The sequence below is a fragment of the Stegodyphus dumicola genome, chromosome 3, assembly GCF_044657685.1.
Source record: "Stegodyphus dumicola isolate Sdum_Otavi_A_Nest chromosome 3, ASM4465768v1".
Classification (NCBI taxonomy): Eukaryota; Metazoa; Arthropoda; class Arachnida; order Araneae; family Eresidae; genus Stegodyphus; species Stegodyphus dumicola.
The window spans coordinates 75,667,973-75,735,842 of NC_140770.1; the positions used below are offsets into that span (position 1 = coordinate 75,667,973).

Sequence of the window (67,870 nt, forward strand, 5' to 3'; positions counted from 1 at the left end):
CACAGTGTTCATTTGTCATTTGGTTATTTGGGCACAAATTTGCATAAGAGGTTGACCTTTTTTTTTTTTTTTTTTTTTTTTTTTGGTTGGTGGATCTAACATATATACAATAATTACATATATCACGTAAGATAGAAAAATTACAATGAGCTGAAAATCACGTCGTTCGAAATAGGCTGCTAGTGTGACAAACGCAAAATTTTCTGGATTTATGTTATATCAAGAAAACACCTCTACAGTTTCATTGTATTCCCATTTTTCTTTAGCCCACCAGTGGTCGAGAGGTAAAGTCTCCGCCTGAACACTGGTAGTTCGGTCCGGAGTTCAAATCTTGGAGAAGGGGCTGGCTGCATGTGCATTTTCATGGTTTTTTCCATGTGTAACGCATATACGAGCCAGTCCCTTAGAAAGTCTTCCCTCCCCTTAGACAGATAGCCGAGTGCTGTCCCATAATCAATTAAACCAAACTAACCTATCATTCCTTTTTTTCAGTTTCTCAACTATTTTTGGACCTGGAAAATTTTATGGTCCAGTAAGTTTTGTTTAAGATAACGTTGTGAACCAAAAATAGTTTTCGCTCATTGCTTAAGCTTTTTTCAGTCGCGACCCCTTTTTATTACTGAGATTTTTTCGCAACCCCAGGATCCCATAAGTATTGCCCAACTCCAACACACGCGTGAGTGAAACTCTCAGTTTTTTCATTTGTACTGTAATATATTATTCCAGTTTTAGGTCATTAATTTCTAATTTTAAGACATATAACAATGTAAAAATTTTAAATAAGTAACAGACGAAATAACAGCGTAACATGCAAAGCAAGGAAAATGAACGTTTATATTATAAAAAGAATGCGTCGAAACGTTTTCGTTTTTTTTCTTTGTCTGTATTATCTTATCTTTGTCTATTTTCAGATACACTGCGTAAAAATATTTGGTAATTGTAAAATTATTATACGCTAAAGAAATATGAAAACTGCTAAAATTTTTGGCGACCCCCTGCTGCAGGTCCCGCGACCCACAATTTAAGAAACCCATATTTTTTACATGTTATTATCCTTTACAATGTATGAAATAATGAGCTATTATCAGTATCCACTTTAAGCAATAATTCGACATCATTATAGTTTTGATCAAAGTACTTTGACTAAAAAACTATAAAGTTTAATCTCTATATGCGCCCAAATATTGGGGAGGGAGGAGGGAAAACAGTTAAAAGTACAAGAAATAAGAGATGAATCCAAGTTATCGAATCTTAAAGTGATTTCAGTTTCATTTTTGTATATAGAGTTCGCAAATAATCGGAATGTCAGAAGGATTTTTCGACATTATCACCGAAGAAAATTTTTAAAAGAATTCATATCATAGTTGTAATTACTAACATTTTCTGCATATAGGTTATTCGGACTGTATAATACTAAACGCATAAATACATATACATAACTGCGTCTATTATATCAAAGGAAAGTAAAACACAGATGATCACAGACTGAATAAGATATGAGATAAAACTTTCCATTAGTTGAATGATGTTTCGCAGAACAAAAGGAATTATAGATAACAAATGAATTATTGATAGATATTGGCTGATATGCCTAAACATAATACTAATTTCTAGTTTTATCCATATGATGTACGTTTGCTGCTTAGGTAATAGCTTAGCACGTTTGCTGTTTCGGTAAATACCAATCTAAATATTTTTATTATGGAAAATAATGATAGGTTAATTAATGATTCAGATGAGGTAAAAATTTATACAAAATTAAAAATAACATTAGATATTTCTTTATTTGCGTTTGCTTTATGGGCCAAAATCGGATATTCCATATTTACCGGAACTTCTGCTTTGGAATCCATTTTAGATCCTTTAAAAAAGTATCTCTACCCCTCTGTATCTTCTGATACTAAACAAACAATAAATCAATCTTTAAACATAGCAACCCATGTACTAAGTTATTCCGATGCTACGCTAACTATTGTGACAATAATGGATATGAGGAAAAAGAGAGAATTATTCACCAAGGAAGTAAAAACCGGACTGAAACAGCTTAAAAGTGGACAGATTAAAATTATCGCCTTTTTACTAAATTTAACAATATTTACATTTTATTTTATAGTTATTTCTCTAATGCCATGGATTGGCATTAAAACGAGGAACTTCAGTTTCGAATTTACATTACTTTCTGGCTTTACTATGTTTTTAGGAGAAATGGTTATAATGGTACTACAACACGGTAATTACATTTTTGCTACACCTAAAAGAATAATTGATTTTATTGAGTTACCAGGAAGTGAAAAGAAAACTATTATCAAAAATATTTTTTGTACTAAGAAAGGGATATGTTTTGCTTTACGAACTTTGGCTCATACATCAGTGATGGGATTGAGTTGTCATGGAATTGGTTTGTTTTCCAACAAAATTTTATTTGGAAATAATTCAACATTTGGAAATGTTTATTCATCTATGGCATGTATTACTGCAATTTATACAGTGCTACTGTCACAATCCCTAAATGATTACAAAAGCACATTTTCTGAAGATACCACATCCCTAGGAATAGGTACTGAAATTATTCAAGCCGAAGTAACGGTGCATCAGAATCAAAGAAGAATTGGAAATATTCTTAGAAAATGTTTAATAGTGTTATTAAGTACTTTAGTTACAATGACATTTTTACTAAAGACTTTCTCAACACCAGTTTTATGCACTGGACCAATTGATAACCCTGAGGAAAACTACGACATTCAAACTGCTGTGCTGGCAGGTCTTGGCTTATTATTGGGTGCTTTTTCTGCTTATCAATATTGCAAGTTCATGTGGAGCTTGGGAAAAATGGCTTCAGAAAATATATCAAACTCTGTCTGTTTAAGATCAGCTGATTTGGCAAATACTGATGAAATAAGCATAAATAATCAAAATCTCAAGGACACTACACCAGAGAAGCCAAAAATATTGTCTGAAAGAAAACTTTAGCATTCTACATAGCAATCAGCTCTCTGAATTTCTTTTAATTCTCTAAACTGTTGTTGTTTGTAAACATGAACTTCCATACAAGAGGCGGGGTAAAAGATCTCTGCAATAAGCACCTAGTTTGAAAAAGTAAAGTCCAGCCCTTAGTTGAATGTGTAACAAGTATGTATATTACATACAAAACAAAGGCATGACATTATGTAAATAACATAGCTAATAAAAGTAAGTGATGTTCCATTCTCCCTCCTTTAAACAATTAATTGCCTTAACACATTACATTCTAGGCCATTTTTTAAGATTTGCTGTTTGTGATTGAATATAGAAATCAATGATTTCATAATTTTTATATACACTTTGTGTATTTATAATTTATTCATGTTTCTCTGTATTACATTTTTATCTGAGTTTATCAATTTAAATTTTGAACATATTTGATTAAATTCCTTTTATAATTTATTAGTCACCTTAATAAACAGACATGTTTACATTGTGCAAGCTCAATACTACACTTTTTTTCCCATGGCATAATGATATATAAAATAAGGTAAATTATTTCACTGTTTTGTAATTATCACATTCAATCAGTTTATTTGGTTACTCATTTTATTTTATCTCAGTTCTTATTATAATATTTAATCCGAAATAATTGTTGAAATTTTTTTAAGGAGTTTTCTGATGCCTCTCACACATCTAAGATTTTTCAGCATACTCAATATTACCTTTCTAATTACTTTTTAGGAGCACTGTATAACTTTACATAATGCAAAAGAAAAGTTTAGATCTTTAAACAAGAATTTTATGTTCAGAATGTTTATTTTAAGATTAACAATCATGAATATTTTATGATTAACAAGGCTTAATTAACAATCTTATTTTTCTTTAAACTTGTGTTTTTCCTGCTTAAAAAATGTTAGATTTCTTAAGGTAAGCAAGTCTGAAATAATTTTGGTACAAATATTATATATTTAATATAAGATAATTTTCAAATAGTAATTAAATTATTTTTGAAATAAATAATAATAATATAAATAAAATATTAGAATATATAATAGAACATTAATTATCAAATCACTTGGTCTTTTTGAGGCTATTAAAATTAAGCTTGCTATTAATTTGTTTATATATTTTCAATTTTTCAATTTACTTACATAATTTGCAAATAAAATTGTTGAGAGCATGTATGCATCTGTTTAAGAAGATATTGCATTATTTTCATGAATATGTATGACATGCGCACAATAAAAAATAGTTTATTGTTAGACAATGTACATGTTATTTTATTGAATTCAATAATATGTCTATATTAATATTACTAGGCAAACACAGCAATAACAGAAAACTAAATGTAGCAAGAAAAAATTCAAGTAATTGAAAATTTGACACATTCTGAAAAGGTAATGAATTTTGTGAAGTATGAAATCTTGAATGCTTTACAAAAAGAGTAAAAATCTGCTACTGTGCTTAAGGTTTCAATAACATGCTGTACATTATTTAGGAAACAGGTAACTTTTTCCATTTGCATTGCAGTAAACGTATATTTAGTTGACAAAAAGGAAGACAAACATTCACACAGATTTTTCCGGAGGAGCAACAGGCCAGATGACTGGTGGTGGATTTCCTGGCACATAACCTGAAAAGTTATATGCACCACACATGTGCTAGATACGTCTAAGCAACTTAGCCAGATAACTGGAGTTCTACCAGATAATTGATGAAATTGTGAATCACAGCGAATTATTTTAGAATCAAGTTTAATTTTCATTGCAATTATTAAGCAGAAACTGTAATAAATGCCAGTAATGACACTGTTAATCAATCAACAATGCATAATATCCTCTCATGAATTAAATTACAATCAAACTTAAATACAAAAACTGCAGTCATCATTTTATTTAATTTCACAAATTATATTATAATAAATATGCTATATGAATACTACAAGGCTGAGGCAAAAGAAAAAAAAGTCAAGTTTAAACGCTTATGAATTATACAAATTTAAAAAATAATTTCATTCCAGAATAGTCAAAAGATGGATTTTTCTCAGTTAATACAAATTAACATGGCAATACCTATGAAACTTTTTCTAGATTCTGAAAGTTTAGTGAATATTGTGAATAAAAATATTCCAACTAAAAGTGTGCAAATTATACCTCTTTTATTTGTAATAATCATGCAAAACCTAACTTTTTTTAATATTAAATGTACATAACTGTTTTATTTCCTGTTATTGTATATTGTGCTTTAAAATGTAAAATCAAGATTTTTAAATTACTTTTCCATATTTATAGTTTAATCTCATTCTAAAATAAAAAGTAAACTTTTTAGGTATTTTTAACTTATTAGTTTAAGAAAAATGAAAAACTTAATCTTTCTTTTTAAATGCCAAGAAAAACATAATAATGATCCACATTTATTAAGGCATTAAATTTTGATTAATAAAGAAAAGAATTAATACACAAAAAATATATTGAAAATAACAGTATTGAAAATAACAGTTCAACTAATATTACCAGCAGAATGCATACTACAGTAAATATCAAATTTGCCATAGTTATGAATTTAAGAAATGCTTTCTATATTAAAAAAATCAAAGCATTTTTCTCATGTAAAATGATATGATTTTAAATTCTAGAAACAACATTATGACAGACAAAATATAGGCAGTAAACTTGTAACTAAATTCTAAATGTTTGAAAAAGGTGGCTACGAGATTTACTGAGAACAATAATGTTAAGAATTTGTTTTTTATGGAATCTTTCAAAAAAAATTCTGATTAGCAAAATATTCATTGTACCTTTAAAACAAAAAATTCCTATATTTTCATGTTTCAATGAGCTGTTTTCACATTTCAATGTCACTGAATGTTGTTTTAATGAGCATTAAAACAACATTCAGTGACATGTATTTCAATGACCAAAACTCACTGAAATATGCTTAATAAGCATTTTCCCTAAACAAAAAAAGGTAGCTGCAAATTTAATGATGAATGCTTTCCGAAAAGACAAAAAATCATAAATCAACAAAATGAGCAATTTTTTTAATGCAAACTACTTCCTAAATTTAATCTTAAAGTTACACATCAAAGTAAATAAATTTGATCTTGAATATCTTAGCAGATTTTGCATATATGGATACAGAACATTTTCATAATGAATATTCTATTGACTAGAATTTTTATTTTACAAGGACCAAATAAAATTCTATTTTGCTATATTTTTATTTGAAATATAACAGAAACTTCATCATTCCCAATTCTGAGACTACACTCTTTTGCAAAAATTTGAAGCACCATGAAGGAAGTGGTTGTTTTTGATGAAATTGAATATGTGTATAGCTCATGCACAGATAATAAAATGATTAAAAAATCAAGGTCATAGTACCTGTTCATGGTTCACAATCACCCATTGAGTGTTCAAATTAGTAGTTGGTTGAACCGCCCCTGGCGGCAATGCAATGTCATCCTGCGACACATTCTGCCAGGCATTCATCAGTTGTCGCTCCAGATCTGTGATATTTTGTGGTGCTTGAATCTGGTGGCCTACCATGTCCCAGACATGTTCGATTGGTGAAAGGTGTGGTGACCTTGCTGGCCAAGGAAGAGTATCAATCGCATAGAGACATGCGAGCGGTATGTGGCCTGGCATTATCTTGTTGGAAAATGTCCCCAGGATGACGTGCCATGAAGAGTAATGCAACCAGCCACAGGATGGTATCAACATATTGTTGAGCTGTTAAAGATGTACAAAGGATGACTAAAGATGACCTGTTGTCATCAGAGATAATGCCCTACACCATCACACCAGGGGTTATGGCTGTATGTCTTTGTAAATCAAAGGCTGATTGGGAAGGTTGGCATCGTCCCCTCCAGACATGAATACGTCATCTACTTCAAGAGTAAATAAATCTGGTGGTCATCTGTTTCAAGAGTGAAGCGGGATTCATCGCTGAAACACTATACGATGCCACTTTGATGGCAGCCATGATGATCGGCTGTGACACCACTCTAGACGACACGGCCAATGTTGTGGGTTCAAAGTCAAAGGTCTTAAAGGATTCTGTGAGCGTAACTCCGCCTCAGACAAGTGTCATGAGATGGTGGATGGTACCACAGGAGGTACAGACATGGCTGTAGTGTGTTGAATAGTCGACAATGATACTGTTGGGGTGGTTCTGGCCTGGCGAACAATCATCCTATCTTGCCTTGCATTTGTGCTCCTTGGCTTTCCAGAGCCTCCATTGCGTCGATAATTTCCTTGTTGCAACCATTGCTGCCAACATCTTTGCAGAACAGAGTGTCTGTACGCTGCATATAGTAGCCTATTGCTCGGTATGACCACCCAGCTTCATGCAATCCTACAATGCGACCACATTCAAAGTCGTTTAGTTGTATGTAAGGTCTTCAATATCATTGTAATGGCATCTTTAGTTGCTTCTTTATGGAATTGCATCTTTAGTTGCTTCTTTATGGAATTGCAAGAGCAGCAGCAAAAAAGGATAAATTTTCCACTTCTGTTACTGGTTTTACACTTTGCGAATTGTGCGTTGTGATCACAATTCCTGTTCATTTGCATGCTCGATTAAGATGTTAATTACCAAATTTTGCCACGATTGCAAAAGTCCTTGCTACTTTGATTTTTTTTGCAAAGAGTGTATTTTATAATTCTAAGTATCTTTCAGGATCGATATTTAAAGGAAATTAATTTATAGTCACGTTTATATATAAGTTATAAACATATGAAGGAAAATTATTACTAAAATTACTAACTTAATTCAAAATAGCCTTTTTAATTTAAATACAACCCCCTTCAAATACGCCACTGACTCTCTGCACTGATTTGCACTGCTGAAACTCTTTTTCAATTGTTGTTCAGGATTCAAACAAAAAATTTCAGGCTTATTTATAGGTTCTGCTGCTTGACACACATCACTTTTTTCCCTGCTGTCATTTAACACTAATAAACTACTAGGCATTTTCGCATAGGGTAACGATGTAATTGGCATATATAAAATTGCACAGTACAGATTTCACAAATTATGCTGCACCAATCAAGAAGCTATGTCTTAAATGAACTTTAATGTAGATCAAAATGATGCAAATGAATATAAATCAATTCAAATTACAACGAGTTTCTGCACTGCCGAAAACATACATATATTTATATAGTAAATTATATGCCGGTTATATAGTAAATAACCGGCAGAATATGAAGCAAATGAAGAAATCTGGTAATTGAAACATGCAAAAGTGAAAAATAGAGGGAGAAAGTACAAATAAATTGATTGATAATACTTTCACTATGAGAGGGGGAGGGATGCATGATGTAAAATCAATCATTACCAAACACATTTCTTTATTCAACTGCCAGTTGCATATATATAGAAAATATATGTATTTATGTACCTGTTATATAAATTCTAAGCAAACAGCTGCATAGATATATAAGATGATATAACAGAGAAGTAAAACTTTAGCAGAGGTGGTATTGATTCAGCACAGTTTTATTTTAATAAAGCAAGCCTTGATATAATTATTTTAAAAGTCAAACAACATAAATTAGTGTTATATTTGCAAATTGCCCATAAAAAATCCATCTGAATATTAATCTGCAAATATAACACTGATTTCCGTTGTTTGACTTCTAAAATGATCGTTATTCGGCATGTTATTATAACCTAAAGCCTTGATACATTTAAAATCAGTTCAGGTCATCATTAAGAGTACACTATGCACCCTAAAATTTTATACACTTCACCAGGGCTTAATTTTTTAAATTAAAAGCACCGTAGCCCTATGGAAGACTGTGAGGAACAAAAGAGAAAATAAATAAATAAAATAGCTAAAAATTAAAATAATTAAATTAATTTTAATTAGTTAAATAGAAAAAATATCGGACCTTGTCTTATTTGAGGCATCGACTGCAACTGCAATTCCACTTAGAAGCTAATAAGCAGCTCAGCCGATTTCCATCTGAATTAAAGCCCTGATTATACGTATAATATACTAATTCTAGGGATGACAGGTACCACTCTTTTTTTGGAGCACACCAAGAAAAAAATTAAAACGATTAAAGCTCCACTAAGAAGAATCGTAAGAATTCTTGAAACAGTATGAAGATATGGAAGAAAATTTTAATGGAAATGTGCAGCTTTGAAAATAAAGAGGGAAGAGTTCAAGACTTTCTGATCGCGATGCCCTGTCGATATAATTCTAGCCATCAAGGAGAAATTTTCTCTGAATACGATTCAGTAACAACATGAGAATAAACATAAGACATCTCTGTACAAGTGACAATAGTGGTCCCTACCATTTGGTTACATCATTCTATGGGAGTTCTGCTATAGGAATTCGCTAGCGTGGAATGTTCACGACCAGGGTATCACTTTTATTACTTTAAGGAAAACAAAATTCGCCCATTGTCATAAATTCATTGCGCATCCTGGAGAATAAGCCTCTGACATGTGATTAGGGGCTTTCCTTTCCTTAAAAGTCTCAACCTCAAGGTTTGCGTGCGAAGGAAAGACGGGCCTGCATTCAGAAGTCAGAATTGATTTTTAAGGCATGTTTACTATTAAAACAAAATTCATCTGCTAAAATTGTGGTTCACTTACATAAAAGAAGTGCCGGAGCCCTTCTATTTAGGGCTCTGGTGCACTCCGATTGAAATTATAATTTATCTCGAAAACTGAGAAGTACCGGAGCCAGGCTCCGCTGCAATTTAAGCTCTGCACCTTACATCTCTTTAGACAGCGGTAACAAAACAGCAAAGGTATGTTGGCAAACAGGAAGCAAAGTAGGAAAAAAAGGCTACACAATAGTAGCAGTGATATTTACAGACTTTGTTTCAATTTTGAGCTGTGGTTGGATAAAAAGTATCTGCAGTGCTACTCTTATGTAATGGTGCAATGCAAGTTAATTTACAGATGACTTCAAATGATGCACTTTAGATTCTAAGAAGGGAGTATGGTCAAATTAAAAGAAGGAATCAAAAAGGCTATCGCTAAATTAAAGTTAATACAGTACAAAGTCCATAATCCGGACTCGTTGGGACTTTGACGATTCTGGATTAAGGGCTTATCTGGATTATAGATCATCAATTTAAATCTGGTAAGATGGCATGCAGAAATTATATAATTAAAATATGAAACTGTAATTTATGGAATAAAGAGCAATTATGATCTAAAGAGTATCAAAATTTACACAAAAAAGCTTAATATTTATTTTTTTACTTTATTAAACATTTCTTTCAATGTAAGTTGTTTCGCTTTTTGGTGCTAAACGTGCATGCATAAACATTAAACGTGCATGCATAAACGCATTACGCACATGCATAAAGCATGCAAAAATAAAAGTTTGTAGCTTTGAGGTCCGGATTATAGATCATTCTGGATAATGGACATCCGGATTACAGACTTTGTACTGTAGTTTTCTTTCATACTTTACATCTCACATATCTTCCCTCTTCAAAGAGAAAAAGGCTTGGTGATAGAAAAGCCTTTTTAGAAAGAAGTATTACAACATTAGCAAAATTAGGGAAATATAATTTTTGGGAAAAGAAAAATCAAGATTTTAATCTAAATTTTGAATATAACATTTTTGACCAATGTATGCAAATTTTAGAGTTCTACTGAACTTTTCAGTCCAATTTTAAAAGTTTGCAAGTTCATTTTTCTCTGAAAATATTATAAAGACTGTCCTAATTCTTTCAAGAAATAGTTGTAAAAGTTCACAGTTCTTGAAAATTATTGCTTGACTATCATAACTTAAATTTAATCATTCTTGTCTCAAAAGTCTTTTTGTAAAAACTGTTGTAGTCAATATAATAACAAAATTTTTTTCTTTTACATATACATGAGAGTCTATTAAAATTAACTATTTACTCATTATATAAAGCCATCCACATTTAATGCATGCAATGTAAAATGGACTTTAATAATCAGAAAACTAACAAAATAAACTTTGATAAAAAATGGGTAGGTCCTCACAAGTGAATCAGTGTAACTACTTGTGGATGGCTGTGGGATGCTTATACAACTGCAAATAAAAACTTCCATTTCTTATATAAGGTAAATAGCTTTTAGCATTATATGAATAAAGTATGATTTATGGAAATAAAATTTTTCAATATCACATAACTGAAATAAAAACATAAATATATAAAAATTCAAATTAAGATTAATAACTTTTATATTCAAGTTAGGTCTTACAAATTTAGCAAATAAAATGTTACATTACCATACAATAATAATATAAAAAAATTTAAGAGTTTGCTTGTGTAACAGATTATGGCAAAGCTGTCTAAGGAAAGAAATGCCTTTGTGGAGCATTTCATAAAGAAAACATGCTCATTAACACATAACAGATGTGTGATATCATGAAAGCATCTATTTAATCAGTTCAGTTACCAGACAGGACTGCTGATGTTCACTGATTTTACCTGCATGAAAAGATGACATAGATTGACATATATGGTTATGTAACAAAAAACTTCTGTCCCATAATAAAGCCATAGCCACTCTGGGGTTGTCCCCTTACTAATAATTGGATCAATTGCTTTATGAGATTTTCTGCAGATATAATTGCAAATTTGCTTATAGCTGGAAACTTGAAGACCAGGCTGCACATCTCTAACATTTTACTCCTAATAAGCAGTTCATGAACCTAAGCAAAGTGCCATATTTTAGCTATGAGATGCTATAGAATTATTTTAATACACATATTTTGAAAAAAGAGGACGAGGGATATTACATTATCTGAATGGTGCTATTACTTATAGCCACACTAAAGATTTTCTGTTATTCTGAGGACATATCACAAAGTCAACTTTTACAGTATCCATCATAACAGCTGACTAACATATAATCTTATCTTTCATACTTGCTGTAAGCTTGGATGTCTTCTCTGGTTACATACATAACCAATTTGATACAATGTATGTACTTCATTTTTGGAACATAACATTCACTATGGAAATGCAGCGGCATGTACCAAGAATGAAACAAATTTCTTAAATTTTATGGTACTTTGGCATAGTTACTGCCACGGTTTTGCATGGTTATTAGATAAAAACATAAAAGGCAATATTAATTAGCTACTTTTAGTTACATTACAAGTATTATAATAGCTCTCCACACAGGTGCACCAGTACAGTAAACCCTTGTCAAATGTGGGGGTTACATTATTCATATATTGCGTATATGGCAAAAATTGCATTTCACAAAATTAACTTTCTATGATAAAAATATGTTTCATTTAATTGGTGTAATTCAGATTAAGAAAGTATGTATAATTTACGCAAATCTAAATATTCTTGTATTGAAAGGAAGAGAATTAAACATATGATAATTGAAAGGGTTTTTATTGCTCAATAAGTATGCGATAAAATTATTTGTTTAAAAGCTTAGTGATTTTTCTTTAGGAGAGTGATTGACAATTTTTAAAAAGTGTCATGGTACAGATTGCAGAGTTTGCCTCTCATAAAGCATCCTCTGCTGTCTTCATTTGGGTCAATCTCCATTGCAAAATCATGCAGTTCTTGTGCCTTTTTTAATAATTTGTTTAATCTTTTGTAAATTAAAGTTGTTTGATCTACTTCATTATTACAACTTTCACAAAAATATCCAGTTCTTCATTTGTCATTTCTTGATTAATTTTTTTATTTCTTCCATATCTGAAAATCTCTCATCATCAACTGCTTTTGTAATTTGTATACTTCTTTGGTTTCATTTTTAGTCAACAAAAATCTTTTAAAATTGATGATAATTTTTGGCCTGAACTGATATCAGCAAGCATTCAGAGTTCAAGTGAATATTGAACCACATACAAATGAAAATCTAGCACTGGACAAATTAAATGAAACAGTTAAAATAATGTGTATATGTGAAATCATGTTCTGCAAACAAGTGTTTGATAAGGGATTACTCTGCAAGAAATGCACATTACTCATATGTACAGATCAAAGTTAAAGCACTTTTTAAGTAAATTGTCATACACGTAACTCCACAATGTAAGCAAACTCCTCATTCTTTAATTCTTTTCATATATTGCACTACTCTGAAAATAGAAAGTTTTTTATTTGCAAGATTTTAAACTTGCAATTGACTTTTAAAAATTTTAGAATTCAGCACACATCATAGATGAAAACATAAGCACATTTACTCAATCAAGAAATTCACAACTCCAATATTAAATTAAGCAGAAGACTCATTTTTCTCATTTGTTTAAATTCCTCAATATGGTATTCATTTATTCATTTTCTCTATGGAACTTTATTAATGTTTATCCCGAACATGGAAATTTGACATAAAAGAAATTTGGTTCTTAGATTTACATATACATACTAATTCAAATGAATTAAAAAATTTAAACATAAATTCTACATAATTTATGCTTGGATATTTACATATACCTTACAAAGGACTACATTCCTGTCATGCAATTAAGTAATCAAGTTTCTTCCCCCTGCATTTTTTTTCAACAGATATATAGAAAAATCATCTAACTAAAATACAAGAAACTGATACTGGTTTTGCATCAAACCTCTTCATTTCTGAGAAACAAATAAAGTATGTTACCAAAAAAATTGAAATGTTTTAAATGGTTAATCTTTTGCATTCAGACTTATACAATGAATAGTTAAATTTACTAGATATCTGACCAGCATGTGTCATTGCATAAATATTTATTAAAAATTATATAAAATTATGTACAGTTCTAAATACAATTTTCAAAAACTCTATTAATTACAATTTTATACATTCAAAGTGCAGAAAACATACTGTAAAAAATATTTATAAAAAAAATCATATTAATTTTCTTCTTTTAGAATCAGATTCACCAGTTTTTCCACACGAAATACTTGAAATATGTTCCTGTTAAAAATAAAAATGATAAAGTTTAAATAACTAATATATATTCATAAAACATGAAGTTAAATAATTAATGTACATATACGTATATGCATATACAAGGCACAAGAGAAAGAACTCCATGATTTGGGAGGATGATTGCTACAGGAAGGGAAGATGTACAGTGATACAGAGTATATCATCAAATAACTACTCACCTGCCTTTTTAGACTAGATTCCGGAAAGGCATTTAAATCCTGGAAAAGGTATGGAAGTAAATTGTCTGTCCCTTCATAGGAGGCAATGATGGCACACCTATTAGATGTCTCTATAATAAATTGACCACCAAAAGGACTATACCTATAATGGCTAGTGCCTGCCATTGGAAATAATAAACAGTCCTTATTAATCTCTAAAATAATCCCCCCCTAAATGACAGTTAATTTTCAGGGTGTCTGCCGCAAACATGGCAAAGAAAACAGCACAAGGTGAAAATGTTGTGATGCAAAACATTGTGTGTGTGTGTGGGGGGAGAGAAAGCAAAGAGAAAACACCATGCTGCAAAATATCATCATTGAAAATAAAGCGGTCCAAAATCTTTGCAGTTTAAAAGCATCATTGTCAAAAATATCATGATAAAAAGTAAAGCACCTACAAGTCATCGCATTGCACACATGTATTTTTCAGGGTTTAAAAGTTAAATGCATGTTTGCAAGATGATTTGGAAGCGCAAGAAGGAAAGAGGGATATTTTTACTTCTATATTTCATATTTTTGAATGAACTAATAAATGTTTGCTGAAAAAGTAAGAAGGAAACTTAAGCACTTCAAAATGAGTAGAAAATTAATGCAACTTATAGCACTTAATAGAATTTTAAATTTACATAGTTAATTAACAAAGGTCAATTATTAAATTAATCTTTTTATAAAGTTTTACTGATAATTTTCATGAGAAATACAATCTAAAAAATTTAGAAAAAGGAAGATAAATAATTGTTTGAGGTTACCTCTATAAAAATTGCTTAGTTAATTATTAAGTTGCTTTCTTTCATGTTTGTTAATTTGATATTGTTTTAGTCAAAATTATATCGTTTAGTTTCCATTTATTCTTAAAGTCTTGTTAACATTTTCATGAAGGTTTGGGTGTTGATTTGTTAGTTATGATGAAAATCAGCCACATAATATATCAATATGAGATTTGGATTTATTGGATTACGCCAAAGCCCACTAGGACTATCTGCTTAAGTGGGGAATGCCTTTGTAGAGAAGTTTTTTAGGAACAGACACGTATCCACATTATACATTAGGAAAATCATGAAAATCTCATACAAACAGCTCATTCGTCAGATGAACTGGGCTGTGCCGTGCCAGTGCCCAGGCACTTGTGGTCAGTTCAGCAGAGAAATATTAATGGAAACTAGTTCGTTTTTACATCAGTCATTGGAAGATTCAAATCTAAAAATATACTCAGAAAATTTAAAAGCAGATTTTTTTTTTAGAGATAATATATAATTGCAGTGAATGTCTCTCAGAAACGTTTGTATCTTAACATCCACTCAAGTTAAAAAAGATATGGTGGAATCTTGAGTAGTTGCTTTGAAGAGAATTCTTTATATTTAGCTTTACATTTAGCCATTTCTTATAAGCACTTTAAAAAGTATTATTTTATTTTGTGGATAAATTTTATTCGAAAATTTTTTAGTTATTGCCTGAACGTTTTATAACATAAAATGAAGCATCTTCCTAAGACGAACACTCCTAAGGCGACCAGTATAGGTATGAAACTTATTGATCTCATCTTTCTAAGATGATCAACTTCATAGAAGAGTAAATCATTTTGAACTATAAATGGTTGCCTGAGAGAGGGTTTATTGAACTTAGATTTCCCATTTAAATATATTTATTTGTTCTTAATTAAAATTTAATTTTTTTATTCCTTTATGTGAAAAACGTTGAATTATTTCTTGTTCTTTCTTAACACATTAATGAATCATATCATAGCAACTTTCTCTGGAAATGACCAGTAGTTCGGTAAAGATTACACGTTGATAGCTTACACTACTGTACTAAATTGATGTCAAATGTAACTTGCTCTAGATTGCAAGACTGCTTGATTATTTACTTAAATCATTTAATACAGAGTATTCCAAAATAAATTTACATTTTTTAAATGTTACTGACAGAGTAATTATTAAAAATAATGTTACTGAACATTTCACATTTGAAACTGCATTATGTGTCTTGAATGTAAGTGAATACATTTGGGCATTCCATTGTTTTTAAGTCTGTCACAGCTGGCTAGGTGGCGGACATTGGCGAACTAAATAGCTAAAGCATAAATGTTTCCTTTTGAAGTAATATTATTGAATTTTAAAGTATTACTGGAAAACTGAGAATGTATGAAAAGACAATGAAGGATAAAATTTTGATATTCTACCACAATCAAACATAACAGCTACAAGATTATCAGATATGCTTGAGGAGGAAGAAACAGTGTGTAATCCAGAAAAAGGATGACACAGCAACAAGAGACAATATATTGCAAATTACAGTCATTCGAACATCTACAACCTTAAAAAGCAGCAAAAATGTTAATACACATTATCATTAATATAACTGTTATTAATATTATACTGGAAAATTTTGCAAATAAATGTATACAATATTACTAGGTACCCTTAAATATTACAATATCTACTAATTTAATTAAATGTACTAAACGGATTTCAACAAAATATTTCTAGAAAAAGCTATGAAAGAATTATAACATATTGAAAGAAAACAAACCTGTTTAACTTGATCTTGTTTGGCATGTTTCGTGGTCCATTCTTTTGCATGTTTAACAAAACTTTCATAGTTCATTTGAGCCTTTAAAAAATTACAGAATTCAATGGTTAGTGAGATCAAATCCTGACATTTCTCAAAACACATCGTTAATAGATTTTTAAATAAAATCTACCTTCTAAGTTAGTAGAATGAATGAACACATGCATGCATTACAAAAAATGTAATATAAATGCAATATACTGTTTAAAAATGTTTTTTTTTAAATAAATCACATTTATTAGAAAAGTCATTAAACAAATACTAGAGAAATATGAAAACATTAAATGGAACAAATATAAGTCCATATTTAATAATATTGCTATATTTGCAGGCATTTTATTACTTATATCATTTTCTTATAATAACTTCTAAAAAATACTGAAGCCACATTCTACTTTTTGATTATCTGTGAAATTGAAAAGCTGCAAACTTATTATTGACTTTGGAGAACATTTGTGAGTTCATTGACAACTAATTTTTTGCCAAGCTGATGCACAATGGGCAACAGTTATTTTCAAAAAAATTTTCTACACTACACGCTTCTAAATATCATAGATTTTGAAAATTAATTTTTTTAAAGGAGATGGGAGGTTGAAAGCATTATCTATAATAACCTCATAACTTCTTGTTACATAATGTATGCCATAATGCATCCAGCAGCTTGTCTATGTACATCCTCTAGCAGCAGGAATGAGTCAGTACGAACTCTGTATTTGCTCAAGGGAGGAAGCTTCAGCAACAAGTAGAGTTTACTTAGGGAAACAATGCCTCAGTATGAAATTTAAATTTTCTGTTACAGTCTGCTGTGCTTATTTCTGAACAAGCCATACATCTCTGTACAGTTGGTCTGTCAAGCTGAAGGCTTGCCAAAACAGTTTCAATCTTAAGAACAATGACTACAGAAACAATCATTACAAAACTTATTATATATGTGGCAACATAAATGGAGAGTTGAAGAAGATTACTATACGTGAAGATAAAAAGAATATCGCCGAACTGCATGCTCAATTGGATATGATTTCAAAACTTAAAAATAAATTCGAAGTTCTAAAGGAGGAATATTATCAAGTTATCAGCGAAAATGATTTGGAGAAACTGAAAAAATTTATTGCAGCTAGATGAAGAGTTGCAAAATTCACAGGTAAGTCTACAAACCTTGATTAATCAAGGTAATTAATCTTAAAATTAGTGAAACCAGTTCTACTTATCTAAATCAAAATAGTGACAGTTCTACTCATTCGAATTTAAATAGCAAAGGTCAATTAAAAATAATGTCAATAAATCTTGCAAAAATCACGCTTCCTGTTTTCAGTGGGAAATTTGAGGAGTGAAACTTGTTTAAAAGCCAGCTATTTAAATATAAAAATTAAAATGTTTTTCCAATCCAGTTACAAAACCTTGCACTGTAATGACCCCTCCTTTTTTTTTTTTTTTTTTTTTTTTTTTGTCCTACTGGATAAATTTTTATAAGAATTTTACCATACTCGTGATTGGATTCTTTGAAGAAAATTATTGAATAGCAAAAATAATATAGCATTTATTTTCAAGAAAGTTAAATTGCTATTAGTGATTTCATTCTCTTTAGCAATTCTAAAAAGGTCATCATTATTAATGCCATTCAGTTCCTTCCCTTCTGTTCTGCTTCTTACCAGTCTTTTCCACCATTCTGGAAGAAATTCATGGACTTTATGGTTACTTACATGGTTTCAGCATTAAAAAAACTGCCACATTTTTTTTGTGTACTTTTGAATATGCACACGACAATAACCACTTCATGTATGCATGTACCACATATGTAACTGAGTACATGCAGATTATACAGCATCATTCTGATAAACAGCTGTACAAATGTAAACATAGCCATACAGATTTTTACTTTTGTTCCCACTTTTCTTATTAAATGTTTCTTTTCATTATTTCTTATGAAGAGAATAATAGATGTGAACTACCTGTGAATCTGTGAGCCAAATATATGGTTTTAGCAAAGTCTTGAAATTGCCCACTTTTCACAAGGGGATACATACCAGATTTCATGGATAATCAGAAAATACTGAAACCCAACCATAAAAATCATTGTCTCTCTCAGAACAGAATGTATCATTAGAAATACAGCGAAAAGTTACAAGGCCCAAGTTGGTCGTAGGAATTACTGATTTTCCTTAAGAAAATACACATTTAAAAGGACTTAATTGCAGCTGCTCTAGTGTATTTAACCAAAGAAAATGGATATGTCAGACTTACCAACATAAGTGACAGACCATGTACATTTACAAAAGGAGAGTAAATTGCTTCATTTTTCCTTATGATAAGCATCATGCAAAGTTCTATTAAACAAAAACAGACTCAAGCTGAATTAAAAGATTTAAAACAGAATCGTAGATCTTTTGATTCTGAGCCCAACAGCATATGAATTATAAAAATAACTCAATTAAAATGCGAAATGATGAGGGTAAATAAGATCTTGACAGACGTTGGTGACAATTCTCAGAAGATTGGACATTTGGAGACTTTTTATAAAATTCAACAAAATGCATTTTTGAAATTGTACAGCTGATTTTGGCCAAAGTTTCCAGAAGACCATGCACTACCGTATAAATATGGCTCTGAGAGCCAGAATGAGCCACTTGTTATTCAACTATGACACTTTACAATTTGAGAAGAAATAGCTAAATTCCTTTTAGAGTTTACACGGTTTTAAGAATTTATAATATTTCTCGTGTGCCGAAGAGGATTTGCTTAGTATTCATAGTCTCCTTGGGCTATCTATAGCCACTTATTTGAGTGCCATATTATTTATAATGCTATACTTTTAATTTTTTTTGGCTAATTTAGAACTTAAATTAAAGAGGCAGTCATAAACATCACAACATTATATATATCATTTTGTTTTTCCAATTTAGCAAGCCAAAAGTTGCACACACAATACAAATGTCAATACAATTATGTAAAACCAAATACCTAAAGCCATTGACTTTAATCTGGTGTAGCTTGAAAAGATGATAAAAAGAACCGAACAATTGAATGCTTAAAAATACTAAAGGTAAATAAGGGTTAAAATTTTTCATTCATCAGTTGGGTCAGACTGAGCTATTTGATTATAAATTCTTGACACACACACACACACACACAAAACAAAAAAAAAAAAAAAAAAAAAAAGCTATTTGATTATACTTCATTTCATAGTAGAACCCCTTTGGTTGTCATCTGTCGCAACCTAACAGCACAGCGGTACGTCGATGAAGTTCTAAGGCCCCTTGTGTTGATCTTCATGTCACGCCACCATGGGCTTACATTTCAGTAAATTAATGCCCGCCCCCACACTGCACATGTTTCTGCTGCTTGCCTTAGTGCTTGCTGAACATTACTTTGGCCAGCAAGGTTATCGGATCTCTCTTCTATTGAGCACGTTTGGACAGGCCTTCCAACCAGCTTGGGATGTTGACGATCTAACGCGCCAGTTGAACAGAATTTGGCACCATATCCCTCAGGAGGACATCCGCAACCTCTACCAATCAATGCCAAGCCGAATAACTGCTTGCATAAGGGCCAGAGATGGACAGACGCATTACTGACTTTTTCATTTTGTGAAGCTTTATCATTTCAATAAATCATCAAATTTTTCTCAAACTGTAATCATTTGTTTTTCTGTACATCACTGTTTTGTTCACATCACTTCTACCAATTTTTGTCCCATTCGGATAACTCCTTCTTGGTGCGTGTTTTTTTTTTTTTTTTTCCTAAGAGTGTATAATCAGGTGAACTAATAGGAATGCTTTCAAATAGGACTTCCTTCACAAAAGAATAAGTAGCTTATACTTACAAAAAAGGAAAACCACATGGAGAAAATACTAAAAGAAGAAGTCTATTCAATTATCATGAATAGAACCATTAGTTAATTAACATTATTTAGTGGCTTTAGGTACTTGGCTCAATTTTTCAGCTAAAAATAGTTTCTTCAATAATTTTGGCAACAGAAAACTTAAAAACATGATTTTTTGACTGCAAGATGAAACACAAGAGCATACATATACATAATTTCACTGTTGAAAATAGACTTACTATTTCAGTCATCAATGGATCTTTGAAATTTGGTTCTGCCATAAGCACCTGGATAGATATCAGTGTGCTTGATAAGTTTAAAGAAGGTTTCCATGCTCCCTTTACACATTGAAAATGAAAAAAAGCTTATGTAAACAATGATTTATTAAAAGAAAAATTAAAATCTGAATATAAAATGAGATATTTAGTTCTTTAATTTAAAATAATGCATGAAAACTTCTGGATATAAAGATGGAGCATGTAAAATATATAAATGCAACAACAACAACAACAACAAAAAAAAAAAAAAAAAAAAAAGGTAAGAATATGATAAAAAATAAGTTAATTTTTCAAATCCTTGTTTGTCATAATTGATAAATTGTTTTAATTACAATTTCATGCACATAGGGCAGAATTAACAAAAACTCTCATGGATGAATATGAAAATTTGTCCAATTCAATAACATTTGCTTTTACCAAAATGAATGTGACTATAGTAAGCTAATATACTATAATATATATTGGTAATAGCAATGGAAAGTTTAATCTCATGAATGTCTGTGATTCATAAATAATTATTCAATGTACTTCATAAAAAGTATTAATGCAGCTTATAAATTATATCTGGCATAAGCAATGTCTTTGGATGTGTGATACAGTAAAAAGGCTAAGATCTGGAATTGGAAATTACCATATTTCATATTTAAATCTAGTAAGACAACATGCAGACATAACAATAATGAGGATTCACTCATTCTTTAGGTTAGACAAAAAAAAATTAGTCCCCCTCCCCCACAGGTACAATAGGTGAGGCAATTGAACAGGCACAATTGATAAGTAACAGAATTTAAAAGGGATGACAGAATTTGCAGAATTTAAGAGAGGCACTGGCATATATCTATATATATAAAGAAGAAAGTTTGTTTATCCTCTAATAACTCAGTCACTACTATAGCTATTGTCACCAAACTTCCTACAACTCTTTTCTGGGTCCTGGAAAAGGTCGAAGTCCACATTAAAAAAAAAGATAATTTTTGCCCTTATTTTTCCGAGCGGCAAGCTGGAGATGAAAATCTGCTTTATTTCGAAAGTTGTTGATACGTATGCTTTTAAATCCTGGGGCTTGTTAATAAAAAAATTCTAAGTTTTACGATGAAATAAAAATAGCATGGCGAAAGATTAAATATATTATTCCCTATTCCAAAAATTCATGGGAAGCCATTTCGACTATTCCTATCTTCGCATCACTTTAATCAACAGACATATTAATTAAAAACTCTGAAAACTTTAATTTTCGCACTCATTTTTCTGAGTGGTAACAGTTTCACGTGTTGGAGATAAAAATGCTTTATTTCAAAATATGTTGCTTCTGCTCGCTTTTAAATCATAGAGTTTGTTAATAAAAAATTTGATACAAAATCTATATAAGTTATACAAAATCTATATAAGGAAGAATATCTGTGTGTTTGTTTGTTCGTGTTATTGATTTCTGATTAATTGTGATCACTTTTTTGCTATATTTAATCGACTAATATTGTATATAGGCGAAATATTGGATGGAACTTGAGCTTTTACCACCATTTTATTAGAAAGACGAAAATCATTAAAAACTGCAAGGCATTGTTGCTGATACAAGGCAGAATAAGCTTATTATTCTATTGAAATTTTTTATGCGGGTTCCATATTGCATCAGACTGAAAAATGTTTTTCAGCTAAAAATTTTCATCATTATTAGAGAAGGATTACAGCGGTATCATTCGCTCTGTTGTTAAATATATTACTCTCAATTTAGCTTGACTGTCATCGGGTACTTCCACTAGCATAGAATATACAGGCAACAAAACTTTTAGAACTGAGGGAGGTATTGATCAGCTGCATTTAGTATCTGCAGAGATTGTACTGGTTAGCACAGTTCTGGCCTGCACCAGCCTCTACAATCTTTCAAAGCCTGAAAGTGTGATCCTGCCAATATCACTGATTGGCCACAGTGAGCAGGGCTGAATTTAGACTTGATGAGGCCCTAAGCTATTTGAGATATGGGGTTCCTTTATGAGTCTGCTATACTATATATTAATACTGTACTATTTTTGGGGGCCCTACGTTATAGCTTGGGTAACTTAAACGTAAATCCTGCACTGGCAGTGAGACTCCCTAACCAGCAGGTTTATGAAAGTGACATGCAGGAATCGCAGTTAGTTGAAATAAATTACATTTAGGATACATCTGCTTCCCAGCTTCTTTATTATACTCTCTATTCATAGATTTTGGAAGGGGGTGGAATTTTCTATTATTTTATTTATTTATTTATTTGGCAGGTGGTCCGGACATTAGATTGTTCTGGATATTGATCATCTGAATTTCAGATTTTGTACTGTATCAATCTCAAAGATCAATTTCTCTGTTATGAAAGACACTACCTAGTATGTCTTTACCTTTTATAAATTACAAATACTTAAAATTATGCAATAACATTAAAAAACTATGTCTTTAATTAACATTAAAATTAACAGTGCTGAAATTAATGCTATTAATATTTTAATAACGAACAATAACAGTATATTAATTTCAAGAAAATGCATATGGAAATACTAACTTGTGGAGGCATTTTTAGTATATCAAGACATATTCTTCCTGAATCGTCAATGTTTGGATGATAAATAGGCGTTTTGAAATGCATGTTTGGAGGCACAAATGGATATCTGAAAGAGTAGAAAATTTAATTAAGTCGCATAAATAAATCTTATACAACAAAACAAATTTTAAAAGGAGTACATAATTTTATTAGATAAAGTAATCCAACTGCTCTTCATCCAAAAGCATGAAGTCTTAAGAGACAAAGACTCATTTACTTTACAAAAAAGAACAAACAAAAATTTAGAAAATATCTATACAATCAAATCAATCCATTCTGCTGCTAGGAAATCAATTTGAGTTTTAACGATTTTATCTGTAGTGGTATCTTGGAAAATATTATTTTAGTTTTAGTTAAGGAAATCATGTCCATTTATATCCGAATATATTTAGAAATGCTCCAATTCAGATACCCATTAATGATTCATTGCCGTCAGAAAAGCCTATTGTTTCTATTCAGAATTCTGACAGTACAGAAGATGCATTAAATGGCATAATATTTTTTTAACATCCGGCTGCAGCAAAGTGTTGAAGGAAAAACATAATAAAATTCCATTAATTTGGTAAAAATATTTTGCCTTACATATTGACAGCCCCATGCCATTGCTATGACTTCACACTTTTTTTTTAAATATTTACTTGCATTTTATGCTGAATTTTTATGCTTTACTTAAAGGGCTTTAAATTGGAATTGTATAGAATTTCAGGATTCCAAATTACTTTTCTTAGGGTTTCTATCAGTAAAATTCAAAATTTTTTTTAATACCATATTGCTTACAAAATGAACCACAGAAAATAATTAATTAAATATATGTTTCTATCTTTATTGTTATTTAATTAAAATAATATAAAGTAAGTCTCTTTCTGAGAATAAAATTATAACAAAAAAGTATTTCTCTTTCCACATAAAATACACATAATACTGATTTATCTTCAATGCTTTTTAAGTCTTTTTTATAACATTTATTTTTCAAAAGATGGCAGGGTTCCATCAAAATTATTGTTTTGTAAAGTTTATTTTAATTAACCTATTTTTTATGCTAAATCTCAATTGTTTTGTCTTTTTTCACCAGAAAATGCAAATTATAGTAAATGTTGTTTAAGATGATTGCAGTAAACATTATCATTTGGATTATTCCAAATTTCAAATTTGGGCTTCCAGATGCCCATATTAGCAGTAGGATTATGTCATTCAAAATTTGATGGCTCTAGGTACCGTTGTTTTATCACAATGCGAGAAACATACCTACGTTTATGCAGATTCTTCATTATTTAATTCCTTCAAATATAATACAAGGCAATAATATTTGATGGCAACAGTTTGAAAAGTAAAAAGGACATTCAGAGCGATTCGACACAAAATCTCAAAACGAAAACAATAGTCCCTCAGGGACAAAGCCCCTTTGGACTAAAAATTCTGCAGAATTCCCCCCCCCCAAAAAAATGCAATCCCTAACATCTAAACCAGACTAAGGTAGTTGTTTTGATTAATTTTAAATTGGCAAATTCTTGTCTGAGGGATGCCTTTTGAACATTAAGGTTTAGGAGTGCAGCACCAGTCAAATAATTTTCAGAAACGTTATTAATAATTCATAAATTAACTTTTGCATTAAACACATTATAGCTGAAACTTTTATATTTTCTTGAATAAAATGTTGTGAAAATACCTATTTAGGTGTTTTCAGTTATATTAATTAGTTAAACTTCATTACTATTTTGAAAGATATTTTTTCTGAGTGTTAAATGTTATCAAAATAGCTATGAGCAAACATAATTAAATTAAGTTACACCTACTCTACTGAATTTAAATAATGAGTGAGAAACAGCTTACGCAACTTGGACCTAGTGCAATGCAACATTTGAGTCAAGCAGCTGGAGGGCTGGGCTGACTGCTGGTGAATTAAGTTTCATTTGTTCTACATGAGAAGGTACATTAGCACAGAAAAAAAGTTCTTAGTTTTTAATATGCGATTTAAAAATAATTAAACTGTTATTGCATTATTAGACCACAAGCAATAAAAAGTTTGATTTTTTAGGTACAATTTCAAGCTGAAGTACCAATAAAAATTTCAATTGCTTTTATATGTTTGTACATAGGATTATAAATAAGGACTGGGGAAAATCCTCTAGACATCTAGTAAGGTTACTCAGTGCTTTTAATTATGCCGAGTGATTGGTTTTGTGTTTGTGAGTATGGCAAAGCCTCGAGGGCTATCTGCCTAAGAGGAGGGATGCCTTCGTGGAGGACTTTCTAAGGGGAACTGGCTCGTATACACGTTACACATGGGGAAAACCACGAAAACGCCCATGCAGCCAGCCCGTTCGCGGGATTCGAACCTCGGACCGAACTACCAGTGTTCAGCGACTTTACCGCTCGGCCGCTGGTGGGCCGCCGAGTGATTGGATTGAGTATAATTGGAGATTAAATTAAGTGCGTTTAGATCAAGTATCATTAATGCATACACATATAGTTTTAAGGATTCCACAAAAAAAAAAAAAAAAAAAAAAAAAAAAAAAAAACTGCAGTTTTAGAGGTTTCTTTAGTTGACAAAATCTGAAGACCACTGCTTTACACTATGCTAAAAGACAGAGCTTATGTTATGTAAGATAATTATATAAGAATTATCGTGAAGTCATAACTTGAATTTCCTGAAAACTAACAACATGCTAAACCTTTAAACATACTTTTCTTGAAACAATGATTTTGACCATATGTGATTTCAGTATGGTACAGACAATATCATTTTGCAAGAATGTTTGAATCTAGTATTTAAAAGATAATCTGCAAAATAGCAAAAGCATATTATACCTTTACATGCAAGCAATTTTTATTTTGTGCATACTAAAATTAATGGCTCAAATCATTTGTACATTGCTTACCAATAATTCTTTTCTGACAAAACAAAAAAGATAAATTTCACCATCCAGTTGGAAGAATGTTTATATGTTCAAAAATGAAATATGCTGTGGCATTAATGTTAAATTAAATTCAAGAACTAATTATATATTTAAATTTTTATTATAATATTTGGAAGGAATTTTTAGAAAGAGAGTGCAGTGTGAAAACGAAAATTAAGAAAAACGGAATGTAACCTATACTGTAAATAAAAATCTAATCAGTATATTAAGCATATTAGCATTTTATGGATTAGAAAATTTAAATGTTATCTAATAATTTTTTGACCAAATTTAATTTACCTGTCTGGTATTTGTATATCAATGTGGAAAATACCATCTTCATATGGTGTACCACTAGGTCCAATTACACCTGAAACACATAAAATGAAAACATTTTTTTAAATGAATCAATAGCACAATCTGCTAATCAATATTAAAAAACTATTTCTCAGATAACAACAGTTCCAAACATGCCTTTTATTATGACAAACCTATTATATATATTTTAATTTTACAATTATTCTGGCACGTTTCTTCTTGTTGAACATGCAAATGTAAAATGTATGCTGCCTTTTTATTAGCCCAGAAGGACTATTAGTCTCAAAACGGCATTTTGTGTTAAATCACCATGAAAGTCTCAATCACTTTTCAAATTGTTGCCACCAAATATTATTGCTCTGTATCATATTTAAAAAAATTAAATAATGAAGAATCTGCATGAATGTATGTATGTTTTTCGCATTGTGAAAAAAAACAACGGTACCTAGAGCATCAAATTTGAATAACAAAATCCTCCACCCAAATATGAAAACCTGGAAGCCTAAATTTTGATTTTTGAATTTGTTTTATTATCTCTTTCATATTTTGTAAAAATTTTAATGAATTTTTGATTAAAAAACTCAGCAATAATAAAGTGAGCAATGGCAACATAGTACAAGAAAAAAACATTTTTATCTCCAGGGCATGAGTCTGTCTATTGGAAATTCTAAAGTTAAGCAGTTTTTAAATATTTTGTGATATTGCTGTTGAATTGAATGTTATGTGGTTTAAGTGCAAAGAACATGATACTTAATAAATAAAGGTAGCACACAAAACAGTAAAAAAAGGGCCCTTTGGGAGTAATATAAAATCTGAAACTTTCAGATTTTTTATTTAATTTATTTTACTTTCAAAAAATTTCAATAAAAATATGGGGCGGGATATGAGGAACTGGCAGCTTTCATGATATGGCATATATATATATTTCATCATATGAACTGGCAGCTTTCATCAGAATGTTATGACAAAACGCATCCTAGGGTTGAATTGGAATCCTAATAGAGATGAGTTGTCGTTGGAGGTGAAGGGTTTGGTGGATTCGTGGAAAACGTTGCGACACACTAAAAGATGTGTTTTACAGACAGCTGCAAGAATCTTTAATCCTATTGGTTTGATTGCACCATTTGTGATACGTATAAAGTTACTGTTACAGGAAGTTTGGGAGAGAGCGTGTGATTGGGACGAAGAGTTGCCGAAGGACTTACAGCAAAAGTGGATAGCGTGGTGTAATGAAATTGAAAAATTAATAGACATTACTATTCTGAGATATTGTTTTTTAAATTGTAAGAATGAGCAATCGGAAGTACAAGTGTTTTGTGATGCTTCGCCAAGTGCTTACGGAACTGTTGTTTATTTTAGATATTGTGAGAATAATGGGAGTTACAGAGTATCCTTCATAATGAAGACTAGAGTGTCACCATTAAAGAAACTAACGCTGCCGCGGTTGGAGCTAATGGCCATGGTAATAGGCGCTAGAGTGGGAAATTACCTTAAAAGTGTTTTTAAGGATAAAATTGGAAGAATAGTGTTTTGGAGTGATTCTTGTATTGCTTTGCATTGGGTGAAGGGAAGTGCGAAGAGATGGAAACAATTCGTTGCCAACTGGGTTGTGGAAATTCAGGAAAGATCGAGTCCAAGTGATTGGTATTATTGCCTGTCTGACGATAATCCCACAGATTTGCATACTAGAGGAATCTCGGCTGAGGAGTTGGTACTTAACGAAAAATGCTGGTAGGTCCCCATTTGGCTTCGGAAAAGTTTTGAGAGTTGGCCTAAACAGTGGGTTACCAAATGTAGACAGTACAGAAATACTAGGAGAGCAAAGAAAAAATTCTGTCAAATGCTTTGTAGTTCAGTTGGAATTAGTTGAGCAGCTTTGGAACAAATTTTCAGTTTGGAGCAAGTTGCAGAGAGTTGTCGCTTGGTGTTTAAGGTTTATAAGAAATGTGAGGGGGAATAGGATTTTGACTCTCTTCTTAGAAACAAGTGAACTAAAACAAGTGCACGATGGTATAATCAAACTAGTCTAAATAACCGAGTATAAAAAGGAAATACAGTCAAAAGTCGTTAATCCGGACTCGTCGGGACTTCGGCGATTCCGGATTATAGATCATCAGTTTAAATCACGTAAGATGGCATGCAGAAATTCTAAAATTAAAAATATGAAACCATAATTTATGAAATAAAGAACAATTATGATCTAAAGGGTATCAAAATTTACAAAAAAAAGCTTAATATTTATTTTTTTACTTTAATAAACATTTCTTTCAATGTAAGTTGTTTAAGTTGCTTCGTTTTATGTGATAATACTTTCTCTTTAATTCTATAAACAGACATAATTTCTTGTTCAGTTACAAAGTTCCGCTGTTCAAGTCCCGTTAATTGCTGTGCCGAGAATACCGACTAACTTGTCAATCGAAATTTTTTCGTTTTCACTAACCTCTCTGTCACATTCTTCATGTCTTTATCCATTTTTTGCAGCAATTCCACTTTTTGTTTGATGGACATCGAAACATACTTTCGTTTTGTACGATCCTTTGGGAGCTCCAGATTCGGAAATTCTATTTGACATAATCTGTTCAAGTTTACTTTTATAGTATTGCTCTTACAGTCTGCAAAAAATAATAAGCCGCATCCAATTCAAAAATTAAGGAACAACGCAATCATCAACATTAACTGAAATAGATAATTTTAGCTTATACCATTCGTTATACATATAACGCACACGCGAAAACGTATTCTGCGCTTGCGCACACGCAAATGCGCAGTCGTAAGAGGTCTTACACACACGCGTAAACGCCTATGCGCATGTGTCAACGCGGCGCATGCACAGAAAATTTTTAGCTTTGAGGTCCGGATTATGGGTGTCCGAATTAACGACTTTTGACTGTAGCTACTTTAGAGAAAGCGAGAGTGTTAAAGAAAAGTTCTTTAATTTCTCTAAATCCGTTCTTAGACAACAGTAGCATACTACGTGTAGGAGGCGTTTAAGAAATGCCAGCTTATCAGAGTCTGTGAAACATCAAATAATATTGCCTAAGAATCATCCTGTTACAAAATTATTAGTGACATTTTATCATCTTAATTATATGCATGCTGAAGTACAATTAGTTAACTCTGTGATGAAACAAAAGTATTGGATTATAGGAGCAAAAACTGCAATACGCAGAGAATATGAAAGTGTGTTATCTGTGCCAGATTTTGCCCTGAGTTTTCGAAACAAATGATGGCCGACTTACTTTCTGCAAGAATGAATCTCGGAAGACCATTTTATAAATGCGGAACTGACTTTTCAGGACCATTCTTGATCAGTCCTAGATGTGGTAGAGGAGTTAAACCACTGAAAATGTACGTGTGTGTGTTTGTATGCTTTGCAATAAAAGGTGTCCATTTAGAACTTGTTAGTGATCTTAGTGCTCAGGCATGTATTGCAGCTCTGAAACGATTCATCGGACGATGAGGAAAGCCAGATGAAATATTCAGTGATTGTGAAACGAACTTTATGAGTGCAAAGAATTACTTAAAAATGATACAAGAAACGATAGAGACACTTGGTACTTACTTGACCAACGAAGGCATTAAATGGACAATAAATGTTCCATCAGCCCTTCATTTTGGAGGCCTGTAGGAGGTTGCCGTTAAATCGATGAAGTTCCACATAAGACGAGCTATAGGATCGCAGATCCTCTCACAAGAAGAATTTTTAACGTGTCTAGTGGAGATTGAAGCTATACTTAACTCTCATCCTTTAATGGCTGCTTCTGAGGACCCAAATGACTGTCATTACACCGGGTCACTTTATTATTGAGTTCGACTTAAAAGGTGTTCCTGAGCCTGATGTTACAAATGACAAAATTCCCATCCGTGAACGATGGAAATTAGTCACACAGATTTCAAAATTGTTTTGGAAATCGTGGTCAAAAGACTACTTGACTCAGTTACGAGTGCGCAACAAGTGGAAACTTCCCAGTGCCGATTTACGTATGAATGACTTGGTGCTAATCAAGGATGAGAACTTGCTGCCACTTAAGTGGAAGATGCCAAAAGTAATTTGCATTTACAAGGAAACTGACCAGAGTAAGGTCAGTCAACTTAAGAACTGTGTCAGGTGAAATGAAAACACCAATACATAAACTGGTCAGACTTCCTATAAATGACTGATTTATTTCATGTTTTATAATAATATTTACAGTTTGTTTAATTTTTATGTGTTGCATTATATTTCAGTTTATATTTCTAGTTCAGCTGATGACGGGGTCGTGGGGGCCCAGTGTGTCACGCCATCCATTGCTCGCCGAAAGAGCATGCTTCTGCTATTCGTAAAAAGCTAAAAGTAATTTATTTCTACTTTTAAATGAACAAAGTTTGTAATTGTGTTCTAAAGATATAAGTGAGTTGTGTTTCAAGTTTGTACGTTGGAGCAAAAGAGAAATATTTATAATATTTACTGTGTAAAGTTTTAATTTCCAGCCCATTCCACAAAGAGGAAACATAACATGAGGCATTCGGGAATTAATTTTAACCTCTATAGCCAATCACGAGCTGGTGTGTAGTTATAAAATTCTTTAATTAGAAGGCTTAGCAATCAGTGCAATACACATAATCATCTTTTGCTACCTCTTTTAATCATATTCCTTAGCATATGGGTATGATCAATAATAATCTTTTACGTAATTATATGGGTATGATCTACTTCTATATCAGGGTAATAACTATCAACACAACCCTCACCAATAGCCTAGTTAGCTAGGGCAAGGGGGAACTTCTTCAGACTATTCTGTTTTATATCCCTTCCAGCAGTCTGAATGGATTGTTGCTATATTTTGCTCATGTTGTATTGCTGTTTGAGATATGAATGATAAATCACTCGCTACCTTCCCAAACATATTCCTCCAAAATCCACCGAGTATTCTACCGCTGTTGTTCTTACATCAAGGGAACAAACTTTTATTAATTTCAATTACTTTACAGGGACTGCCTATTCACTCATTGAATCTTTGCAACAGATGTAGGGGAACACATTTACCTCACGTAATTGTTCCAATCAATAGCAGCATTTCTACTCATATTAAGCTGTGACACTATTTGATGGGCATCAACTCTACCCAAAAGTATATAAATCTAATAGCTGTGACAAACAATATTCAGAAATTACTGAACCCATTTTCTCCAACACAGCTCTTCTTTTTATAATTTTGAATATTGCACCTCCAAATGGTTTTGTTGTTAACATATAGTTTCATGTTGTGGCTATTTTTGCATATTTGTTTGTCAGGTAAAAGACCCGTGTTTTGAGGAAATGATATGGCATCCACCTCTTTATTTGGAAAATTAAAGTTTGTTAATCGCATATTAACATAAATAAATAAATAAATAAAAATAAAAAAAAGCAATGTGAATTAAAAAAAAAAAAAAAAAAAACTTAGGAAAAATGAAAGACGAAGCTAATATAAGAACAGGTGACAAGAGAACAAAATGCAACATGATGCTAACAACAGGCAAGATACCTCGGTTGATTAGCAATTTAATCTTGAAGGTCACTAAAAGGAAGTACCTAAAAAATTTACTTACTTGATGATGACAGTGGATTTATTACAGACTTTTAAGAGGATGTTGTTCTTACAACATATTTACTTAGATCATGCATTATGTATTTAAGTAGTACTAGTGCACTGATCATTAGATTTACAACTTACGGGATTCCTTTGTAGAAGGCTTTTTAAGGATAACTGGCTTGTATTCCACATTACACATGAGGAAACTACAAAAATACCCATGCAACCAACCCATTCATTGGAATTAAAACCGAGTTGAACTCTCATTATTGAATGGTGTTGGCAAAACAGATTCTCCTGAAGGTTAATAGTGCATGTATACCTGTATGTAATGAAGCATTAAATCAGTTCTTGTTACTTTTTTCCTCTTTAAGTTCTTCTGGGAGGTTTATTTCTAATATAAAACTCTCCATCTTTTCAATATATTGCTTTAATATCCTATATATTTGAAAACATTTAATCAAATCAGTACCATGTAACAGTCATAAGTTTAAAAGTGGCAAGAGAGAGCATTGTGTTTATTTATTAATAATAGGATTAAATGATTAATATTGCACTTTTTAAAATACTTATAGTTAATATATCAACATACTCGCTTTGAGTTCCTGGATATTTTCAGTTGCCCAACATGATATGCCAGGTGGAGGTTGATTTTGAAACTTTTCCAGTTCCCTCTTTATTCTTAATAAACACTGCATGTTCAATATACACCTAGATCAAAGAGAAAAATAAATAAATGCAAAAGAATTAAATAAATGAATCAAAACACTAAAAATACATCACAGTTTTGATATCTGAGAAAGATTTTTTAACATCATAACAAGTAAAATGTTTCAGTTTGACATATAAGTAATCCGGATTTACACAAAATCAAAAACACAAAAATACATTAGTTGCAAACAAATAGCAAATTTAAATTCAAAGAACTCTAAAAAACCAAAAAGCAACTGAAATAGTTCTAAACTCCTAAAAAAAACTAAGGGCTGATCTTTGGAATATGGTAACTGGTAGTTTGGCAACATTTTGGAGGCGATAAAGGTTACTACCTAGGACTTTGGTAATAATGTGAGAAGTACTCAGTTCCGATTACGCATTATTTTGTGTGAGGGAAATGAGAGATCATGAGATATGTCATGTGACATTAGTGGACAAATTACAGTTCTTTAATCGGAAAAGGGGGGAGGGGGAATTTGGAAAACTGTAGTACTACTATATTATTTTGTATTAAGCTTCATTGTGTGTTGTGTGAAATAGTGGAAGTGTGCATGCCACGTAATGAAGATTCTGAATATTAGGTAAGTTAGTATTTTTAATCATTTGAGGATATTATTTTTATGCATTGTTCTAAATGTAAGGAGTAAATAAATTAATATGGTATTATTGGAAAATTGTTATTAGCAATGATTTAGTGTAAAGTAATTAGGATTGTAATCTAATTTTTATTAATTTAATGTACGTGCTTATTTATATTTTAAGTAGTGTTTTTTAATTTAATCATCATGATTTTGTGAGTTATATGTTTGTAGTATTTTGGAATACGTTGAGTATTTTCATGCATTTTCGTGAAATTTTTCTAATTTATGAGATAAAAGCAGTGTACATGGATATAGTGAAGAGTGTGCGCAATGCCATTTTTTTGCAATTCTGGGATGTTTTTTTAAGTAAAAATAAGTCGACGTGTACATGGTTTAGTGATATTTTAATTAAATGATAGTTATTTTGTGAATTTTATGTTTGTAGGAATTTGGTATACGTTTCAGTTGAAGTAAACGTGTATGGAAATAATTTAAATATTTGACACTAAGTATTCGTAACCATTTGTAATGTTTGCGGTAGGAATTCGTTGGTGACGTTTATAATATAATAGATAATTTAGAAGTAAAAGTTTTTGGATATTTTATTTATTTTATACGTGGAAATGTTCATCCTTGGAAAGGTATATACTTTTTCGCGATCAGGTAATTTCATATATGTTATTTTTACTGAGTTTAAAGATTCACAGAATTTTTTTGCATTTTCGTGCAAATTTTTGTAATTTATGAGAAAATAGCAGTGTAGATGGATAAAGTTAAGAGTGTGTGCAATGCCATTTTTGTCAATTCTGGGATGTTTTTTTAAGTAAAAATAAGTCGACGTGTAAATGGTTTATGTGTATGTGCTATTCTGAAAAACGCGCAAGGAGTTTGCGATTGTGCACTTTTTTCCAATTTTGCAGTTAATATTTGTCATGATTAAGCAGTTTTGTTACATAAAATTTCTACCATAAGTGTAATTCGGCTAGTAGATTGTTGGAAAAAGTGTTCAGTAAATAAAAAGAAAAGAAACAGGTCTTTACTTCGTGAAATGGCGGCGAAAAAAAAATAGAGGGTTGCTGTAGCAGAGTTAGTCGCCAAATTTTCGCCAAGTTACCATAATCCAAAGATCAACCAAACTAAGTCTCCTTAATGTTTATAAATCAATAATATAATTATATTTTGGGAAGAGTTAAACTATAATAATTACAATAAGCTAGAAAATGAATTTAATTTTTGAACTGGTGAAAATTTATTCTACGGTACCCGTTGGCGAATTATTTCTTTTTTGACGCCAAGATCGGTGCCAGGAAGGATCTACGGCAATTTCAAGATGGCCACTACACAAAAACAAAATAAAGAAGTCAAAGACTTGCACAAACTCGGTGTCCATGTGCACACTGACCTATTTTCACTTAATAAAAAATCAGAGAATTGCACAAACTAGACACTGAGCATTACCTTAACTTTGTCCATGTACACATCTATTTTCACTAAAATAAAATCAGGAAGCTAAAACTATCATGGTAACCAGAAAAAAATTTGCCGCTGTCTTAAACAGAGACGAACAAATAACCAAAAATACGCAAACAGAGATGAATAAATAATCAAAAATACACATTTCCTAACATAAAAACATTAAACAACAAATCTTTAAACAAAAGTTAACACACAGAGACACCAAATTTTTAACATACCTTTTTTTCAAGTGCACACATTTAGGCTTCCCACAACCATCCCCTCCATTCTCCAGGTAAGCAATTCAATTACATTTTTCATCGTTTCAGCTTATCTACTGAGATATACTCAAATGATGGTAACCACAGCAAAATAATAGCAAGTTCAAAATCCAAGACCATATTACGCACGTGCAAGCAAACACAGCAACTGAAAACCAAATCCGGATTCATATGAAAGGGTTACTATTACAAAAAAAAAAGCCAAAATCTAAATTTATCACAACACGTGTGGCGATATTTGCAGAAATAACACCTTTTTAATGACAAAAGAAAACCAAAATTTTTCCCAAGGTTAGTTTTGCCAACATTTTCAACGTTAGGGTTACTGATTAATGTATTTCCTGCAGTAGGCTTCCAGGTTTCATGAACAACCAATACTGCTTAGCAATTTTTCCAGATAAAAAACAAGAGGTACCATACAGTAAACATTAGCCTTTTGAACTAATTAAATGCTAAGCTAAGAAGCATTCATTTCTTTTGCTAAATTACTCAAATTACCAAAAAGCTTGAAAATAATATAACAGTAAACCGATTCTATTTATAAAATTAATTTTTTAATTAATTACATATTTAATTGCTATAAATGAATTATTTTTACCATAAAACAACAAAAAATGTCTTTGGTACAGCTGCAAATTTATTAGGAATTTCTTGATCATTTCTACGGCTGTTGCAATGAATGGATAATAAAGCTGAAGCAGAACCATTTATTTGAGATTTAAATATTGCACTCTTTAAATATAACTTTAAAGTATCTGCCTGAAAGAATTTTATATTCCATTCATATAGCTGCAGGTAGAAATGGGCAGGACACCAGAATTTCACCACTGGCCATTTAGGTACAGTCCTACCACACTCTGCAGTTACTTCCCAATTTTGAGAGAAGGCACTCCAGGGAATAGTCCAAGGGTCTCCCAACCCCCTTACTCCACCGCCAAACTCTGGAGAAGACTTTCCACTTGACTGTATTTTAAGTGCCTCCTTGCTACACAGACACTATATGTATAGAAACATGGAATATATTCCTTCACCAATATTCAAACCTGGCCTCATCACAATCAGTCACTAACCATTTTACAGACTAGAGCACTTTTCTGCGATACAGTAGAAAAGGGCAGAACTGCTTCTATTTTAAAACAGCGTGAACATTCAGAAAACAAATTTTGTTACATGCTAAGTATGAATATGACTGATTTTTTAAGCCTTCATTTAATAATTAATATAATATCTCTCAATAATCTGGCAGAGATGTTTTTTCCAGCTAGAAGTCACAGGGCAGTTGAGACATCGTAAACAGTATTTTCATCATAAATTAACAAAAACTGCCAGTAAATTGAAACATTAAAAAAAAAAAAATGTTAGAACAGATTTTACATTAAAGGAATACTTGAAATGAACATATTTTTTTTCATTGTGTTTTATTCACCATGGAAAATTTATATATAACTGATGCATTGTAATCTTAGATGATTAACGAGTAAAATGCACTCATTTCTAAAAACAATAAATACAATATATTTTGTTCTAAAAAGCATTAAAATTGAAATAATCATGTCACATTTTGAAAATTTTAACATTTACATAATTAGTCTTTCAAATGACATGAGTCATATGCTCTCAAATAACACCCTAAATATGTAAGTACCGGCATATAGAATGTAATAAATATCATTATTTCATCAAATTAATAATTCTCTTTTTCATCTGAAAGAAGTTACTGATAAAAATTTCATGCCTTTTCGAACAACAGATTTTTCAAAGTTCTGTAAGGATTTTTCAACTTATAAATTTTTTGTTCGTGAATAAATCTTAATGTTCCACATGAAAACTCGGAAAAAACTTATATTTTATCTTTTATGATATTTTTTTTAAAACTCAAAGCATTATCGTCGGCATACGAAACTCAAAGTTTTCAATTTAGCGGATTGATAAAAGTCCGTTACAACTATGCGACTACAAACGCTGACGATTTACGGAAGTTAGCGGGTCTCACGTGACTGGTGGCAACAATACGTCACAAACTATTTGTCTGGGTTACTATAATTGGCTGTTTTCCACTTTTTTATGTGAATTTCGAGAAGTTTAGTTTATAGAAAATCCTTAATATCATGATGTAAACAAACACCGATGGCAAAAAATTATTTGGTAACTACATCCATTACGTATTGATAAATGTTTCGACATGATTACATATAACTGCATTAATAACCAAATAAAACAAACTTAGATTACAAATGCGTTATGTAATGGAGCATGTAACTAAAACTTCAGAATTGTAGAATCCGGAAGATTTTTTTTCCGAGTTAGAAGTATAACAAAACACGAGCAGTGTTCTAATAATTTTTAAATCTTCATATTCTTTAATATTACTGCTGTTTTTGATAACATGATCATAACATAACTGATGATCATAACATCATTTAAAATAAAATCTAATTTAAAATAAAATCTAGTAATTCTGCTGAATACTGCTTTTCATGAAAGCACGAGAATATTTTAATGGGATTATTAAAGTATCTGTAATAAAGAAAAAAAAAAAAAAAAAAGTAGGTTAGGAATAAACAGTAAGTAAAAGGAAGATTACTAATAATATATATTAACTATTGTATATATGTGTAATTTTGTGAATTGTGAAATAATGATATTTGTTCATTTTATAATTTAATAAATATTATGAAAAAGCTACGTACTTTTTAAAAAATCATTTGCACTTGTTTTTCATTATTGCATTTAAGTTTTATTCATTATTTGAATCAATATATATAAGAATATAAGAGAATCGTATACATTTTACAAGTAAAATATTATACGCAGTATGAATGGAGATATGTTACTGTAAGATCCTAAAGTCTGGTAAATCCTAGGTTTTACCAGTAAAACCTAGCTTTTACCAAAGTAGCTTGTTAAAAGCTCGAAGTATGCTTTAATATGATTCCACTTCAGCCTTTGAGGTAAAACCGAGGAGTTACCAATGCCTTCTGGTAAAATCCTGAAACAAGGGATTTAAATCAACCTTGAATAAGCCTCCGCACACAAATTCCGTTATGACACTTTTCTGTTCCTGCCTCTCCTTATTTGCACCATTCACAGTCTAACTTGGACATAATTTAAACAAGTTAAGCAGCTACGATCTAAAAAAGAAGAAGTTTGGGCGCAAGTGCAGAATCGCCCACTTATCGATGTTCACATGGACAAAGTCAAGGGAGTGCGTAGTGCCAAGTTTGTGTAATTCTCTGATGTTATTTTAAGCAAAAATAGGTCGTTGTGTACATGGACACTGAGTTTGTGCAATTCTTAGACTTGTTATTTTCAAGTTGGCGATTTTGAGAAATGCGCTAAGCAGGGGTGATTCTGCACTTTCCCTGAAGTTTGTTTCCATTTTTACATACTTTGCTTTTTTTATTTTGCTGATGGGAAATGAGTGATGTTATGCGGAAAAAGATTATGACATTTTGTCTGAATTTGTAAAAAATAAGCCTGATAACTGCTTTTATTTAACAAGTGAGAAATATGTGATGGAGAAACAAACAGTTCATTACAGAAGGTTGAAACGCTGTCGTATTCTAATTGGAGGAAAGGACAAACTTATAATATCACTATTTGCAAAAATCCTATATTATGTTACAACTGATGAAGTCTTCAACACAGCACTCATATTGCAATTGGCCATGGTGAAAGAACTTGCATGATTAAAGAACTGAATCGTAAGTACAAGAATGTAACAGTAGAACCTATTTTCACATATTTAAGACTATGCGAACCATGTCAGAAGAAACAAAAAACTGTGAAAGATGGGATTGTAATTAAATCAGTTGTGCATAGTGAAATGAATTCTCGATGCCAAGTCAACCTAATAGATATGCAGTCCAATACTGATCATGATATGAAATTCATTTGAGTGCATCAAGATCATCTTACACAATTTGTCCTACTCCGAAGTTTACACAGTAAAAGAATTGTTGAAGTAGCATATCACTTTCTGGATATTTTCATAGCTTTTGGAGTCCTGAGCATTTTTCATTCTGATAATAGGAGGGAATTTTGCAACCAAATCAAATCATAAACAGTTTATGTGAAATGTGGAGTGATATAAAAATAGCTCACTGAAAACCAAGACACAGTCAGTCACAAAGTTCTGTCAAATGGGTGAACCAAGATGTTGAGAACATGTTGGAAACAAATAAGATAGGAAATTGGTCAGAAGGATTAAAATTTGTTCAAAAATAAAAAACAAAGCATATCAGGAGGGATTCAAATGTTCATCTTAATGAAGCTATCCTGTGATGTCCTGCAAAGTTGTCTTATGAAGCTAGGACTTGCTAACTCAGTTTTGCAACATAATTTGATTAGTAACATGACCACTGAACAGGATTTAGAAAAAAGTTATAAGTATGTATTACTAATGAACGTGTGGTTAATACAGAAAATGGGAAAACTAATCTCGAATCAACAGTTGATTTAGAATTGCAAGATAATAATAATGCATATGAAAAATAATCAGACATAACAATGGAAGCAGATACTAAAGTTTGAATTGAAATGAAAGAACCAGATATATGCTCTGACACAACGGGTGCAATTATCAAGAAAACTCAAAATGTGAAAGTGTTTCGAGAGACAGTTAAGGAAGGACTTCAGAAGCAGGCAAAGAAGATGAAGACTGTGTGATAAAAACTTTCCGAAACCTACATTTGGACAAACACTTTTGGAAAAATGTTAAAATAAAAGTACCTGATATTGATAAATCAAAAATGGATCCAAAATCAATAATAGCCGTTATTAGAGATATTTAAGATGATGAGTTCTTATGTTTTTGATAGTAAGTTCGGTAAATTAAAATCGTTGTAAACAGAAAAGCAGTTTATTTTTTGTAAAGAAAAATTTTTTGAACATTGAAGAAGTTGGTATAGAAGTAAGTGTATGTGAAATAGTAAAGAAAAGAAAAAAAAAAAATTTCTTTAGTTGGGGGACAAGGACTTAGAAAATGCAGCTGTTAAAAAAAGTGTACTACGAACATCTGTTTGTGCAAATCAGCTGATCTACTTTGTAAATCCAAATGCCATAACAATCAAACTTGTTGTAACAGGTAATAAAATGTATTAAAGTAGTAGTACTAAAGAAAAACATGCTACAGTTTTCTTATTTTTTTAGTTACGTGCTTATTTAACTCTACCTTATATGTTGTGGTATTTCAATTCCTAGGTTTTTAATCTTTTTTTTTTTTTTTTTTCCCCCTCGTTTTCAATCTTAGAACTTTGTATTTATCAAGTAATAAAACAGAAGCTGCTTACAGTATCATCTGTATTCAGGCTTACAGTACTGGATATTAAGATCCTTCAAGATTCAGTGTTATTCAAGTTTGGCATGTTTGATAGTGAATACAAGTAAAATATGTTACGAATAAGAAATATTTGAATTTCAGTTATTATACTTGATACTCAAGTCATAAAAATGTTATTTATTCCTTGTTAGTTGAAATCATATTTTAGGATATTATGAGTTAAATTTCGTAAACTATATACTTAAAAAGAAAAACCTTTGAAAATTTGTCCTTAGGTGATAAAACAATATTAAAATATAGCATATAAGCATAAAATTAGAATTCAATAGCCAAGCCAGAATTTAAATTACTAAAGTTTAAAATGCTAAATTTAAATTACTAAAGTTTAAAATAGTGTGAAAAAAGTCTCATGTTATTTCGAGCTTCCCAATTATGTTTAAGTAGAGAATTCTTTGTTAGAGCAGGACAAAGAAGGAAGTGATCACTATCCATAAAGCCAGAATGGCAGAGATAATCAAGACTATTAAAAATTCCAGTCTTACTCATGTGGACAGCCCAGCAATGATATTCCACTGATCAAAACACAACTATTGTATCTTCACAAGGGCACCAGTCTAGTAAATCATCAAAATCCTTGAGTTTTTCCCTCAATGTAAATTAAACAAAACCCTGCTGAATTTTAAGCTTCGTGGCTCAAAGTTTATCTGAGACATCTATGAAAGTCTAAGAATGTTGTTGAAACTTGAGTTGGAAATTTGTATCTCATGAGACATGCACAGTTGTCCAGTTCAGTATAAAAGTAACTCTTAGGGTTGTTTTTTTCAATGCCAGTCAAGGCGAAGAATCTGATTTTGCATTTGTTCTTTAAATCCTCAATGGCAGTTATTAATTGAGTGCTGGAATATTTCATAACAGTAAGTAGGTTTGTAAGTAGTAAATAAAGTGGAAGTCGCATATCCCCACCTTACTCCTGTTATTTAATTACATTAAAAAAATTATTTATCCTTAACGTTAGTTCCTCCACCCATTAATTCCAAGACCAATTCCTATTTAAGACAATTACCATGTAGTTAAATGTTTAGAAACAATTATTTCAATGATAATTCCTCCAATCCATTAATTCCAAGACAAATTTCTATTTAAGACAATTCTCATTTAGTTAAAAGTTTAGTATTGAGGCACATGGATATTATTATATAAAACTCCTAGTTAAAAGGCTTGTGACACAATACAAAAGTTATACAGGCTTTTCTGTTTCTATGCATTTTATTTAATTGGCACCAAGTACTCAAGTCTTCATGACATCATTTAATTAACTATTTCTGTGTACCTTTTTTGAGGATGGAAGACCATGTCACCAAATTTTCAGCATACATAAATACATTTACATCCCTATCTTCTAACATAAATATAAGGTTGTTGACATATATATTACAAAGAAACAGCTGAACATAGTATCCTAGGGAAGACGGGACTGAAGTTGCTTGTGATGAGATATGAGTAAAGTGTAATGCAATATGTTGTGTTATTCATAACACAGTGCATTTATTATAAGACAGATCATTTAAAAAAATCATTATTTGAGTTTTGCATTTCTATTTTTTATTTTATTTTCTATTACTTGATTCTTCCTTTAAAACAACTGTAATAATAGAGATACAAGACTGAAATAATGATTTTGTTTCTTACCTGCTTTAAAATGAACACACTGTATGTCAGTGTTAGACTAATATCAAATTATATGGAACTAGAAGCATATCTTCTGTCCTTCATTTCTTTCCAAATTCAGTACCAAGCATCATTTCATCACATGGTGGAATATGTGAATTAAACTGTTGGTCATACATGTATAATTCCACTGCGCTAATGCTGCAGCCATCCAAATTTTGATAGAGAACACCCATGGGGATACGTCTGAGTGTCTTCCATTCCTTCTTTCCAACAAGCTACTCTAATAATTTTGTGGTTCAAATGTTCGTTAAGTTCCTAAAAACGTTATTGATGCTTCTTCTAGCTTTTCCACCAAAATTTGCATTAGTGTTATTCTCACAATAGGCAATGATTTTATAGTTCAAATTATTATTTTTTAAAGTAGTACTTATTGAATCAAAAATTATTTCTGAAGTTTCACCCGGCAGTGAAATAAAATCTAATATTCTAATTTTAATTTCTGTTTCGAGATCAAAAAGTTTAACAATTGTGGAAAATAATTTTAAATTTTTGTGGTTGGAAGCATCATAATATATGGATATAAATGTGTATTTAAAATCTAATTGTTTCTGCAATTGTGAAAACGAATATAGTGAAAAAACATTACAAATAATTGCTTCAGTTTTTGTCATTGCTTCTGCAAATTTTTTGTCGTACAATGTTTTGATCATTTACGATGTACAATCAATTGATCTGAAACTTTGATTGTGGTTTATAGTGTGGAAAGCAAATAGCCCTTGAGCTAATGCTAGCTGTTCCTCCATTAACAATAGATATTCCTTGACGAGACGTAACGACAATGATCGAACACCACCGAGTAAATCTAACTCGTTACATCACCTATTTTAGTGTACTCTGCATACATTTTATGTGTTTTTTTTATTTATGTATTTTTTATTTCTTTATATTTACTATAATAATTAATAAATAATAGGTAATATATTTTAACAGTACATTTAAAATAAGAAATGCAGATGTTTTCTAAAAAAGCGGGACATTTTTAAAAATCTGTGGGGCACGGGATAGTCCTCCAAAAAGCAGGACTGTCCCACCAAAATCAGGACGTGTTATCCTAGTAATTTTGACATTAGTAATAATGAGAGCAATAATTGCATTGCTTTAGCATTTTTCTCTTCATAAAAGAAATTGAGTAATGTACTTCAACATTGATGTGATAAGATAGAATCCTTCTGTAAGTGATGCCAAAGAACTGAAAGATCTGCTAGAGAAAGGGAATAATTATTTTATTTTAGAAAATATTCACCAAATCATTGCATCAGGGACTTGAACAATGGAGATAATAATTAATTAATCATAGTGAAGAAAAAGACCATGCATTTTGCTTCTGTTTTAGCTGTTTTTCAGTAATAAAAAATCACTCTCTTATGATGCATATAAGGACTTGGAGCATTTACATCTGCCTCTGAAAAGAAATAAAGATGTCTAAAAACCACCTGAAACCTCATGAGAGCCGGCACTAGAATCTGTGCGGTCACACCAGATGACATTATTTAGAAATAGGGGCCCACCAGCAGCCGAGCGGTAAAGTCGCTGAACACTGGTAGTTTGGTCCAAGATTCGAATCCCGCAAATGGGTTGGCTGCATGGCCATTTTCGTGGTTTTACCCATGTGTAACGTGTATACGAGCCAGTTTTGCTTAGAAAGTCCTCCACAAAGGCATCCCTCCCCTTAGGCAGATAGCCCTCAAGGCTTTGCCATAGTTAAATAACCTAACCTAACATTTAGAAATAGTTGAGATTACAACAAGTGGAAAAAAAATCTAGTGTTGAAAAGGCCTAATCGTGAATCCCATAAGAAATGATTCACTTGTAATCTAAAATAAGAGACAGTAGATTCGATGCAATAAAATTATTAAATGTAGGCTTTAGTGTACAAAAGCATAGCAAAACATGTAATGGCCACTTCCCAAAGTTCAGCTGAACTTTTATATCCAAATTGTTACTGAAAATATCTAAAAGACTACTTTAAATTATTTCAGAAAAAAACATTAAAGTAAGTTGGTTTATTTTATTTCTGGGACTAAATAAAAGAAAATAATTTATGCAGAAAAGCATTAAAATATAATGATTTATTTTGTTTCTGAGAAGATAAAACAGAAGAAAAGTTATGCAGTCAGGAATGCTAAGTAATGCGACATATTTTTAGATAATAGTCATTAAATGATATAAGCAAAATACATTATAAGGTTTCTTATAAAGATGGATGAAGGTATGTTCCATGTATAAAAATTTCTGAAAATTTCACATATGAAAATATATTCTGAAAATTCAATTTAAACTGAATATTTATATTAACAAACATTTATCAGATGCAAATATACTTGTCCCAAACATGTGTGCTCAAAGTCATGACAATAGATACCACATGAAAAGAATACATTTAGGAGTTCCATAAATAATGCATTAGGGATTTGAAGCACAGAGCTGATTTTTATATTATCTCTTTACGTTCTCTGAATCATAAGAACTGATTGAATTGGAAATAATGCCTCAACGTTTTCTGGTGAAAGGTCTAGAAATTATGTGTTTTTATAATTATAAATATCAATACATATTTTTGAGGTTACACTGAGGAATTTTTAAAACACATATTGCAATGCTGACTCTAACTAAGTAGAGCATTACATAGATATTTTTTTGCCTTAAGCAGAGGCATACCCCTATGTTTATTGAAATTAATGATATTTATACGCTTTCATATTCATTGAAGATAAATATTTCAAATCACAACATTCTAACACTTATAATATGTTCAATCATAGCTTTATATATTCAGAAAAATTATGTTACAATTAATGATCTATATTTATAAACTGAGAAATGTTTAAAAAATAGCAAATATCAAAGAAACAGAATAGATAGCAATGTAAAAAATGCTGTACTAATTATGTAATTTTATATACAGTCAAAAGTCGTTAATTCGGACACTCATAATCCGGAATGATCTATAATCCGGACCTCAAATCTACAAACTGTACGCATGCGCGTAAGACCTTTACGGCTGCGAATATGCGTGTGCGCATGCGCATAATACGTTTACGCAAGCGCGTTTAATGTATAACGGACGGTATAAGCTAAGCTGAAATTATCTAATTCAGGTAATGTTGCAGATTGCGTTGTTCCTTAATCTTCGAATTGGATCTGGCTTATTATTTTTTGCAGACTGTTACAGCAATTTTATAAAAGTAAGCTTGAACTTTCGATTATGTCAAATAGAATTTCCGATATATATTTACTAATATGTAAAGGATCTACAAAGCGAAAGTATGTTTCGAAGTCCATTAAACCAAAAGTGGAATTGCTGCAAAAAATGGATAAAGGCATATCCTTTGATTATCTAATCATTCCGAAATATGTTTATCAATTTCACACTGCTCTGCGGGGTAAGGGAGACGACACGGCGCGCAATGAATTGGAAGTTGATCTGTCAGCACTATGCTTATCTTCAGGGCAGATGTTTTTATTTTATTTGTCTTATAATTCCTTACTAAATGTAGTATTTCATCTCGATGTACTCCGTCTTTGATATGATTTAAATCAAATTCCTCGTCATTATAATTCGCTTCCGATAGTGAAGAAAGTGACGCAGAGGTTATTGAAAACGAAAAAATTTCGATTGACAAATTAGTCGTTATTCTCGACACAGCAATTATAGAACTTGAACAGCGGAGCTTTGTAACTGAAGAAGAAATTATGCCTGTTTATAGAATTAAAGAGAAAGTATTATCACATAAAACGAAGCAACTTAAACAACTTACATTGAAAGAAATGTTTAATAAAGTAAACAAATAAATATTAAGCTTTTTTTTTTTTTTTTTTTTTGTAAATATTGATACCCTTTAGATCATAATTGTTCTTTATTTCATAAATTACGGTTTCATATTTTTAATTTTATAACTTCTGCATGCCATCTTACCAGATTTAAACTGATGATCTATAATCTGGAAAAATCAATAATCCGGAATCGCCGAAGTCCCGACGAGTCCGGATTAAAGACTTTTGACTGTATATAATTTAATTCTCCTTACCTTTATAGAACAAAATCATCAATATTTTTTCCAGAAGGAATTTGATAGCTTTATTCATATTCTATACAGAGAATAGATGAGGATGTTTCATAATTTTTTGTTATTTTAAGATTATAGAAGCTTCTCTTACCATCAGCAATAGTAACTGGGAATATTAGCCTTATTTCAGCTTCAAATTTCATTATGATTGAACTAGGCTGTAATTAGAGAATTATCTTCAAAAGATTTAAAGCAGTCTTACTGTTCAAATAACTGGTTTTTAAAGCTAGAAAGTTCTGATGAAATTTTTATTTGTATATCATTTAGATAGCTTCATTTGGATAGCTTAAATTTTATTAATGTTAATTTTTCACTGATTAGAAAATGAAAGTCAAAAGATAACTCGTTAAATTTACATATCTCAGTGGTTTTTTTTTTTTTTTTTTTTTTGTTTGTTGTTGTTGTAAGATTAAAACGTATATTACTTCTTTCATTTCTACTACGAGAATTCCCCCCCCCTCCTACAAAATTAGTTCTTTTATCAATTTATTACATTTTCACCTTCTCTTCAGATTAGGTTACTTATATTTAAAGCTAAATATCAAATTTCTAAAAAATGTTTTCAGAAATAATTTTATGTCTTCATTCTAATCAATGACAATCCCTCTTTTTTATATTTATATAAATAATTCAATTCAGTTGTAGATTGTCAGGATTTCTTTGATATGGGAGATGTGAAAAATTAGCAATGCCTTCGCCGGGACTCGAACTTAGACCTCTCGAATACGCACCGAGTGTACTACCATTACACCACGAAAGCATGCAGAAAGGAGGGGGGGGGGGAAAATACCTTAGGGAACCCAATCGCCAAATCCTGATGGTGAAGAATCATCATCCACCATCTTTTAGGTCGGGGCCACTGTAGAGTCATTAGGTTATTTTCGAGCAAGAGGATATGGGAAATGAGAAATACCCTCGTCAGGACTCGAACCTCGTCCTTTCGAATACGAAACGAGTGTGCTAACCGTTACATCACGAAGGCATGCTGAAAGGAGGGAGAATAACAAAGCAAAATAAAGGAAATTTTCTCCTGGGAAATTCGAAATGAAATTTAGAATGCAAAAGTGGGCTATTGTGGTAATAATTGGCAATTAAGAAAGCATTTTTAGATTTGAATATAAGCTACCAGATTATAAATAAAGGTACAGCAGTGTAAATAAAAACTAAATAGTAGAGTAAAGCAGAAGAATTATTGCTGATTCCCTGGACAGATCCCGACTTTTTAAGGGGAATCATAATAACATACATATATATTGGGTTTTAACTAAACTTTCCCGCCACCGCAAATATCGCCTTCGCAAACATAATACGCTGGCGTGTTTAATCATATTTTGTCAAATGGTTTTTGGCATTTGAAAAAAAGAGATTTGTTTTAGAACACTCATAGAGATATTAGGTATTTTTTGGAAGCAGAACAAGGGAAAAATTAGCAACACCTTGGCCGGGAATCGAACCACAGACCTCTAGAATACTCGCCGAGTGTGCTGACCACTACACTACGAAGGCAGGAGAAATTCTTTATATACTCTCCCTTTTAAAGGGCGTCTGGGGTTTTAGGGGACTCAATCGCCAAATCCTGGGTGTGGAGAATCATCACAACCACCCTTTTAGTTCGGGCGCCACTGTAGAGACATTAGGTATGTTTTGGGAGCAGGAGAAGTTAAAAATGAGCAACACCTTCGCCGGTAATCGAACCACGGACCTCTGGAATACGCGCCCAGCGTGATGACCACTACACTGCGAAGGCATGCTAATAAGGCGGGAGAACTAGCTTATACACTGTGTTGTGAAATTTGTAAAAAATTATCGTTATTATTAAATACAAGGTGTCTGAAATAGAACTATCACGCTACCAGATTAGAACCATCATTTACTTCCAATTCTGTTTCAAAAAATCAGCTACAAAATTTCACCAAATCATGTGCTACAGATTTAGGTACTAATGACGTAACATATGACACTGTGAAGGTCTGGAACCGAAAGTTCATAAACAAGGGCTGGGCTCAAAAGCAGAGCGCTCTGACAGGCCTAGTGACGTTGATGAGGCCCGCTTGCGAAAACTTGTAGAAGAAAATCAGTATAGAACCCATCGAGAGCTTGCTAAGGAGTTAGACGTTAGTCCCATATCCATTAGTCGCGCTATACGTCGCATTAACTTGACGTATAAGTTCAATCGCTGGGTGCCACATGAACTGTCTCAAAAAGATAAGGATATACGTGTTCGGGCCTGCACTAATCTGCTCGAATATCAACGCAAGGACAAAATTCTGGACTGGATCGTCACTTGTGATGAAAAGTGGATTTACTTCAATAACACAGGCCGAAAAGAGGGTTGTTCTGTGGCCTGTGAGCCCGTTGGCAGCGTCGCAAAGCGCAATTTGACTAACAAAAAGATACCTTCCAGAATACGTTGGCTCATGCGAGCAGTGTGTGGTCGGGCGTTGTACTGCTGATAGAGGGCATTGGCCACTCCTTGAAGGTACGGAAGTGTCAGCAGCCGCATCACATGATCCATGTATCATTGGGCCGTCATAGTGCCTTGAATACGAACTAGAGGTGACCTGGAATCGTAAGCAGTTGGCCCCCAAACCATGATGTCGCGCAGTGGAGCGTTCCACAATTGCTGCCGGGATTGAACCTGTCTCCACATCGACGCCACACTCGTACGCGAAGACTATCATTGGAGAAACAGAAGCTAGTCTCATCCTGAGAACACGACCTATGTGCCATTCCGTCGTCCACATCGCTCGAGCACGGCACCATTGCAGACGTTGGAGTGTATGATGTGGGGTCAATTGCAGTTTCTTAGCGGACGCCACGAATGCAGGCCACTAGCCACCAATCGACGGCAAATAGCTCTGGTCGATATTGAAGCATGCAGGGTGTCTTGAACATGCTGCAGAATGGAGGTAGAAGTGACTTGCGAGTGCGCCACCTCCTGTCGTCGAATGCGTCGGTCCATACGTGCTGACGTCACTCTGGCTGCACCGGCACCCGTCGAACTTGGCACATTTCCTTGTTCCAACCATCGTTGCCACAGCTGGTACACTGTGGACGCATCAAGGTGTGTGTCAGCTGAGATTTGCCGTATGGACCAACCTGCCTTTCTCAGTCCGATCAACATGCTCCTCTTAAATTCTGCTGTAACTGCCTCCCTTGACGGCCTGGCATTCTCTGCTATTAGACGCGTCCTCTAAGATAAGAACAGATTTTGTACGATGATTTCCCTAGCAGAAATAACAGCACTAAAGTTGGACATTCTGCAGGTTCCTTCCCTTATATCTTTTTCAACGTGCATTGGAGAGCTGCACATCTCACATCATTCGCATAATTCGGTGAGGTGCGTCTACCCTGAAATTTGCGTAATTTTTAGCCCTGTCCTGCTTGGTGTTGCATTTTCCAATGTTGGGTAGTGTATTTTCTCTCATATCCTTGTTTTAAACAGTGCAGAATTTCGATTTTTGTACCGTTAGATAGGACGAAAAATAATATTCCAAATTAAGAGTTTTTGGAACTTCTAAAGTAATTTACCAAATTTGTACTTAAAAAAAAAAAAAAAAAAAAAAAAAAAAAAAAAAAAAAAAAACAGTTTTTTTTTTTTATTATGGTGTTATTCTTGATTGTGACGAATTTATGATTCGAAATATTTGATCCTTCGTTTTTAGCAACGTACAGTTTCAAGTGATGGGCATTTAATTTGCACACAAATGTAGATTTCAGCAGGTAAATTAGGTACTAATTATGTTAACAGATGCGGGCTTGGAAGAGTTTGCCACGTTTTAAAATATTTTCAATTTTTGGAGAGAGATTATGTTGTAATAAGACATTTTTAATCATCAAAGCGTTCCCTCAAAGCTATCGGCAAATAATGTTTACTTCTTAAATTTTATTTGAAATAAAACAGAGCCTGGTATATAACGCAATTCGAAAAGGAAGAATTTCCATATTAAAAATTAAAGGGCCTGAAATAAAAATAGAATTTTTATCTTATACAAACATACACATATACAAAACGATCAATAAAAAAATATAATATATTAAAAAAATATCAGCCAAAAATGAAAGGCAGACAGAGGGGATGAAATAAAGAGATTTTGTAATGGAATATGTGCGCTTTGAGGAGATACAGGCCGTTGTTGAGCGGTAAGTAAAAGCGTTTAGCTGGCGAAAATCATCGTTACTCTTGCAGATTTGGAGCGGCATGCATCCCTAAAAAAAACATGAAATTCGGCGGTAAAGCTCAGAACCAAGGATACTGGATCTTATAGGTCTTGGAGTTGACTTTTCATTTCCTTGTGCAACGAAGAATGTACAGTTTTGCAAAAAGGAGAAGATCAGAAGAATAAGTTCTTTAGGAAGTCCTAGTTTGATAAGCTTGAAGATGAGCCTCTCATGGCAGAGGCGGTCAAATGCTTTTGCCACGTCCAGCATAAGGAGCGCAACACTTATTGTGAAATGCAGATCCGACGAATTCAACAATTCTCACGAGTTTACAAGTCATGCTAAGATTTTTCTGAAGCCTTATTGATCGTTAGGTAAAAGATGAAAATATGGCTCGATTCTTGTAAGTATAATTCGTTCCTAAATTTTTCCTAGGCTGGATAACAGACTGATAAGTCGATATCCGTCAGGTTTGGGGAGAAGAAAGGTCTTTGCTTGATAACAGGGATCAGGAAAATAATTTAGTGTGAAACAGGCGTTAAGTATGCTGGCAAACTTACTGATAATATTTCTGGGCAAGTTAGAAGCATTTTGTTGGTATCTTATAATGTCGTGAAAGAAAGGAGTGGCACTTAAAAACAAAGGCCATAAATTATCGATGGGTAATTTCTTTTCATCCCCCAAACTTTTTTTAAAATTTATTAAATGAAAATAAAACAAATGCATATTGAACTATTATTCTGTATAGGAAGCATATCCAAAATGATATAAGAGAAAAATTATCTGAATAGAGGAGAAACGAACAGTGCGTTTCACAAATGGGATGACAACTCTACGCTGGAAAAATAAGCTTGACATTTTCATGTTGATTCATATGCATAATCTAGTGGTTATACACTGACTACCAATAAGTATTTGGACACCTATGCAAATGATGATATCTGCGGTCCTAAGGTACGTCACGGACTCCGCCGGTATATATCGTGTAGGAAACAGCATCGGCTTTAGTCGCGTGCAAGATGCCTCGCAGTTCGGAGCTCTCTGATTTCGAGAAAGGTATAATTATCGGGTATCACAAATGTGGCCGATCCTTAAGGGACATATCTAATGATCTGAAGTACCCAAAATCGACAGTGGCCTATGTGATTAAGAAGTGCAAGGTGTGCGATGATCGTTGGAATGTGCCCCGAGTCGGCAGACCAACGAAACTGGAAGATAGAGACCGACGAGTGCTGTCCAGAGAAATTCGGAAGAACTACACCCAACCAATGTCCCTCATCCGCGAGGAGTTTCTACAGGTATCCGGGAGTATTGTTTCAATGAATACCATCCGTAAGGAAGCACATTTGCTTGGTTTTCATGGTCGTGCTGCTGCCCATAAGCCTTTGATCACAAAGTCCAACCGCGCTGTTCGGTTAATGTGGTGCAAAGCACATCGAAATTGGACCGTAGATCAGTGGAAACGGGTTCTTTGGAGTGAGGAATCAAGGTTCACCCTTTACCGTTCGGATGGCAGGGTCTGGGTCTGGCGTCTACCTGGAGAACGTCTCCTACCAGAATGCATTGTGCCAACAGTCAAGTTCGGCGGAGGTGGAATTATGGTCTGGGGGTGTTTCTCCTGGTATGGGCTGGGACCCTTGTTCCCCATTCATGGTAAGCTCAACTCCGATGCCTACTGCACTATTTTGGATGATAATGTGCTTCCTACGTTGTGGCAGTTTTACGGGTTGGACCCCTGTTACTTTCAGGACGACAATGCCAGTTGTCATGTTTCGACGTTAACCAAGGCTTGGTATGGTGCCAATGGAGTTCATCGAATGGACTGGCCTGCCAAGAGTCCAGACCTGAACCCTATCGAAAACCTCTGGGACGAGTTGCATCGCCGAATTCAGGGGTGCAATACCCGTGCAAAATTGGCGAAGGAACTTCTATGTCTTCTCCAAGCCGAGTGGAAGAATATACCACTAGCTGTCATACAAAGACTTGTGAAAAGTATGCCCTGGAGGGTCCACGCTGTAATTACCTCTCGTGGAGGCTCTGCCAATTACTGATTTTGAATAAAATTATTTTTTATTTTCTATCACAGGTGTCCAAATACTTATTGGTAGTCAGCGTAGCTGCTGGGAAGTCAAAATTCGAAATTGCAACTTGTCGCTTTTCCCTCGTGTCTAACGTGATTTATAAGCCGCTCTCTCTCTCGAAGTCTTCGACGAACTTAAAAGTTAAATTAATTAATTAAAGAAATTCGAGGACTATCTGTGTGGGAAGAGATGCCGTCGTAGAAGACTTCCTAAGGAAAGCAGGCACACATTCACGTTTTATATGAGGAAAGCCATGAAACCTTTCATGTTCGCGTGAATTTTAACCCCGGTTGACCTACCAGTGTTCAGCGATCTTACCACTCTTTCGCTGGTGGGTTCCTCCACAAAAGTATCCATATTTTAGGCAACTAGCAATGAACTTCTGAAAACTAATGAGCAAATTTTAACGAAATTTGCTATGAATATACATTTATAACAGAGAAAGAGATGTACTAGTCAAAAATCATTTCATATATGCGCGATTGTCAATAAAGTTCACGATGCAAGGATGTCGAAAATCCACGTTGTGATATCGAACTAAAAATAAGTATAATATGGGCTATGTGTCCCTCTCACAGCCAGACAGGTCGCGCAAGGTGACGCCATACTGGACATGAGGCAGTTAAGGAATCCCTGTGTCAGGCGATCCCACTTCTACAGCAAGGCAGTTTTCAACTTCGCTTTAGTTCTTGGAGGGGGAAATAGCGAGATTAAACTGGACTACCAAAAGCGTCGTCGAAGACATGTTTTATGGGATTAAGGTGAGGACATCTAGCTGGCCAGTCCATGTTAACAAATATACTTACTTTACTTTACAGTAATGGTTGACTAGCTGAGCCCTTTATAGACAACCCACCACCAACTGCGCTCCTGGAAAGTCGAAAAGAGAGCTCTAAGATCTCTCTATACCTTGTAATAGTCTGGAAGCATTTGTCAAACACATGCAGGGTGTGTGGCTATTCAACATAATGCCTGTTCAAACCATTACACTTCCACAACCCTAATGATCTTTTTTCTGATGAAGAGGGGGTGGTATCTTGTTGCATACTCTCTCCAGATAAAGATACGCTAAGAATCAGTGCCCCAGGATGAATCGCGGCTCACCTGTGAAAAAGCACGCTGCTCCGCTGAAATCTGGCTCAAGGCACGTGTCATCTATACTATGCTAAACATGCTCTCTTCCGTGCTGCAGTGAGCAGAACGCAACTAGAGATTTTCCTGGCATACAGCCCTATCTCACGAAGCTTTGAGGCAACTGTAGACCGTAAAACTCGAGTTACATTGACGGCACACATCTCACGTAACAGCTGTAGCGGTCCTGTGCCGCCGCCCTGAATGTGCTAAATTATGATTCTTTCATCGTTTTAAATGTTTGTGGACCTTGTCCAGGTCTTCTTGATATAGATCCATTGTGTACTTCTCGGAAGTGCATATAAAATAGGAACGCTATAGATCCATTGTACTGAAACTACTTCCGGAAATTGCAAATGACACTGGACTTTACATTGCAGCCATCTGCGCTTTTGACTGTCCTATCTCCAATCTACTGACAATCCCCCCCTTATTATATCATCTATACATTCTTGGCTACTAATTTTACTTGATACGTCATAAAATTTACCCCTATTCTTGCGAGAAACACAGCAAATGTTGTGAAGAAGTACAAGTACACAAATCGCCGAAAACCCTTCGTGCGGCCTAGATCCCCTCCGCAGATATGCGTACGCTTTATATTCGACATGTTTCATCATAATTCTTTAGAGCTATAATTAGTATCTTTGGTTCAATACTTTTTGTAAAAATAGACATAATTTGCAAATTTTCTTAATTTTGCACTTCAGTGTAGTTATGCCAAGGCCGTCTTAACGCATGTGTCCGCTGAGGAACACATGCGTAACCTCAAGTGCATACGCCCTATAGCCCCAAGTGCGTACGGGCCCTATGCTTATGCGTTTATATTTCACTTACATTTCATTTTTCTGAGCAGTGGCTAGCTACATATCTCTTCAGGTGTCAAACTGATGTTACGAAATTTTAGAATGTTTTTCATTCTGTAAATTTTACTACTTTCATGGGGAGAGCACAAATAACCACTATAATGGTTTGGTTTATTAGATTACGGCAAAGCACTCGAGGGCTATCTGCCTTAAGGGAGGGATGCCTTTATGGAGGACTTTTTATGGGAAACTAGCTCGTATACACGTTACACATGGGGAAAACCACGAAAACGCCCATGCAGCCAGCCCGTTCGCGGGATTCGAACCTCGGACCGAACTACCAGTGTTCAGCGGCGTTACCGCTCGGACACTGGTGAGCCCCTATAATGACTCTTCTCATTAGGGAACAGTAATAAAGGAGGGCAGAAAAGTGATTTGGATCGTGCCTTTCTAAAGGGCTTTACAACCTTTTTTTCGCTGTTCTAAAGGATGTTTTCCGCGAAAAAGCGCGAATTAGGGAACTCAACAACATGTTTCAGCTGTTTTTAGAATGATGTCTGTTTGAGTGTGAAAATTTTTTCATCCACAATAACGCTTACTGGAACTTCCAAACATTCCCATTTTCCATATTTAAGCTTTCTACATTCGTACATAAAGAGTTGATTAGATTTTGGGCAAAATTGGACAACTAGAAGTGGTACTTAGCTTGAAGCTCATAAGGCCTGTTTACACTACTTATACTCCAACCTAGAGCAAAACTTGTCAGCAGTCAATGTGTGAATGACATTTTTACAAATTTGAAAATGTGCATATAAAGCATATTTTTATTACCCATTTATTAATTTTTAATTAAATCATTAATTGTAATCCATTTAATTAGATTAGCTTAAAATATCTCTCTATATAAAATTGAATAAATAAAAATCTTATAAATTATATGCATATTTTATTAGAAATTTTCCTTTTATTAAAGCAGAAATATCAAAATTTACTAAAACATTATTGATGCAAATATTTTAAATCACAAGTAATCATAGAGAAAATTAGAATCCATAAATCATATATATTTAGGTTTCTGAATTCTGATTTCTACAGAAAAATAAAGTTAAAAAAAAATTGAATTTTAGATACAGAAGAATAGTACTATATAATGATCATAAAATTACTTATAATTTCTTTACAAATAATGAATATAAATATTTATAGGTAGCATGCTTAGTAAGATTAAGCTCTAAATTATGGAATTTTTTAAATAGTTTCTTTTCCCATTATATTTAACTTTTCAATTAGAACTGATTCAAGAGTTTCATGCCTAAATATAGTTAAAATCCGGTCTTATCTTTTTTTCTTTTAATGGAAAAAAATTCTTTTGCAAGCTGTATTGGAACTTAGTATAAAAAAAAGATATAAAGTAAAAAAAGATATGAATGGGTGCATTAAATACAAAGTAATGCTTTTTGCTTTAATAATAAGCAAAAACCACTACTTTGTATTTAATGCAACCATTCATATCTTTTTTAATTTTACAGTTTTTCTCCGTACTATATCAAATCTGCATCTTCTTACTTTCCAGTTTTGGCATTTAAGACTTTTATATCAATGATAACAACTAGATTTTTCTTAATATTAATACACTGGAAGTGATACTTTTAACACTTGGAACATCCTTTTGTAAAAAGACAAGAGAAACTTCTGAAATTTGGTATTTAAAATAGGTACGTGATTGAGAACAACATATTATATTTATAAGCGTTAAATGTATTTTGGAATTGTGGTAAATGCTATGAGAATAAATTCATTATGAAGCAATTAAATGTATTAGCCTTATTGGATTTATGGATTCTAATCCATAATTTCATATTTATTTCACTTTTCCAATAAAAGAATGCTTCCACCAAATGTTACTGTTATGTGTTATTTTTAAGAATACAATTTAGCAACTACACAAAGAAATGGACTGACATAGTTGACACTATATTGAGAATTCTAAAGATTAAAAAAAATATATATGATTAAGTCATTGATTTGTGAATCCGAAACCATATATGACCACAGGATGACTTCATGTATCATTATTTTTTTTTATATTTGATGGGAGGAATGAATACTAAAAAATGACTAGTGTTTATAATTAAGATTGAGCCATAAAGTTAACAAATTAATTAGATTTCATTTATAAATGATCAACTAGATGCTGATAGTTCACTTAAAGCTCGTTACTATTCTGTCAATTCCACGTCTCAAAATGGTTAGAGATGTGCTGGCCACATTTCTTAAATCTGAGGAATATTTAGTTGCAATATTTGAAAATAACAGAAATCTGGAATAAAAACAAGTGAAACATATCATCCATCTTCTGTGAAATATACCATCTACTTTTTTAACAATTAACAAGAATTCAAATATAACTTTACCAGATGTTCTTTAAATTCTATATGGGGAACATATTTTTATATGTCCTAAAAGCAATTATTTTCTGAAAGCTTTACAAATATATTGCACAGTCAATCACAAAAACATTGCCATTGGGACTTAATCTCTTCTTATACTGGCATGGCATCCATCCATATAAGAGATCATTCAGCTACCATGCAACTAAAAAAAAATTATTTCAACAAAAAAGTGTTTTAAAGCATAAAAAAAATATATTACATAAAGACAATAAAACTTAAATTTATAATTTCACTTTTAATGTTACGCAAAATTTAGATCCTTAATAACAGCACAATCAAGATTAAATATCCTGTTACATTAAAAACTTCATTAATATCTAATTCATCAATCATCTGTATATTTTGTATGTAATCAGCCTTTATGAAACCAAATTAAAAACTTCATTAATATCTAATTCATCAATCATCTGTATATTTCGCATGTAATCAGCCTTTATGAAACCAGTCACACAAGAAATTCCCAATAAGTTACCGAAAAATAGAAATCTGGTTTTCATATAAAAAGCAGGAAATTATGCTTAATTCTTCTCAGTCATTTCCTAAAAAATATTTGAAAATTCCAGAACAAGTTAAAATAGGTTCCCGGATAAAAGACCACTGGACAAATCCCATTGTGATAATTGCCCGTGCAACAAATACCTATGTGGATAGCAGCCAGTGACACACTTATGAATATAATTTACTTAAATAATTATTAAATACAGCAGTATTATATATCCATAACATTTAAATGTTAAAATACAGTAAAAGCTGGACTATCAACTAACTGGAAATTTAAGTGACATATAATGCAAGGACAGGCCTCCAGAAACCCTACTGATAACTTCTAAATTGTGAACAGATTTACATTTACACACCTTTCTTACATTCCCTCTTCCCCACTGCTATATCCAATCTTTGGCTATATCCATCATACTGTTCTAAGAATTCCTCCAGAGAATAGGCTAACAGTAACTATAATAGTCCTTATTGTTGGCTCTGATTCTTCTCACCAGTTGTGGGAAGTTACACCATTCAGTTCCCATTAGAAGTCCTTTGTTACTACTAGAGGGGAACATAGATTTCTTGTGGTGAGCAAAAAGGACCAAGGTCACTGCATAGAGTGGAATTTGGAAGTGCACTTGAACACAGGTGTTCTATCAGAAATTGTTTTCACTTGTTTTACTAACAGATTTTTCATTAAATTGGTCCTCAAGTTGAATAGGCTATAGGTAACAATTTCTAAACATCTTTTAGTGTGACAGGAAATTAATATTGTATGTATTTTGATTAATTATCCATCTACTGACTGAAAATCTTTTCCAGAACTTGACTGCAAAAATGGAAGATTCTTCAACATATAAAAAACAAAATAATTAAGTTTTGAAAAAGGTGAAAACAAGCAAAATTTAATGAAAGACTTTAGCATCGGATTAATTATAATTTATGACATTAAACTGGGAAAAAATGAATGAACAATGCTGATACAAAGTGCAAAATTATCATACAAAATTTAAGTTTTTGATATGCTATATCCTTAACTTGAATCATGATATTAAATAAAAATTGGCCATTTTCTTTAAGCTCCCACTGGAATGAATGGTGCAAATTTGGCAACATTATCTTTAATTTTCATGATGACATTTAATAAGAAGATATTTTAATTTTATATGCCAAAAGCCTAGCAAATGCATACAAATTGATGTGTGAAGTTTTTTTTAAACGTTACATAATTAATTGTAGGCTTTTGATTAGAAGCTGATAACAAATAAGAAGACAGTTTTTATAGTATTAGACCTGAAATTTCTTTCTCCATTAACAGGACTTTTCTGCCAATTGCATTTTATATATTATTATCCGGAAATTTTATTTATCAAGAATTTGCATATCCCAAGCATTTCATAGTCCATCTCTTACTGTGTAATATATACGAGAGTCAAAATATGTATTATTATAGTAGTAAATGTGCTAATGAAATAGCAATAAAATCATACAAACTTAATTACTGCAGTTAAACCGATTTTTACCATTTCATTGAAATTTTATTATCATTTCCACATATTCCTTTAGTTAGGGATAGATAAAAGAGAAATCTTAAAAATTGCATCCCTGACGCTTACTGAATATAAAAATTTTTAGTAAATGTGCAAATAAAATAGCAATAAAATCATACAAACTTAATTACTGCAGTTAAACCAATTTTTACCATTTCATTGAAATTTAATTATTTTCACATATTCCTTTAGTTAGGGATAGATTTTTTTTTGTTGCCTACATAAAAGAGAAAGCTTAAAAATTGCATCCCTGATGCTTACTGAATATACAAATTTTATTTCATTTATGTACTGAATTTTTTGATATTTCAATCTTCACTTAAGTTACATGCTCAGATTTATTTTGAAAGGAAGAATGCCTGGAAGTAAATAATTTTACATTTTATTCAAGTTGGCTCAATCTTGAAGGAAATAATTCTTAATATTTCTTCTTTATTACCTACTGCTATGTAACACTTCAAGAAGCGTTTTTTTTTTTTTGTGATTCTTATTTTAAAATTATTTTGGAAAATGCTTTCAGTTTACTTACGCAGAGCATATTTCTTCATACCCTATGTATACATGAACTGATTTATTAGCTTAAAAACTGATCCAATATACATTCTTCCACTTATGGAATTTTTCAAAATAAGATGAAGACAGACTCCAAGACATTGAAGATTTTGATTAAAAAGTAACTTTTTCTATAGCTCCCAGAGAGAAAATCTCCAATCAGCAAAATATGCACTGATCTGTTAAAAAAAATTCTATCTATGTTCGAAATTTGCAAAAGTTAATGTTTAATTGATTAACAGAACAGAGCATTATAACGGCTTAAGCTATTGTATCGACCACCACAACATTCTGAGAAAAAGAATGGTGGCTTTGAAAGTTCCCACGGACAGAGCATTTCTTAACGAATTCTCAGAAAGAAAGTGACCAGCAGCCACAAAACAAACTCAAGTTTTTGTTCCTCTTATAGTTGTCCGAAGGGAGACGCTGTTCTGTTCCCTTTCATCAGTTTATAGGTGCGTTGTCTCAGACCACCTGGTTTGAGTCCCAGGCTGTCTTCATTATATGCGGTTTTTAATCAAGGTTCTCTTGCCAGTCAAGAGGCACTTTTAAAATTACGAACAAATGATTATTCTCAATATTTTTTCAACATGCCCAGGACAACTTGAACAAAATCATGGAACGCAGTTTCAGAGAAGGAGTGAGAGTGAGTTACAGTAAGTTAAGAGAGAAACCTTCTCTTGGTTTTTCCAGCTTGGCCATGCACAAATTTTATTTGGTGACATTAGTATCTCTGCCAAGAGTTTACAGTGAGGTAGCTGGGCTCGCGTTACCTTACCAGACAGCATTCAACTCAGTCCGGGAACCACTGACTTGGAGAGATGATTAATTCTAAACAGCCTTGTCTTGAATTATTTTGAAACAAGAGCTTTTATCTAGAATCAGTGCTAAATGGAAACTTTATTCACAATGTCTGGTTGTTATAGTTACCCCTTCACCCTACAGTGAGTTTATTTATTTTTGCATATAGCCTAGAAAGAACTCCAATAAATTTATTTACACTACCTCTTGCCTTCTGAATTCGTCACAGCATGGAGGACTTCATAAAGACTGGCTCATATTTACATACACAGTATGAGCAAAGCTATAAAAGCAGTGTGAAACTAGCCTCTTTGCCAGCATTCAAACCTTTGTTAAGTAATAAAAGTTTAGAGCTGTTTTATTCACTTAGCCACAGGTGAAACTGATAGGGTCAACTACCCTCAGGATGTTTGTGACAGCAGTCGTATGTTTTTTTTAATCAATTAACTGAATATTAAGAAGTTTTTATTGTGAAAATAGTACTTATTACAAACTAAGGGTCATCCTTTTTGAAAGTCGAATTCCTTGAACTAAAATTTTTGGTAAGCTGGCCCTTTCTTGAATTGCTTTATTACTGTTTTCTTACCTTCCTTTCTTGCTAAGTCAAAACCAGACAATATCCTTTTGCATTAAAGGTCATATAATGTCCTTCGTGAAATTTTGAAATACGAAATAGTTTATCTTGTGATCTTTTAAGAGAAGCTGCATGCCTTCTTGTGGGAATTCAAAAATGTATTAAAAGGTAGTTTTATAAATACAATCTACATTTCCTCCATTTGGAACACCATGAAAATTAACTATTTCAAATCTGCATTTTTATCCTAAGCTCTAAAACATTAATGCCCTAATTGCCAAATTTTTTATCTTAATGATAATCCCCAACTCTATGCAAATACGAATACCTTATTGTATTTTATTAAAATTAAAACATTTAAAAGTTGTGTTTTAGCTTCACACTGCTGGCAGTTACTGTTTCACTCTATAGATAGCTACTGATAAACATAAAAAAAACAGAAAATTTGAAACTAGTATATGCACTTCTGATATATAGCTAGAAATAATAAATTTGATTAACAACTTGTCTTAATTTAAAAATGTCAACGAAATAACATCTGCTAATGAGTAAAGAAAGTATATCTGACAAGTGAAAAATTAAGACTACTCAGTCAGTTTAGGACCACCGTTGACTCTCCCAATATTAGTAATAATAAAAATTAAATTGAGATATTACGAATTTTCTCAGGGGGATTATTGAATACATTTTCTTCTTTGAAAAATAAAAATAGTTAGAATTCTATTAAAAGCGAAGTGCAATCAACAAACCAAGTAATTATTGTCCTGACCAGAAATTAGTTGACTTTTATAATTAATAGATGCGAAAGAGTTTAGTCTTTTTCTCCAGTAAGAATCAAGATTTAAAAAGCTGTTTAGTAAAATTATTCAAATTGCTCATAAAAAAAACAGAAACTGGTCATTCATTCAAACTTGAAATGCAATCTTTAAATCGGAATATATAATTCTTATAAGAGCAAGTTTTATTTTCTTACCTGAAAAAATTGCTTCATGACACTTCTGCCTTTGATTATTTAAAAACAATGCAAACTTTGTAAAAACAAGTGTACAAAAACATATTTTCATAAGACAAAAATTAAAATTTAACATTAAGAATGTATGAAAATGAAATTTTACATGTACATTAAATATATTTATGTAAATAAAATTTAAAAAGTAAATTCTTCTAGCTATTGCCTATGAGCTAAAGTGATACTTTGGTTCCTTTGCTAAGTAGTATAAACACAAAGTAAAGATTCAATTGTAATTCAAAAAGTAAAAACATAAAATATATGAAATAATAGTTAAGAAAATTAGAAAGCTTAACTTGATTTAAACTTAAAAGTTAATACGTAGAATAAAGTTTAAGCTATCTCAAAACACATTAGAAAAAATACTACCCCCCCCCCCAAAAAAAAAAAACTACAGCTAAGCAGCGTCGCCTTGCATTTTCCCATTAACAGCTGCTTAGTAGTAGTTTTTGTTTTTTTAACATTTTTTTGTAGTATTTTTTCTAATATGTTTTGAGATAGCTTAAACTTTATTCTACATACATATAAACCTTTAACTTTGAATCAAGTTAAGCTTTCACCATTTTCTAATTTTCTTAATTAGTATTTTGAGTTTTTACTTTTTGAATTACAATTGGATCTTTACTTTGTGTCTATACTACTTTTCAAAGGAACCGAAGTATCACTTTAGATCATAGGTAATAGCTAGCAGAATTTACTTTTGTCGCATAGGCAATAACCACAGTGGGTTTATTTTTGGTGCTTTTATCCTCCTGTCACTGTTAAAAGGTTATAGTACTAGAAAAGCATAAAAACAGTATTTTAACACATAACACACTGTGAAAATCTAACTTAAGCATTAACTATAAAAAATACTTAAAAATTCTTTTTTTTTAAATCCATTGAGACAATATAAAAATACACAGGTTTCCATGCCACCCAAGAGGTACTGTGCAAGCTCGTTACCATGCTGGTTCCCCTAAACTAACATTTTTACATAGCTGCTCTTTTGGTAATGTCAATTCTGAACATTCAAAGAAAATTATATCAGCTAGTTGAAAGAAAAATGATAATTTAAGGCCTATATAAAAACTATGTTACAAGGCTTTAAACAGCCAATTTTGAAGCTAAGTACCATCAAGTGTTACTAAAAATAACAAGACAAGACCAATTTAATACGGGAAATACATTTCGGAATTAAATTTTATAAACACTCAATTCGAGGTTTAAAGCAAGAAAAAAGAAAATTCATACTAAATGCAGTCTTTGAATTTACAAGTTACGACAGTAAAACATATAAAAAAGCTTAGGGCACAGGAAACACAAGATAAAATACTACCTACGTGAGTTTAATGCTATATCAATAGGTCAGAAAACAAAAATTAAATAATATTTAAAACAAATGAATTATATATTTAACATCTATATTTTCACAATCTCTCCACCTAATTGTGTAAAAATAAACTTCCTAAATTCATATGAATTGAAAGCCTGTTTAACATCTAAATTTCTGCTAATCTGATAGGCATAATAACAAATGAATACTCCACAACTCATGCCATCATTCTGAATAGCGTGATTGGGAAACGAACAATACCAATTATCACATATATCTAAAACATTATTAAGGATACTTTGCCACAAATGAATTAATGAATACACAGAATTTTGAACGGCATTAAAACCAAGTGGATCATAAAACTGAAACATTCTATCTTTAATCTTTGCAACAAGTAAAACCCAATGATTGTTATTGATAAGAGCTGGAATGAAAAAGAAATCAACAGATGCAAAATCAGCTTTTTTCCATACATTTTGAGTTTTATTACCTGACTGAAAAAATGGTGTACGGTAACATTTGGTAGCTACGGAAGAAGTATTATGAAGAATGGTAAAAAAAAAAAGCATCAATAATATTGTCACTAAGCCAGCCAAGCTGAAAATTATTATTTACAGCCTTCAGGGCTAAAATTTCTTCATTTGAAATATAAGGATCAAGAGATTTTATATCGAGAAATGTTAGAAGTGTTTCCCCAGCTCGCAGAACACATTTTGAAATATCGGATACATTAAGCTCAGGGGTAAAAGAATTATATTTAAGTAAATTGCTACCCTTAACCTTAATTGTGGTATCCTGTGATGATTTATGATCATTCACATTAATATTATTTGATAACCCTAACAAACCTTCCTTGACATTTTTTTTATTATAAGTATCGGGATAATCTAGAATTTTACGTTTTATACCTTTCATAGATGTTGTACGAAACAGAGTTTGACGTGATAATTTTAAATTCGGAGCAACCTGAGTAAATGGCATTTTATCAGAAAAATCTTTCAAATGGTTTGATTTTATTGCATCTTTACAATTAGAAACTATATCTTTTAAATTCTTTGTTATACTAGGTATTAATATCTTTTGGATTGTCGGATGCGGCAACATAACTAATAATTCAGACATTAAAGTCTTACAAGTGTTAATTTTAGGTTCAGTGTTACACACAACAGTATCTGAAATAGCATTAGATTTTTTAATCAATTCTAGGGGGGTGGAGTTTTCTGCTTTAAGGATATCTGTTGCAATTACAGAAGTACTTGGTTGCCTGCATGTAATTGAATGTATTTTATGTACGTGTTTACGTAGTGTGCTGAAGTCTGGACAATTACAATTATATAAATGATGACACAGATTTAGACAGGAGAGGTTAATACACTTTGAATAACAATGATCTGTTTCTGAACATAGTTCATGTAACCGCTTAACTGTATATTGAATATTTTTACGTGTCTGTGATTTTATAGACCACAAACAAGGATCTGTTTCTGTTACATCACTATCAGGTATTTTCATTCCAGATTCATGTCGTTTATTATAAGTTGCCGGGTAGATGCTCTCTTTACAGTTAATTTCAACTTTATACTTATAAGCCATGTAAATATCTTCTTCAATTTTTAAAAGCACATTAATTAAATTATCGAGGCGTCTGTTACATTTACGTTTTAAGTACATAGTTTTCAATTTATTGTGAAATGACTCGCAATACATGTTAGTATCTGTGAATGCATGAGGGAAGTTTCTGTATGCCATTGACCACAGACTTGCTCGGCAATAATAATACTCCTCAAAATAATTTATAAATGATGGTGCAACAGCTCGAAACTTTTGAAGGAAATTATCCATCATAGAAATAAATAAAGAAGAATTAGTTTCTTCAAGCAATATAACTAAATTAAAATAAATTTCATCCCTAAGTTTTTGACTTGAAACCATTCGAAATAAACTACGTTGCCATGCACGATGTACATGCCATTTACATAGTCTATGTTTAATACCTGGACCAAATGCTTTTTCAAATGCAGGATGTGTAGTTTTATCATCATCTGTCATTAAACAATTAATATTAAGCTCAGGTATTACACATTTGATACTAAGAAATAAATTGTACATCGTATCCTGATCCAACTGATTTGAAATAAAATGTGCTACGGGGTAACCACTACCAAATTCATCTGGGACAATTAAATTTAGCAAATAAAAATCATACTGATTTGTTTTGTGAGTAGAATCTATACATAAAATCCTGCTACAACCTTTAATCATCATTTCTTTTTGCTCCTTTGTCTGCAATCCTAGTGCAAAAGACAGTGTGTCAAGGCCTTTCGGACCATACAATGTTGGTTTTCCTTGAGGTTTGTAAATAAGAATAGGGTTATACGATTCCTGCCTAAGTTTCTCAACCATGGCAGCAACAGAAAGTGAATCATCACTAAGAGAAGAAATCATTACACGCTTTACATAGTAATTTATAGTCCTACGTGTTACAAAATTATCTTTAATACTTAAGCTCTCTCTATTATCACGTGATCCACTTCCATCTCGGATAAATTCCTGAATTTGATCGGTGGAAACACCTAACTGAGCATAAGTTTTGATTTGATCACGACAGTTCTGACTAAGCTGTTGAAATTTGGTATTTTCAAACGACAGCTCATGATTGTGACCTGAATAAAAAATAGCTGTCACAAGATCCTGTTCCTCAGAAACTAAAATTCTGGATGGACATCTGAAGCCTAATGGTAAAGAAACTTTAAGATTTTTTCTACTTGAAATTGGCACTGGTTTTTTTTTGTGTTACATTGAAGTGACAACAATAATAATGGTATGCTTTATTAACTTTATGTTTACTCCCAGAACACTTCTTAAAAGAACTGAATGTTTCCTTAGAATGACATTCTAACCACAGCTGAAACTCCACCATTGATGAAAATGTAAGCTCCTTCACATCCATCTCACAATTGTGAAATTCAGCCAAATGTTTATTATGATCACTAATAAACCGGAAGGATGCCTTGCAATCAGGAAAAATACACAGTTTACGAATATTTAAATTATTTTTAGAACAGCAAAACTTCTTATGATGAAAAAGGTTACTGCGGGTTTTACAGTCTATCTCACAGTTGTCACAAATATATGATTTTGAATCAATTTCAGAAGACACAGATTTACACCTTTTTTTATGATTAAAAAATGACTGTCTTGAAGCATATGACTTCATGCATACCTCGCACGTTCTTGGATATTTATTTTCTATTTCATCATTCTTTATGGTAGTACATAAATTATCCTTATTTAAAATTTTACAGTTACGTTTGTGTCTTGATAAAGTTTCTTTACAAGAGAAATCTTTCTTACAACATGGACAAATTATAGTCTTTATATTTGGGTTAACAGAGGTAATAACTTTGCAGTTTTCTTCAACATACCCATTTTCAGATTTCTGTACATTACTTTCACCCTGATTAGAATCATTTGAACCCCCAAACTTAATGTTAGAACATTCTGAATAATTTTTAAGAATAGAAAACTTGTTAAAATGAAAATATGGATGGTAAGAATTAAAATTTGCACAAGAACCAACAACTGATGGGCAAGTATTGGAATTGGTGACAAGCTGAATAGATGAAACAGAGCCGCAAAAGCCAGTAGGCTGAGAAGTGACTAACGACATAAAAGAAAATTTAGATACAGATGTAGTAGCATTCTGCAAATCTGAATCAGAGCAAACAAATGAACCCTTAAAAACTGGAAAATTCGACATGGAAGTACAAGAATTGAAACTGATACCAAGATGAGATGATGATGAATTGGAATCCGAAGAGCCTGCAGGTTGAGAATTAGACACTGAATTTCCAGGAAGTTCAGAAATAGCTGCAGTATCAGGAAGTTGAGATCCAGTAGAATTTAAAACACCTGATGTAGTGTGGACAGTACATTCGATAGCTGGAAAATCCAATACATCCAAAACACTGGAACTGCTATCCAAAATCGTACTAGAAAATCCATGTTTTAAAACATCCGAGTAAAGTGGCTTAGGAGGGGGATCCAAAAAATTTACACTAGTGCCAAGTGAATATTCAAGAAGTGAAAAATCTGATAAACTCGGAATACTGGGATTAGTATTCAAAACAGAGCTAGTAAAACAATCATGCTTTAAAACATCTGAATAAAGCGGTTTAGAAGAAGAAACATGGCACAAAAAATCTCTAGAATTACAAACCCGAACACTGGAAACTAAAGAACGTTTCACAACATCTGAAAAGAGTGGTTTGGAAACAGAAGCACCAAGATTACTACCCAAATGAGTACTCAGAACAGAAGGAATACTGGTTAATGCTGGGAAACTGCTAAGGGATGTAGAACAAAATGGTGCACTTACCTCTGCAACAGTCAAACTTCTCCTGATATCTTTTACAAAAATTTTCCCCAGCTGCTGATTACCTCTCCGATTTAGGTGTAAACCGTCTCTGGATAAACAAGTACTCCAAGAATAATCAAAAGAGCTGCAAAAGAAAAACCCATCTTTACCTTCGTATGTTGCGAGAAGTCTTGAATTTATGTTTAGTATCTTCCTATTAAGTTCTTGTAGGTGATACGTGTTACAATCTCGATATAAATCCGGGCATCGTGGGAGAACACCTGAAAACAGAATGACCTTCGGGTTTAATCGTTGAATTCCCTTATATAGACAACCATATTTACGATGAATTTCATCTAAATCGTCATTTGAATTATTGGTACCAACGTGCACCAAAACTAAATGAA

General features: G+C 32.2%; 1 protein-coding gene across 2 annotated transcripts; it reads right to left on the bottom strand.

Moving 5' to 3' along the window:
• Nucleotides 1–13,629: 13,629 nt before the first annotated feature.
• On the bottom strand, nt 13,630–37,074 carry LOC118180119 (ubiquitin-conjugating enzyme E2 T-like). Of its 2 annotated transcripts, none has more exons than XM_035349259.2 (7): nt 36,844–37,074; nt 32,670–32,788; nt 26,505–26,574; nt 23,269–23,374; nt 20,697–20,795; nt 16,599–16,679; nt 13,630–13,836 (listed from the first exon to the last, which is right to left on the bottom strand). In XM_035349259.2, the coding sequence occupies exons 2-7, from the start codon at nt 32,773–32,775 to the stop codon at nt 13,768–13,770; spliced, it is 531 nt and encodes a 176-aa protein (XP_035205150.1). In that variant the 5' UTR covers nt 32,776–32,788; nt 36,844–37,074; the 3' UTR covers nt 13,630–13,767. The 2 variants fall into 2 exon arrangements, with proteins under 2 accessions (XP_035205150.1, XP_035205149.2); XM_035349258.2 differs by lacking the exon at nt 36,844–37,074 and adding an exon at nt 35,067–35,274.
• Nucleotides 37,075–67,870: the final 30,796 nt, after the last annotated feature.

Bases quoted from the DNA above. Each gene is read 5' to 3' on its own strand.
- LOC118180119 (XM_035349259.2), bottom strand. From the start codon at position 32,775: ATGCAGTGTTTATTAAGAATAAAGAGGGAACTGGAAAAGTTTCAAAAT. The intron at 16,680-20,696 runs GTAAGTCTATTT...AATTTTTTAAAG, and splicing joins ATCCATTGATGACTGAAATA to GCTCAAATGAACTATGAAAG. The intron at 13,837-16,598 runs GTTTGTTTTCTT...TATTTTTAACAG, and splicing joins AACAAGATCAAGTTAAACAG to GAACATATTTCAAGTATTTC.